This window comes from Sturnus vulgaris, chromosome 5, assembly GCF_052056855.1.
Source record: "Sturnus vulgaris isolate bStuVul1 chromosome 5, bStuVul1.hap1, whole genome shotgun sequence".
Taxonomy (NCBI): Eukaryota; Metazoa; Chordata; class Aves; order Passeriformes; family Sturnidae; genus Sturnus; species Sturnus vulgaris.
The window spans coordinates 64,134,789-64,195,265 of record NC_142247.1 but is presented as its reverse complement, the minus strand read 5'-3'; the positions used below and the strand labels follow the sequence as shown (position 1 = coordinate 64,195,265).

The window sequence follows — 60,477 nt, the reverse complement described above, 5'->3', positions numbered from 1 at the left end:
TGTGAATTCTCTTTTACATTCATCAAGAACCTAAAAGAAAGATAATTGTTTATTATTGTTGGTCAATAACTGCACATGTGGCAGGGAATTATGAGATTTTTTTTTGACAGGCTACTGTAAAAAATGTGTATGCACAACTTTTGGTCAAAATCATGTATTTAGAAATACTTATAATACATTTTTCATTATTGAAGTGCATGATTAAATATATATCGAATTCAATGTTATATATATAATTCAAATTTCTATATAGTAAGCTTCTGAAAAATTTCCTATGGCAAAAATGAGGGTAAGTGCTGCCAGAAGAAGTCAGGCTGAGAGCAAGACACCAACAAATGAGCAGCTAGTTCACCTACTTGATAGCAAACTGGAGGGCTTTTCATTTTTTAGCATCAGCATTTTCTGCTACAGCAGAAAATTATCAGCTTCTCTAACGGTCCTTTAAATTATTAAGCCAGTGCCCTGTTTTCTTTGCAAAGTGGCACAATTAGGGTATGCAAAGCTTTGATTTTACTGCCTTGTTTACCATAGTGGAACATGACCAGAAAGATCCCTTTGGATTAATGAGGGCAGAGATTATAATATTCTGCTACATACACTGAAATATTCTAAATTAAATTTTAAGTGAATTATTTAATATCGAATGTTTGATGCTAAAGAACTCAATTCTTCAGTTCCCCAAGCCTGATGAATTTCCTTCTGCCATTGGCAAAGGCTTTTCAGAGATCCAGAGATATGCCCATGAATTTTTCAATGGCTGTGGTGGGTCACAGCAATAAGCAAAATGTTTGTAGGGAACTGTGACATGAGTTTACTGCTGAGTCAGACATTTTCAACAGTGTAATCCAGCAACAGCACAAGTTTTAGTTCTTTTAAAATAAGTATTTCTTAGACGAACAGCAACTGAAATTCTCAACAAAATGGAACTGTGGTTATTATTTTAAAGAAAACATGATAGGTGAGTGCTGTGGCCTTTCAAGCAGCAGGCTGTCTGTGAAGTGCTTGGTGGAAACAGACTGTACTAAGTCTCTAGCTGTGCCTCTGGGAGTGGCACAGAGCTGCCAGCAAGCAGCTGCATTTTGTGTAGTGCTGCTGAGAACAGCGTGTCAATATTTGTATAAACAGTTTGTCCTTGTTGTTTCACAGAGGGGACAAAAATTGTGCCGTTTCCAACTGTGTCTAAATTTGAGCCTTCCTGCATCTTGGAGAGTAATCACATTTTTGAGGTAAGTAAGCAGGAAGTGGCTTCTAATCACTGAGCCATCAGGGAAGGACCTGTGCTCTACTAACGTGCCTGGGGTTCGCTGAGCCACAGCTGAGGGACACGCAGGGACACCGGGATAACTGCTCCCCTGGAGCACTGTCTGTGAGACCAGCTAAAAAGAGCTTAAACCCCCTTATATCCACCTATAGTGTAATTCATTTCTCAAATTCACTGTTGTATTTAGTTACAGGCAATGAGGGAGAAAACAGAAACAACTGAGTGTTCTGTGACTCTGTTCATTACATATACATGAGCATGTTAGGGATAATTAAATAACTTCTGCTGCTCTTGAAGCTCCATCATGGAAGCAACCCCACTGGTATTCTTGTTCATTAACAGTTAAGGGCACAGAAGGATATTCCACACTCATACAGAGCTGATTTGGAAGAAATTAGTAGAGTAGGATAATATAGTGTAGTAGTAATTCAAAAGTCCGGAACAGGGTCCCATTTTTCTATTTTAGAAAAGCACTGCTGTGTTTTCCTTCTGTATCTTTTCAGACTTCACTTTCCTGACTTGGATTCTAGGATTTTTTTTTTTTTTGTTTACATTACAAGTCACAGGAGTTCTTCTTTCCAGTTTTTTTTTTTTTTTTTTTTAAGACTGCTTTCAAAGGTTACAATGAAATGACAAAGCATAAGAACCACAGCAGCTTCTGTCTCAGTCTTGAGAAAGCATCTAAAAAATCCATAACAATAATATATCCCCCTTCCCCAAGGCTTGTGTTCCCCTGGAAAAGTTCCGTATTTCCCCTTCTAAAGAGAAAACCAAATCTTTCAAAATCTTTTTGATCCATTTTTTTCTGGGTCTTTAGTAGGAAATGTTGTGCAAATGACAAAAAATCGGTGAGAGCAGAGAAGCTGCTGGTTGTGCTGGACAAAGGACTCTGGACAGCAAGAGGCTGAGTGTGTGCTAGTCAGAGGGAGTGTAAGGAGGATGATCACATGCATCTTTTACAGAGTATTTACATTTACAGAGCAGCAGCTCCACTAAGCAGCATTCTGTAAACTGAAACGTCAACATCCCACATGGGTGCAGCAAACCAAAACTGGGAAATCCCTTTACAGCTGGAAATGGGTTTGAGGGTTTGGTGTTTTGAAATGAGTGTTTGGGAGGTTTGTTTCTTTTTTCACCAAATCATAGCATCTACATTGCTGATACAATGGGGCAGAAGAAAAATTCACAGGCATAGCAATGAGAAGTCATTCAATTCAAATTGGGAACTTAAAGGGGTAAAAACGAATAACCTTACACTCTCCAATATCTGTTACTCCTAAAGAAGGTTCTTCAGTCCAATGAGAATTAAAAGACTGAATTCAGGAACTGTTACCTGAAACACGAAAATTAAAATGTTCCTAAACAATCTGTTTAAAAGAAGACACTGTAACAAGCCTGCCTGACAATAGTTACAATATCATCAACGTTTCAGAATTATTTTGATGACAAACACAAATGCACATTTTTCATTCAAAAAGCAGATTGATAAGAAATTAAATTCTCACAGAAAGTATCTATGTTGTCCGGGAACTTCTAACTACTTCACTGGCTTTCATGGTACAACTCTATGCAAATAATCAGAAGTGAGCTGATACTAAGTATTAGCCTGAATTAGTTTAAATCCAATTTCTATACAACTAGAACATTAAAGCATGCTAGAAATTATACATATACATCATTTATACACAGTTCATTATTTTCTTTTGTCATTTTTATTGCGTTTGTAGTAACATAATACAGCAGTTCCTCAAAATAAAAACATCAGGGCAGCTGTGTTTCTCTAAATTAATGCCATGTAACCTCTCTCAAAAATACTTAAAGAAATAAATACAAAATTATATTGCTAGCAGAAAATGTAGGCACTGCTTAGGTGAAGCAGTAGTATGAAAAGTTAAGATGAATAGCATTTGAAATTATGACTTTCAAGAGGCATTTCAGGAAGTACATAAAAATATTCACTGTCAACTAGAAAATACTAGTAAGAAGGAACAGCCAGAAATGTTGTTTAGTACATTAAAGGAAATTGCCCCAATACATTCCTTTTTAGAGAGCAATCTCCAACAGTCAGGCATAACAGGCAAAAAAATTTTAGAAGCAGCATTCACTGATAAAGAGAATCACCACCAAGGCAACGGAAGTCCTGGAATTTTTTTACAGTCTCCAAGAATCAAAGTCAGTATGTAAAGTGTATTCAACATTTATAAAGATTTTTAAGCATTTCTGAAAATGTGGATGGATTCCAGTCATGAATGAATGGCTATGGACACAAGCCATGACTACATTACTCAGACTTGCTACAATCCACTTAAGTTTTAAAAAGTGGGGTGGAAGTGCATTCTGACTGAAAAATGTGCTGAGGTGTTTTATTTCAGTGACATCAGTGAACCATCAACGTGGGACAAAAATTTGTCTGTGAAATAGGGGCCTTCTGACCATTCCTGGGTGCCAGCTTCTGCAGTCAGAGGCACGTGCTTATGCTCAAGGGCAAACACTAATAAGCTTTTTATCTTATCTCTGCTAATCCTTATACCTCTTTCTTATAACATAAACAAATTTTAAACTCGGGTATTGGACTGAAGGTTCAATATGATAAAAAGAGTAAAAGTAAAAAAAGATGGAGAAAAATGGGGAAAAAAAATAAGAAAAGATAATTTGTACAGACAAGAAAGGAGAAAGTGTCTAGACATTTTAGGAGCCAGTTGCTAAAAAGAGATGTAGCAGAAACAAGTTCTAGGCAGGGCTTTCACAGTACAAAATGTTCCAAATGGAGCAACACAATGGTTTGCAATCTTTATTGAAATACCTGGTGAGCTTCCCAAAAGGAAACTCTCAACAGATTGGACTAATACCAATAAACCTTGACATAAAGAAGGCTAAATCAGCTCAAATGGAGATATTGTACTTGAGATAAATCAATGATAGCTTGAGACTCTGCCCACAGCCATTTCTGTCAAGGTTGTTCTGTGAAACCAGATTGCCTTGTTCTTGCTTCTGACAGGCAGAGTCAGAAATCACACTTCAGGAGCACAGGATATTAACTCGCTCCTATTGGTGATGGATTTGCCCATGGGCAGTGTAGGCAGCTGCTTAGAAAAAACAGAGAAAAAAAACCCCAAACATCTGTAGTCCTCCCCTGCCATGGTTTATGATAACTGGAGCTTTACCAAGGTGTTTGTTGTCTCTCTGGTGAGTAGGCTGGTGTGTAGTGCTGGGGAGAGGAGGAAGAGCAGCTGCCCCCAGACCAGGCATCAGACACCAGCCTTTATTTCCCTGTCTCCTGGGAGAGAGCAGTAGCAGCAAGTCCAGCTTGACACATTTTCCCACCACCTTCCTCTTCTCTCCTTGTAGGGGGAGCTGCTCAGCCCCAGCCAATCTCTCCTCCCAGGTCTGTTTCTTGGAGTAGCAAAATTCAGTATTAGTTCCCAGGCTTGCTCTGTCTTTGGTGCATATATTCAAGTGGGAGAATTGCTGTTCCAGGTAAGGCTAGAATCTAGGAAGACATTGAGAGACAACATGAAGAAAAACTGTGACTCCAGAGCAAAAAAGATTAATCCTATGGTTCCATTTAATTTCCTATGAAATGCTTTATAGAACATACATACAAAAGGGAAAATGCAGCACAGCATGAGATGAGGACAGTGTAATCTTATTTTCTTTGAAATCTCCCCTAGAGGATTGCATTACACTTATCTGTCTAAGGGTAGCTTCAGACTTTTCATTTAATTTCAGGTTTCCATTAGAGGACATAGCTCTTCTCTTCTTTGGGAGACTACTTCTAAAAATCACCCTAACATAAAACTGTTTATAAATGTATTTATTATAGATGTGTTTTTCTATGTCTGTTTCAGTACTTCTCCAAACAAGTGGAAAAACTTGGCTTGGGGATTTCACTAGTTCCTTCCCAGTCTGCATATAGAATTTGCTTTCCCATCTCTTTCTATCTTTTTATTAACTGTGTGATTTCTACTTTAACAGTATTTTTATGTTAGAGCTTCAGTCATATATGTTATAAAGTCTAGTAAAAATCTGATTTCAGCTTTAAAAAATACTAAAAACATTTTTTGGTTTTGCTTCAAATCTCACATCTAAGGCAAAAAACCCTAAGAGGAAAAATGGGAAAAGAAAAAGAGTTTGTTGGGGAAAGGGAGAGGGAAAAACTTTATCAATTTGGGGATAGGGGCTATATTGGTGGGCTGTGGCTTGAGGTGTGGTCATATATTCACATCATATTATTCAAACATAAACCCTGGAAGTCCTTAAGAGGACCTGCATGGTGTACCCTGACAAGAATTTAGTCATGTGTAACCTTTGTTCTCAGCATTGTCCCTGACTGGGAGGGGCCCACACTGAGTACATCTGAACAAACCACTTGGGAGGATGTGGAGAACCCATAACCAGACTGATGAGAGTATCCCAAATTCTGCTGCTGCATTGGAGGTCTCCAGTGGAATACATGCTGCAGAGCTGGCTTCTCCTATTCTGGCTGCCTAACAATCCACACCAGAATAGTGGGCTTGATTGTTATTCTGAGGTCCTGTGAAGTGGTGTACAAAAAAAGAAGTTAAGACATTTCCTAGTATTCTTTTTTTCAATACTTAGTATGGGTTTACTCTAAACTGCTTGAATTCCTCAACAGCATCATCTGGCAGAGGAGTAATTCTTCTGTGATTGAAAGTAGGGTTTCCAGACTGCCAGCACATCATGTAATTTGACTTATATTTTTAGAATTTTTTCTGTCTGAACACAGATAAACATCAAAACCACAGGATCAGACTGAGCTTGATTCTCTGTTAACCACATATTTTTTGCTGGTTACTAGAATGTTCAAATAATGGGTATGAGTAATAGTCCAGAAGAAGTGGTATGAGACTTTTGTGATTTGAGTAACTGATATAGACAGGAGGTGGCCAGCACTCTCTGTTATCCATTCATGAGTACTATAATCTAAAACTCTTATCTTTCCTTGTGCTCCTTCTTCTTAAGGGAAACTCACAAAAGTGGGACTGCTGAGGGAGTCACAGCCTGCAGAGGATGGACTTACTCATTCTCTATTTTATTTCCTTTTTACACTGCTCTTCAGCCTCATGTTATCTGGATTTTGTCTGGATATCTGCTTATGCACCAAGTCTCTCATTTCAGATCCAGTATCAGTACAGGACTTCAGGAATTCCCCCTTGGATCCCTCCACTTCCTGGTGCAATGCCATGAAATTAAGGGAGAGAAGGTGAGGAAAATGCATAGAAAAGGAAACAATGCAGACAAAATTAGAATAAAGTGCTATGTGCATTTCTTCTGCACCTAAGCACTTGGGAAGAAACAATACTGCAAAAGGTTTTGGTTCATGGAGCAGCACACAAGGCTGAATAGAAAAGATGCACAGCAATATGCTTTATAAACACTGCCAGTGGAATTACTGAAAGCTTTTTTGGAAAAAGGGCATGCATTTATGCTTATAAATGTCTTGCTGATCAGTTAGTTGCCATCAGTGTAAGGAAGCAGCTCCTACATTCCCTGAGTTATTAGGGACCCTGACATACATCACTGACCAAGATTTTATGCCTGGTGTTACCATAGCATTAAATGCACCAAGTGGGTATTGGGCCCTTTTTTTGTGTAGAGCTGAGCAGAAATGCAGCACAAGCCAATCCATAACTGGAAAAATCTAGTACTGAACTATGAATATAATTTCTTACTGGATAACACAAGACATAGGAGTTCTCTGAAATCTTGTTTGAACAGCTCCACTCTTACAAAACTCTCTCTGCAGGCTCTTTGCAATTATCAATCAGTGAAACAATAAGAGATGGAGGGGAAGGAAGATCAGGTACAATAAAATTACCACATCTCCCTATATATGAGGATGTTTCAGCCCAATACCTCTGTTTGCTATCACCACCTAAGCAATGTTCTAGTTTTTATTAAATGCTCAACAAAAGAAGGAAACAGGTAGTAGTTAAAGTAGCTTAAAAGTAGTTAAACAATTTCCTTCCTTGAATAGCTGTTTTCAAGTCTTGAATACATCCTAAAAAAACCAAAACATCGTAGGAATTTCTGAAGTAAAGATCCATTCATATCTCCTAAGGAAATAAGACTCACACAAATTTATATGCTGCTATTGTGAAAAACACACAGGATAAGTTTCAGATCTCCTACTTTGGTGCCAGTGAGAAACCTGAAGAACAATTAAGAATCTTGGGATGAATTAAGAGAATCCCAGTATTCACTGTCCAGCATGATGTAACCCTGAATGTGGTCAGGTTCAGATTTGTATTTTATACCATAAGGTCCTTCTAATAATCTTGATCAGAGCAGCCATGGATATTTGCACCTAACTCTCATCCTCAATCAGACTTTAAAAGGTGAATTCAACTCTCCAAAAAGGGGGGAGAAATCCTTATTCTGGTTTTATCAGTTGTCAAGTATTAGATATGAAGAAAAATTATGTACATTCTTGAGTGTACATCCACTACAGAGAGCTGAACCTCTAACCTACAGAGCCATCTTACTTTATGATCTCCTTCTTAGCATTTTCTGTTGTTGGTAGAAAAGTTTGAGCTAAATTTCACACTCAGCACCTCTCTGGAGAGTTCAGGCACTCTCCTGGAGGTGACAGGCTCCTAGCACTGATTGCAGCAGGAGCCTCACTGCCCAGCCTGAGCACTCTGACTCACCTCACAGGTCCAGCTCAGCCCTACTGCACACTGGGGTGGCTATTCCAGATGCTCAGAGTCATTTTGAATGGTCATTTTGAACCTGGGTGGAATCAGTAACTGCGAACTGAAGTACCTAGGAATTCCTCAGTTAATCTGGACTAATTTAATGCATAGATTTTTCTTTTTGATCTTTTTTTAATACTGTTTTGTTTACTCTGGACTCTCTTTGAGTCCTAGAATCCTGTCAAAAGCAATGAATGACTACGTATTTGGAGGCTCTAGAAAAAATATCCTCAGCATAAACAAAGTTTCTCAAATCATTGTAATTTTCTTTAAAGTAAAGACATATGTTCTAATCTGGCCTACATTAAGGCAAATGGTACAATATTTCAGTTTTTCATTCAGGAACCAATGAGAAATAAAGTTGAGGATATTTGTAGATTGCCAAAAAGACTATTTGAGGAAGACCAAGTCACTGAGATAGCTAAATTTTGTAAAGGCACACTACGATTCACATGAATGAGAAGAGAAATGAAATTAAATTAAATAATACATAGGACTTCAAAAGCTTCAAAAGTTGCATTCTGTCTCTCTGCATTAAATATTCCGGATTTAGTTTGCCATGATGGTGTCTGATACACAACTAAAATAGTTATGATTTCCGTAGCCTTCATATAAAACATCTTACAGTGCTAAACTACCACTACAGTTAGAAGGTTTTCATAAGATATAATAGAAACATTCTCTGTCTTAAATTATGACCTTTTATTCTTTCCCTGACCCGAGCATTTGATTTCCATTCTCTTGAAAATGCATGTTTGGTATTTTTAGGCTATTATGAGGACTTTCATACTTCATTTCCTTGCTAGTTTATCTTCCAAACTTAAAAAATAAGCCTTTTTTAATTATTTTTACTATGATCATTATTTGCATAAGCTCATTTTTTTGCCATGCCTAGTGCAACTTGTATTTGGTTTGTTTCTTAAACACCATAACCTCCTTGCATGGTCTTTATCAATTAATAATGGAAAAACACATTTAAGTTGTCAAAACTATTACAAATAAAAAAATTTATGATCATACCTTCAGATTGCATTTATTACACTAGATAAATACTTTTAAAAAATCTAGGTATTTCTTGCAAAAATTAGATCATAACAGAGGTCAGTTGCCCATTACATTCAGCTGGTATTTATTTACAGAGTGGTAATGTGAATGTACACAACATTTTTGTCTAGAACCCGCCTGACATTTTCAATCAGAAAATGTGTAACGAGGAGAAAGAAGACTTTTGCCTTCATTAAGAGCTTCTAGAGTGCACTGAGCTCTAAGAGGGTTCTCTAAGAATATGATGAAACTGAGCACCTTCCCTTGTATTATGAAACTCCACTTATATTTCAGCCATGTAATGTTATTTTTGGGAAGAGCTCTGCTTGACGATGTTGATTTGGATATTATCAGTTATAATCCTTTCAGGCATGCCTGTTATGACAGATCTGTAACTCTAAGACAAGCATCAAATTCAGAAGATGCAGTCTCTTCTTGCCTTTAGTATAGATGAAGAAATGAGGCTTTCAACATTTACTCCTTCTAAAGCCTTGTCTTTTTCTTTCCCCATATGATTTCTCTGTACACCCACACAGACTCAAAGCAATTCAGAACTCAGTCTGTAGTAAAACAGAGGTTTTTCTAGAGTGGATCATAATTCAGTGCAGTCAGATACATGGTAACCAATTTTTTTTTCGCTTGTGCTGTTCATTTACATTTCTTTTTCTGCTAGAGAAAAGAGTTCAGTTTTATTTTGTACGTCTGGATTTTGGGGTTTGGGTTTGTTTTGTTGTTTGCTTTTTGGTTTGTTTTTGGTTTTTTTTTCATTCAGAAAGACATGAGTTCTGAGCAAGTGTTTTATTATTCAGACTGCAAGATAAAGAAGCAGGTAGAATTTATCCCAGAGATGGATTCCATTCCTACTTACCAGTTAGATATAACATCTAACATAAAACTGTCCTTGTAAAAGTCACATCTAGATGAATAATTAAACTACACAATTAATCTGGTAAAGGGAAATTAAATGTGTTATCTTGCATGAAGAATAGGGAAAAAACCCAACCACCCTACACACAAAGGATCTCTTGTCAACAACACAAAGATGAATGTAGCTGTCAACACAGGGACACTGTCCCCATTGGTCACCAATTCAGTTTGTGTTCATAGATCAACCACTGGACTATTTTAACAAAATATGTCAAATATAAAAAAATGTTTATTTTATCAATAAAATTACTACATCTTTTCATTTCTATTACAGCACGTTGGAAATTATCACTGGTTTTGGCCACTGTACAACTTTCTGTCAGTTTTCCAAACTTTTTTTTTTTTGAGTACTCATGAATTTCACATGGACCTCTTGCCCAGCAGGTCTTGGAGTTTATCAGGATGTCTCTGGTGTGGCAGCCACCAACAACTGCAGGCAGCCTCCAGTAACCTCTGCAGGCAACTGCCCATAACAAGTCAGACATGTTCATGCACTGAAGTCTGGAAAAGCTCCTAACTTCAAAATCTTTGCTCAGTGTTTTCTAAAATGGGAAGCTGACCTTTGTCTCTTGGAGTCCTTCTGGACACTGCTGACATTGTCATTTGTCCAACAACTTTGAGAAAATCAGTTCATCCATAGTTTTTGCACCAGCTACTTGCATGGGAGAAGGACACCGTTAAAATTCTCCCTGGAGAGCTGCTGAATTTAGAACAGTGAAAAAAAACAGGAGGGTTCTGAGTCAAAGGATTTTCTTCTTGTGAGAAACATGCTCAGAAGAGCTTTCGTGACAATATAAGTGAGACAAAAAGACTTTAGTATTCTTGCTGAAGGTTTTTGGCAGCAAAAGATGAGAAGTCTTCACTGCATACTTCAAGTATGAGAGAAAATTGAACTGTGGAAGTGTCTATTATTTTTTTATTGCCTATAAAAATGACTGAAGGTGGCTTGTTCAGATGTAGGCTTGTACACTGTAGGCATCTGCAGACAGTTGCAACTGATGTCAAAATATACATTTCAAGATTGTAACAGCAGTGACAGAATAAAGTTTTATTAACCATTCATTATTTTAATTAATCATAAATAAAGAGTATACATAAAAGTGAACAATAAATTATTACATATACACAAAAACTGCAAAACCTCTCAGTTTAATCAACAAGTTACACACTTGGCATGGAAATTGGTATGTTAGTCCCTGGCCTACTGTATAAGCACACAGCAGTATGTTTTGGATAAAGGGGTAGGGTGAAAGGGAACAGAGAAGGAGGGGTGAATTAAAGAAAGAGAGAGAGGGAGAAAATTTACACTCTGTTATTGAATAATTTATGCCAATCTCATCTATGTGTGTATTTGCCATGCAAGGGGTGTGAATTCTATTTATGTTCATCAAGAAGCAAAAAGATAAATGGTTTGTTATTGTTTGTCAGTAAGTACACATGTGGTAGAGAATTCTGAGATTTGCTTGACAGGATACAGCGTGTGCAATATTTTTGTTCAAAATCATGTATTTAGAAATACTTATAACACATTTTTCATTATTGAAGTGAATGAGTAAACATATAGAGAATTCAAATTTATATACACCTTTTCTGAGTTGAGACACACATATAAACCTCCCACGGTGCAGCTTGAGGTCATTTTCTCTTGTTCCAACACTTTTTACCTGGGAGAAGAGACCGACCTCCACCTGTTTACAACTTCATTTCAGGCAGATGTAGAGAGTGATAATGTCCCTCCTGAGCCTTCTTTTATCCAGAATAATCACCCCCAGGTCCATCAGCTGCTCCTCAGTAGACTTGTGCTCCAGAACTTTTCCCCACTCTGCTGCCCTCCTTTGACAAGACAATTTTACAATTTACCCTTACTGTGTAAGAGTATATTCCCCAAGATGATGATACAGGGAGGTTCTGAGCAGGTGGCTGATCAGAGCCTTGAGCAAAAAATGCTGGTTCTGGATACAGACTACAGGCAGGCCAATAATTTCAGCAGATTACCAGGGAACACATCATTGCCTGTTCTCTTCTGAACAGGACTTTCCAGGTGTTATCCTTGAGGATGCTCCACAAGCCAGAGAAGAATAATAAACTGGTGGGGAAAATAGCCTGCTCTGCTTTTAACTTGATAGTACATAGGGTTTCATCAGGAGTGGAAAGGAGCTTCCAGATGCTCACAGAACACTGAAGGATCACTTTGCTGAATAGGTTTTGTGTTCCTGAGTCACACAGGTATTGCCCTCCAAGCACATGGATTGGGATAGATGGTACTGTAAAATAAGCAGGATGCTGCAGCCATCTGAACAGAAGTGCCATGTCAGCTCCAGAACGTGTGACTCACACCTATGGGAAATGAGAACAATTATCACAGTCCAGCTCCAGTCTATTAATAAACTGTCACTCTTCAAACCAAACAGGCTGTAAGTAATCTGCTTTTAGTTGTGCCAATTCTGTCTGGCCAAGTGTATGAATTGTTCAGGGAATGTCATAAACACAAATTCTTTATTGGGACTGTCCTAAGACATACAAGCACAGAGAATCCAGTTCCAGGAAAATTGCCAGGCATTCTTGAGTTTACTGATATAGCTGATGCCTATAAATTCAACATATAACTGAGGGCAGGGGGCAAATACTGAATAAGAAGACATGTTTCTTTCTGTCACATGCCACAAATAATCCATGAGAGCAGGTCATGTGGAAAAGCTGCATGCATTGCTGAACCATGTCTGTGAGGAACAGTTTAACTGCAAAGTGGAAATCTGAACAGAGTATGGGATTGAACACACATATGTGAGAAGTTTGATCACAAACACAGGAGTCCAGTCAGGCGGCATCTGTGCTTCAGTTTTAAAAACTGAGCAGGTACAAATGAAATATAAGACCCAAGCAGAGCACCACAGTGAAGCACGAGTCATGAGTGCTTAGCCAGCAGGACCGTGACATCTATGTGAGCTGGAGTCACACAGGGCAGTGCCTGGCATCCCACCAGCAGCTCAATCCAGAGGTGACTTTTCATCAGGGTGACTCTGGGGCAGCAGAGGGCATGCAGATAAATAGCCTGACAGAGTTGTGTGAAATATCAGTAGCACAGTTTGCTAGCTGCACAGCACGTTAAAATAAGAGACAGGCACTGCAGTGACTCCTGAAGGAAATGTCACCCTGCATCCCATGAAAGGGCTACCACAACAGATTTAGTAATACAAAAGCACAATATCAATTGCCAGAATAAACAAAACATTTGAGACGTTGCACACTTCAACCTGGGGTAACTCAAGTTATCCTGCAGAGTGTCTTAAACACGTGCAACCTTACCTTGCAGAATCTCTAATGAGAAAATTACTCAAACAAGGAAATATGAAAACAGACATTGTACAAAAACTGGCAGATTCTGCTCTGCACTTCACTTAGAGGAAAAATCAGATGAAGCTAACTTTGAGACATGAAAGATGCTAGAAAGGGAAGAAATTAAAGAGACATTTTCACAAAACATCTTTAGCTGCCAAGAAAATAAGATCTCAAAAGCCTAGAAAGTAAGCCCACTCAAATTTGTAACTTTGAGAATAAAAGAGGAGGGATATTTAATTCTGGAAAAGATTGTCTGATTTTGAGAAGCAAAAAACATCACCCCTGAAGGCATAGATTAATATGCATTCTGAAGTTATGGTGGTGTTCCCCATCTCAACATGTCATTTTATAATTACCCAATTATATTTCTTTTTTTCCTATTTGTTGAAGCCATAGACCCACTCCTGTCTGTGATTTCTTAAGGAGCAACACTTAGACACTCCTGGCATTCACAAAATGTTTGGCTAGTCTTGTAGGCTCTTCCCTTTCCTTTGCACCTAAGTCCTGACCTCAATTCTTATGAGACGTGATGTTTCAGAGATTTACATTTTTCCCATCAACGTATTGAATGTGGGTGGAATTTTTAATATATGTGCTTAGGATCTCTCTTCCCAAATACCCAGGGAGCCTGATCTGTGCTCAATCCATTCAGGAGAGAAATAAAAACATTTTGTTTTTGTTTTTCCTTCCCCATCTAAGAATTGAACATTTTAGGGTGGAGGCCAGCCTAGCTCAGGAAGAAATGCTCAGCTATTTAAAATTTCTCTAAGGGGAGGGGGAGCTGAGAAGAATGAGATAATTTCCCTTTTCCCTTGAATTCTTTCAAGGATAATGCATATTTTTCTAGGGAAAGTGTCAGCTAGAGTTGTATGAATTAGAATACTGCTTCATAATTAGAACAGAAGGATACTAAAAACATCGTTAATCTTTAAAATTCCCAAAGAGTTATATTCCCAATATTATGTCCATATGCTGCATGGTTTGGGATGAGGTATGTCATGTCACCATCTCACAGTATGGCAGGGGACATCAAGACAGAAAGCACTTTAGGTATTTAAAGACCTTTAAATAGACCTTTAAAAGTTAGGGAGATCTAACATGGACAAAGGCAATGTATAGGACTAAATCAGAGGCTAAAATGGTTACAAATCACAAAGATAATCAGGGACAACTTTTCTTCTCTGGAGAAATATCTTTTGTTTCAGAAGTTACAAAGAGTAAGATAGAAGAATTTTCACAGAATTATTTTAATATTAAAGATTCCTAGAAATCTCTCTCTTCTGCCTTACCACATTTAGGTGCCATGCTCTGTCCTTTTGAAGATTTAAGTTTAACATACTGTTACAATGAAATTGATTTTTTAAAATTGTAACAATTTTTAAAATTTGTCTAAATAATCCTCTCTAAAAACCTATCAAAATAAGGATCTTATTGTTATTATGTCCTCGAGTGTGAATGAAAGAGCAAATACAATGCAGATGCCAGGCAGCTTCCATAAGTATGAAATATAAGAATCCATGCAGAATAAAATAGGTTTCTTCAGATGAAGTGCGTTAGCTCAGCAGCAGAACAAACTCTTCTACAGTCATTTCTATAGGTATTGTTGCAATATGGCAACAGCTCTTATGGACGTTTTGTGAACACTGTGGACAGTTCAATTCAGCTGACATCGTGGAAATCACTCCAAGCTCTGAAACTACACACTTACATCCTTGTCAGCCTTCAGAAATCAGATTTTATCCAGCCACCTACACATCTGTGTAGTGCAGTACAGAGCTGCATGCATTCTGATGAGGGGACAGCAATCACAAGTTTTCTTAGCTGGAAAATGTTTGCCAAATAAAAGAGAAGGAATGCTAATCTGCTGGGAAAAAATTTATTTACTTTTTCCATAATTTGTATTGCATGCTTGTTTGACACTAAAGACAAAGGTTAAAATAATTGTTATTTAAAGGGTTCTACAAGTCAAATCAGAATTGTGTTTGCTTTTACTCTTTATTAATTTCTGGCTATCAAGGAACAATGGGACTTGATGAGTCAATACATGGCTCTACTGGGAATTGGAATTGTTCAGAGTGGGAAGTTGACAAAATATTTCCCCATTGTTTTCAGCTTTTTTTTTTTGTAACGTACCGTGTTGACTGTTCACCTTGTACTAGAAACTTAATCCTTTCATCAGAGACAGCAGGCATCACCCATTTTCCTATTAAGACTCCCTTTTCCTTTTTTTCCTTTTTTCTCCCCCTGCAGAAAATACCAGGTGCACCTCTTACAGGAATCAGCAGGAGAGAATCTCAGACAATCCAGTGGAACTACATGAGTTCAAAGACTTCAAACTATTTTATAATGCACTAAATCCTGACTGTTCTTTTCCATTTTCTTGTGTGAATCAGTAATAAGCCACAAGAAAAATTAAACTTACCGTAGCAGAGAGATCATTTGTTAATCTTTGTAGAAAGGTCAGAGCCTGAAATATTTGCTGTTCTTATGTGAGAAGCCAGGGGAAATTGCCAGGCTCAGTGCAACTCTGTCAAACACATCTCAGCCATCCTCTAAGCACAGACTGGAATAAGAGTATTGATTCAAGAGACACTGAAGGGTTTGAGCTTTTATAGCTTTGCACTGGATGTTGCTTTTTTTTTGCACTGGTCAGCCAAACATATACGTGTGTATATATATATATACACATATATATATATATATATATATATATATATATATATATATATATATGTATGTATATATATAAAGTTCCAGACTTTTGGGATGACCAGTTCTTAATGTGAACACAGCAGCTCAGCCACACATCTACTGTCAAAAATTGGCATAGGTTTCCTGAAAACACAGACAATGTTTCAGCTGAAGTACTGGCAAACTTGTCAGAATGCAGTGGGTCTTATCTGGACCAATATTCAGCCAGTGAGTCCCCCGTAGTGCTCAATAATCTTTTCTCACACATTCCATTGAATCAGCATAAGCTGCAATTACAGAATGAGGGGTAATGAGTGCCAAAGCCAGAACAGTTCACCTACGTCATAGCGGGACTCAGATTTTCACAAAAAGGGAATTTTATTGCTGATTATATCGATAATTGAGGGAAAATGTTTAACAGGATTGAAAATGCGAGAACTCTTTATTGTATTTAAAATATTTTCTTTTGACATCTGTAATGTTGTTTCTATCCTTCCTCCTTCTTTTTTTCTCGCCTCTGTGAAAATAAAAATGAATGACCGCATCATTCCTTTTATCTTTCTTACAGAACTAAATGGCTCTGCAAATATTACTGTACTGTATAGAGCTAAGGGCCAAGATTTTCTTTTTTCTTCTGCTATTTGGTAAGGTTCCCTAGACAGAAGATGGCAAACTGGGGGGGTGAGGGGCCAAAATGACACAAAAATCTTAGATTTTGCTTAGATGCTCACATTTATATCCTGTACAGAAAAGGGAAACATAGCTTAGGAGGAGGCAGAGCAAATAAAAAGAAAATAATTCAAGTTTTAATTTTTTTTTAATATGGAGGGTAAGAAAAGAAGCAAACTAAGGTCTTAGTAACTCTTGTCTATACAAGCTTTATAAATTAAAGCTAAGGTCAAACTAGCTGAAACCTCTCTAACGAATCAATAGGTGTATTTTTGTTGGGAGGGACCCTCAGGTTCCTCCCTGAGCCCAACCTTCAGCTCAAAGTAGAAATAAGTTCAAACTTAGAGTTTCCCAGGGCTTTTCATTGCTGAATTATTGAATCTTCTTCTGGGTCCATCTTGCATGCTTGTCCAGGAGGACTGAGACCCACCCGGCCCTTGTGTGACAGCAGCCAGGCAGTGTCCCTGTCCCTGTCCTGTCCCTGTCCCTGTCCCTGTCCCTGTCCTGTCCCTGTCCCTGTCCCTGTCCCTGTCCCTGTCCCTGTCCCTGTGCCGTGCAGGTGACAATCCAGCCTGCACAGGGGACACAGCACAGCCCTGGTGGGGACACTGCCTCATCCCCACAAATATTCTGACCCCACCACTGTGGCCCAGTGCCACAGATAAGGCTCTTAGCAGGTTTCAGAGCTGGTATCTTTGCACATTGGTGATTACTGAAGTCTGGATGGGTTTGTCAATATTTCAGTGGGTCTTTTTTCCCTCTGAATTGTTGCCAGTGTGCAAGAAATTCAGCAGCCAGACAAAAGAGATGAGCAGTTTCCTCTGATTGTAAAAGGCATGGTATCGAAGATTTTTCAAGCTTCCTTTATTTAGAAGCATACTGAAGGATTCATATTAGATGATCCTAGATTTAGAGAAATCTATTCTTTCTGAAGCTTCCTCCTTTTTCATCCGTGTCAATCCACTAAATTTTATCAGGAAAAAGGCAAAACACTCATTTTAGTGAAAAAAGATTACCAAATTCCAGTATGAACAAATTGCAAATGCAAAGACATAGAGAGAAAGCAAGAGATAAAAGGTATGAATTTCCTAAGTTATTCCTCTCTTTGACTGGGACATGATACTTTCAGATGAAACTGAAAATGAAAACTGAAGTTACTTGAGAACTCTATTGCTGGCATGATCTATATTATTTGTCAAACAAATCCCAGACCTGTCCAAGTTTAATATAAAATAAAAATTTGCAACTGGAATCCGAATTGCCCCATCCATGAATTCTGAAGAGATCACTTGAAACAGACTCTCAGACAGTCTGAGAGCTTGTACAGCTGCAGGATGCTTTAGTGAACACTCTATATTATCAGCACCACCTAGAGTGAATCACCAGAAACAACTCCAGCCCCAAAACTCATATTCTTTATGAAGCGTAACTTCATTTCAAAGGAGCATTTCCCAGACTTGCATTCAAAGACTTCCATACCAAACAAAGGTGGTTGAAACAATAAAAGAGAAGCAAGGTGAGACCATATGTTTGTTATTGCATCTCGAAGAGGTCCAGAAAAAATATCAAAAAGCATTTTAAAATCAACTGAACCCTGTAAGGCATTGTCTTTTAGTTCTGGCTAAATCATCAGCAGAAATTTTCTCTATCAAAACATTGTTTGTGATGATGAGGAGGAAGAGGAGGAGGATGTCTAAAGCAAAACAGAATCCTGTTTACTTACTAAAGAAATAGAAACCGATTGCTGTGGGGGTTTTTTTCAGCAAACTATTAAGAGTTTGAAGGTAGAACTGAGTAAACAAAATGGATAATATAGACATTGCATGTTTATGAAATAACTGGTTTTATCTTTATTTATGCACATTCTCTTTACAATCTGCTTGATTTAGACATCTACTTATTTAAAGCCAATTCCTGTGCATAATCATAATAACAAAGAATGTTAGGAAACTTCTTTTATGGGATGCACATTGATTTTCCATTATTTTCCATTTAGGAAAACTTATGTAAATGAGGATTCATTTACACCCATCCAGTAAACTGAATGATTTATTCTTACCCTCTTCCAGTTTGATACTGCAAGAACTAAATGCAAAATTAATAGAATTATACTAGTAAATGTGTAGAACATTGAGTAGTGAACTGGGCCTGTAACTTGGAGATGATGTTCATCTCCATGATTTGTGATATCAGTTAATGTTTAGTTCTGTTAGTTTTCAGAAAAGCTGACTTTTCAAGCCCCCTGAAATCCATAGGAACACTGCACTTCCCTACGGTTCTGAGAAACAGACACCTGGCACAGATATCACACTTACAAGGTTGCTTATTTTCATTTTTTAAACAAATCAGTTACTACTATGGCTGTGTAAAGATCTTATGATGGCCTGTTTTAAACAATAAACAAAGTAGGAATATAAGCTTAACAAAAGAGAATTTTCTTGCATTGTAAATACATATGCAAAAATTCAGCCATTAACAAGCATTGATTGTTCATTTCAGACAACTCAGTGCAAGGAGACTCAAACTGCATGGCTTCATGTGCTGCTGACTGAGGAATACACTGACAAACCACAGCTTTGTGCTTTACTGCACCTTGTGGTCTGAAAATCAAGCCTGAGAAGTCAGTCAGTGCTGAATGGGATGGGCACAGCAAAGGGCCTGTCTTTTTTCAAAGTCATCTCTCTCCAGCACTGGCAGCTCAGAATTCATGAGTACACTGGTGATATTTATTCTGTTCACCCTCATCTCCCCCACCCAGTAGCAGCTTCCTTCCTCTTTCATCTGAGGTCCACACACCACTGCTGTGGGCAAGTTTCTTCTCACTAGGATGGGATGAGTTTGCCTCTGGCCCTCTTCCTCATCTATCTTCTGACATAAAAATGCTTCCAACATAAATCAAAACAACCTGCATGCATGTTTTGCCCTTAAACATTATTTTCATGCTGAACCTTATATATTTACATACTGTGAATTTAGAGCATTATTAACTAGTATTAGTGAATAATTGGAGAATTGTAATATCATTTCATGTTTATGCTTTTTATATAACCAAAATACATTATAAAGTGAATAAGTGTAAAATGAATTGTAGTCTGTCACACTGGTATAATTTATTTAATTTAGATCCTTAATCTGAAAAGAAAGGGCAAACAAAAAGTATTTTTTATCTTTTAGTTCCGACAGTAATTCTACACCTTTTCACTGCCACACCATTACAGTAGATGTATTTTCTCAATATACTGCTGACACCACATGCCAAGCAATATTTCCATCATAGCACATAAAATATTTCTATAATACTGTCGCACTATGAAGATGAAAATATTACATCAGTGGGAAGAATCTGACCCATGTCCTTTCTTACCTAAGAAAATGTATGGTGTTTTCAGCCAAAACTGATAATTGCTGATAAAATAGTTTTAAAATATGGCAAAGACTCTGACAATAATCAAGGAATGTCTGAGCAAAATTATTACAAAGATATTACAAATTACTGTAAGGTGTCCTTTACCATTCCAAGAAAATAAGTGTCCTTGCCATAATATGAAAATGCAGCAAACATTCCACATGCTGGCTAATAAATAAAAAATAATAAATCAAAAGAATAAATAAAAATGTCTTTACTATGTAAATGCAAGTTCTGTCATTGGAAAATATAGGATCCATATATTTAGAGTTATGACCACTGAGAAAAATGAAAACCAAAAAGTGTAAATACTGTGGGTTTTTGCTTGGGGCATGCATACTGCTTCACAAGCTGAAAATTATACTCTATCGTTATTTCCTATCCTGTTTCGAGACATTTTACACATTTTTTTGGAGTGTGTAAAACAAAACCTCCCTGAACAAGAAGAGAGGTCTATGCATACCTTGATTTGATTTGATCTTGAATGGATAACTTTAATTCTATGATGTCATAACACTTCCTTTCTGTTTCCCTATGTAAATGCTTGACTACAGCATCTCCAGGTCATGTGATAGGAGAAAAAGGAGCATTTGATTTGAAGGCTGACCAGAGAGGTCGAATGGGATTTTAAAATTTTCTTTAAGCACTGATGGTTGTCCTTCTGAACTAAAGCAACTGGTCTGATAAGAAGTTAATCAGCAGCATAAAGAGAATTTTTTAACATCTCAAGATGGGCAGTGGAGCCAGTTCAGAGAGCAAGGAGTCAGCCAGGAGATCCAGAGAACTGGAAAAGAAACTCCAGGAAGATGCAGAGAGGGAAGCCAGGACAGTCAAACTACTACTGTTGGGTAAATAGAATAAAAATTCTCATAATGCTTTTCCATTGAGAGGTTGTTTTTCTCTGGATTTACCTCTGAGTACAATGAATTTCTCACCATTCACTATTTTATTTGAAGACAATTCTGTAATATATGTTTAAAATGTTTTCTAGTTGTGGCCACTCATGGAGTCACAAAGAATAGGCTGGAAATGGCCATGTATTCAATTTTAAATATTATAAATCCTTGACTTTGAATATGTTTGAGAAATTAGAACCTGCTGTTAGAATAAATATTATGATATAAACTTACACAGAACATAGCCCACTTATCTCTTTTTTTCATGGATCTATATGCATTCATTTCCAGGAGGATTAAGTAAGATAATTGGTTACATAAAAAATCCACGGGTGTCACAAGATATTGATATTGTTTATCTTGAAAATTGGTTCATTCCATTTTTTAAAGAAGCAGAAAGTGATTTAGAATGGCTTTGTTTGATGTATAATGGAGAGTGGAATGAAAAATACTCAGACAAATACAGATAAATATTCTCACAAACTACTACTTCTAATCCTCACTATGATCAATTTATTAGCAGACAGAGGCTGTAATGGCAAAAGAAAAGACATTCTTTTTCTTGACACAGCTTCATTCTCATCCTTTTTTTTCCCCCATGGGGCTGTGCAGCTTACAAGAAATATCTGAGATCATATTAACACCACTGTCTTAATATTTTTCTTCTAACAACTTCTTGTAAAAGTTAACTGATTTCTCCCAGTGAATAGAAAAACAGTCTTTGATCATTGAAGTGTTTTTCTTTTTTTTGTCCTTCTTGTAACTGCAGTTTTTTCCAAAGGTTCTTAAACTGGCATTTATTCAGACAAAACTAGATCCCTTAGATAAAGTAAATCGATACTGTTGTTTTGTATCTTATGAAAAAGGTCTATTTATACATGTTAAAAATCAAACATTTATTATTCAAAAATAAATAAGAGAAGAACACGCAGGTTTCTCAAATAATAATAGGAAAGCAGCAGTTTGATACACTTTATGTGCCATCAGTATTTGGATTGTGGCTTGCCAAGCTTTTCAGTCCAGTTAAGAATACAAAGATTTTCTGTGCTACAGTAATATAAAATACTGCTCCTAATGAGGAGAGATTAAGTTGGTCAAAAAACCCCAGAACAATATTTTCATTTAAAATTGCAAAAATTTAAAGTAATTTATATATATTGTTTAAAAAAGAAATTGGGACACTGAATTAGAACCAGGATCCATCTAATTCAGCATCCTGTCTTTGACCTTATCTAACCTTATCAATGAGGAAAAAGTAAGAAATCCTTTAAGAGGAATGTATAGGATAAGGAAGAATTTTCCAGATAAAGAGGAATTTATAAGTTAAGCCGTTTTATCTTCAAGCTTTTGTGCCCTTACAGTATTGCTGTATTACTGAAGGCTCTTCCCCTCCACCACTGAACATATGTATGTGTTTAGTATTAAGGACTTCAGTTTTAAATGTTTCCTAATGTATATAATCAGTCTTCTTCTGACACTATTAATATCAGCCTTGAGATACTTTTAGTAAAATACTTTGAATTTCAATGCAAGCTACATGAAGATTTCTATTATGTTTATTTCCAACCTACATATTTCAGTTTCATTAGCTACACAAACACTCTTTTCATGAGACAAGATGATTATTTGGATCTGAAATACTTCTTTATAGGTTTTTACAATATCTTCCTTTACTCACACCACACATGATAAAAATTCAAATTTGTCAGTGGTAGTGTTTTGGAAGGCTTTTTTTCTCCTGAACAACAGATCAGAAAGTCTTCGTAAAAAACATATTAAAGAGACAAAAAAAAAATCTTAATAACTTAGATTTTCTTGTTCTTAAAAAAATGAGTGGTGAATAAACTGTATTTGGAGCCTGTTGAGCGATCAGAGTGAAAGTGTCTCTCGAACATGTGGAACCAGAGATGCTGAAGCAATGTGCAGAAGGGACACCATGTCATCCCTTCCATAGGGGCTGTGTGAAATGGAGAGGATTCAATCTACTGTGTTCAGATTATTCTACGGTGTACCTGTTATCTTTCCACACCTCTGAGGTGATATCAGAAATGATGCAAATTTTAGACTTCATAAATCAAAGGCAAGTCTATTCAAGCCAGCCTAGTCCTACCTAGTTCTAGCTTTCTGTTCAGTCAGATTTTATGTTGCCTTTATACTTCAGACCAGATGTCATAGTTGCTTTTTGCAATAGGCAAGTTGGTAGAAGATACTCAGAAAAAAAATGAGATGTATATCATGAGCTTTTCAGTGTAATCACTTTTTTCCTTACATTTAAAATGTAAAAAAACAGTGTATTCTGACTCTTTTCTGAGAGGATTATTTAAAATCTAATGCAGTGTCTCTACAGCCTCCAGTAGATCCCTTTACAAAAAATAGAAACTACATTCAGAAAAAAAAAAAAAAAGGCACCATGTTTTTTTATATCAAGTTCTATAACCCAGGCGAACACACTATTTGAGTTGAGATGATTTACAGTTAATATGGTATGCACATATAAACTGAGGGAGGAGGGAAATTGTGTCACTTTCTGGTGTTCCTCACAAGCTGGCCAGAAGCCAGGAGCATTAAGTCCACTAGGCTACGTGTTCCCATGCTGTCAGAGCCATCCCATCCCCCAACACGTCCACAAATCTGGTCTCTACATCTTTATAATTCAAAAAGATCAGAACGTTTTATGAGTCTGGAACAAACTCCAAGGTGAAAGTTTTATTTCCTTTGGCCAGCCACATCACCTGCAGTTTGTTTGTATGCTTTGCAGGAGACCAGCTTTCAGCTTATAGGTGTGCAAAGTACAGTGCACATTCCAAATATGGCAAAAATAGCTGATGCTCACAGTGATGTTTCACAGAAATAAGAACTTAGGTTCCGTTTAAACAACCATTAAAAGTTAAACTTATTTATTTTCAAATAATTACTCAAAGTCTCATTGTCTACAGTTTTCAGTGTCAGGACAAAAGCCACCCTCAACAGAACTGGTCATCCTCATCTCACTTTACCCCCATTTGGAGCACAACTCACACAATTTAATTTAAACATGTGCTTCAGGGAAACAGGAATTGAACCTGTTTCGCTTAATTTTTTGTAGTAAATGGTTTCTCCACTGACTATAAAAGGCCACTGGTAAGTAGTCTGAATGCAGAAATTTATAATATAGATACTTAACATGAATCAGTTACTTAAATGAATCCGTTACTGTAGTACTGTTTTAATATACTGTTAATACTTTTATATGTTTTTATACTTTTAATAATACTGTTTACTTTTAATAACAAGTATTCTTGTTATTAACACCTAACCTGGAAACATAAGCTTTGGGCACAAAACCTGTCCAATAATCTCATTGATGGAAATACACTGATTTTCTTTTTTATAGTGTAGGGCAGTATTTAAGGACTTTATTCTCTCAAGGGAGTTAGGTCTTAGATTTTTTTTTTCTGGAGTTTCTTTCTCCCATAGGCTAAATTTGTTGAGTCTCATAAGAGGACCAGGAAGATATGATTTCCATTCTAGCTCCCAATATCCAGAGTTCTGAATGGCACAGACAAAGCTCAGGCAGGGGTGTGAAACATTTCCTGATTTTATTTGAATATTTTCTTTTCCTGCTTTTTGCTGATTTATGTCATTGTCAGTGGGTTTTCCGACAGGTTTTAAACAAAGTATTCAGGAGGGGGGTTTTATTTCCTTATGTTTAATTCTGGAAAAATTTCTAAACTAAACCCTTCCTTCCACAGTGATAATAACTGTAAAGAGATAATAATTCTTTATCTGAGACACAACAGCACCTTAATATATAAGAACCTTCCTCTATGTCTCAGCAGATGCTAATCTTTAAAGCTTATACTCTCCACAACTATTTGAACAAATTCTGCTTAGAAAAACAAAAAAGTCAAATCACAGCTGAGGGCCTGGGCTCTGCTTCCCCTTGAATTTGTGAGATTCTCACTGGGTTTCAAGACACCTCTGTTGCTTTCTCTATTTCTGCTCTGTCTACATGCCATGGTCCACACAGAGTCCAGCCCTGGGGCACAGTGGAGGAGATCTCTGATGTTACTGGCAGTGGGGACACCTTTCAGCTCCCAGGAGCATGACAGAGTTTCAAGCATTGGCTGAGACTTTTGTGCCAGTATTCTCTGTGCAGTTATCCATGTCAAGGAAATAGAAACAGAAATGAGAAGTAAATTTAAGCTAGATCTTAAATATGCAAAATATTAAATATGGTGATATCTTATTATCACTAGTACCTGTCAGGTGGAGCTATAAATCTTCACAGCTGACAGAGTTTATCAAAACTAAGTTCTTTCTGATCTTCAGGATAAGACTATTTGTCCTAAATACTTGTCTATGATTCAGAAAATCTGTCTTGCAGCAGATGCCTTCAGCTCCCTGTGCAGTCACACTGAGTCTTTTGTGATGCACTTTTGCCACTATTTCTGTAAGTAGAAATCCACTGGTAGAAATCCAGCAGGTGGAAATGCAACCCTATCCCTGGTCTTCCATACCAGGGACTGGCCAAAGGAGGAGGCTACATGGTGAAGGGAAGGAATTTAAAAAGCAGGTTCAAAGAAAATAATTCCTGACCCACTTTCTGGGGAGGAAGTGTTGCTACAACGAAGATGATACTCTATGGTGATGTCAAAGTCTGAAAGTCATCTGTTGTTTAGATAAAAGCATTATTGGATCATAAACTTAAGATGAGCAGAGGTAGAAAAACGCACACAGAATATATAAATTATGCCACTCACTCTATTTTAGCACCATCTTTCAGATCTGGAAGAGAAGTTAATTTTTATATTATGTTTGCTGGCTCTTTCCATGAGGTGAATGCATGAAATCTCAATACAGCCTCCTCTCTTCCCTACAAAAAGTGCAGCAAACACTGCCTTGCTGACAGGGCTTTACCAAGCTCTTCAGAAGGTCACTGAAAGGATGATAAATGATCTACAACAAATTTGCATTTTTTCCAAACTGTGGCAGATGGCAGCACCGGCCCATTTTGCATGGGCTTGTTTTTCTCTTACACTTTTCACCATTCACATCATGAGTTTCAGAAAATGCTTTGAGTATGGTTTGCTGTCTTTTGTGATTCATTTGAGTAAATTAATCCCTGTCATTTGAATACTGTTAACTTTACAGAATGTGTTTGAAAAGTCTGTAATCAGGTTGTTCCATTTACTGAGAAGTCCTCGATTAAAAAACCTAGGCCTTGGATTTTAGTTTTTTCAGAAGTATGTGACATCATACCATGAGGGAAAAGGTAATCTACAAAGAGAAAAGCAGTGATGAATCTTTTTGTACTTCAGCAAAGCTTTTGATATTTTCTCTTACAAGATCCTTCTGGATAAAACATCCAGCTCACAGCAGCATAACAGAGTTATGCAATGGGAGAGCAACTGGCTCACAGGTCAGGCACAAAGGTTAATGGGGGACATCAGGCTGGGGACCTGTCACTGGTGGGGTTCCACTGGGCTGCATCCTCAGCCTGGTTGTCTTCAGCATCTTCCTAAATGACTTGGGTGCAGGACTTGAAGGAACACTAAGGAAATTTCTCAACAAAACTAAATTTGCACGAGCTGTCAATTCCCTCCGGGGCAGAGAGAGACCCTGCAGAGAGATCTCAACAAATTAGAGAGATTGGCAATCACCACCCTGGTTCAGCCAGGGAAAGGATTGGATTCTGCACTTGGGTTGGGGCAATCCTGGATGTACAGACAGACTGTGGAATGAGAGATTGAGGAGCAATGGCACAGAAAGGCACCTGGGGGTCCTGGTCAATGGAAAGCTGAACATGAGCCAGCAGTGCCCTGGCAGCCAGAAGAGTCAGGCACAGATTAGGCTACAACATCGCCAGTCAGGAAAGACAGCACAAATTCTGGTAATGAACAGTTCTGTTTCCTAAAAATATGACAAATATTTGTCACCTTGAGTCCTGCTTGCAGTTTGGGCAGCACAGTACAAAAAGTCATTAAGTTATTAGAGAGCATCCAAAGGAGGGCCAGGAGGATGGTGAAGGGTCAGGAGAGGAATCATTATGAGGAGCAGCAGGAGAAGAGGAAACTGAGGGGAGATCTCATTGCAGTCTTCAACATCTTCATGACGGGAAACAGAGGATAAAGTACTGATCACTTCAAGATCTGTGGCAGGACTCAAAGAAAGAGCATGAAGGTGTGTCAGAGGAGGTTTAGGTTGGATATTGGGAAAAGGTTCTTCCCCCAGAGGGTGGTTGGGCACTGGAACAGGCTCCCCAGAGAAGTGGTCACAGCACCAAACCTGCAGAGTTCAATGCTCTCGGGCACATGGTGTGATTCTAGGGGTGTCTTGTGAGGACCAGCATATTCTCTGATTCTATGATTCTTCCTGTCCCATGGATTCAAAAAGTTAAATTGTCTCTTCAGGTGCTTCCAAAAATCTATCTCTTCTTTGGCAGCTCTTGCCAATCCTTATCACTCTCATTGACCGAAGATGATAGTCACTCGTGTTGATTTGCAATGGAAACACTTGGATTGTGATTACTCACTTTCCATGAGATAAGAGGGCAAATTAGCAGTACATAATCTGGCCTATGCCCTAAAAAAACCAATGCCCTAGCTCTTCAATATAAGCAAATATTTGTACTTCCTCAGCAGCTGTGGGGTTTTCCTGCAGAACCATTCCCAAGGTGAACTGGTGAACTGTTCTGCAGTTTTCCCACTTCCAGGTACAGTACTTCATGGCAGAAGACCACAGGGCAGAGGAGCTGACAAAAAAACAGTGTCCTTTGCTCATGTGTGTGCTGCCTTTGCATCATGAGCTAGACCACATATAAGTCCTTACACTCTGCTTTTCCGGTTCCACATGGACGCTGGCTAAAGGGCATGGAGCTGGATCACTTGGCATACAAAAGGTCATAACATACATTAAAAGAGCAGCAACAAATCAGGTAATAAAGGAGACACTATCAGAGGCTGTACTTTGTTCATGTTTTCCTGCCCATCTGCCAGAGATGAAATCAAAATATTATCCATATTTTATACACTTGAATTTAAAATTTTATACACAGAATTTAAAATTCTGTAATTTTCTTGAATTGACTTGATATTCACTTATTTTTCAGTTTCCCTTTACTTTTCAGGATTAATAATTTCCCCAGACTTTTTTCTTTTTAAATCCAAATGGATATTAGGGGAGGTTTATACTTAGTACAATGAGAAACTAAGACATCTCTACTTCTCTTCTTAGATAGAAAATTCTGTGTTCCAGAGAGTTATTTTTAATATTTGCTTCTTATTCATCTATCAATCATATCTTCTCAACATTCCCCTTCTGCAGGTGCTGGAGAGTCAGGAAAGAGCACTATTGTAAAGCAAATGAAGTAAGTATCTGAATATGCATATCAGCTGTTGAATTTGGCATTTGTAGTATAAGCTGTCTAGCTAAAGTCTTATTACAATGTTTATGCTTATTTGAATAACATGCAAAGAAACATCATTCAAATCAAGTTTCCATTCAAACACGCTATAAAGAAAATCACAAAGTGTCTGAGGCACACAGGTGGATTGATAGTCAAATCTGAATGACCAAATCATGCACTGGGCCCATGCATGGAGATCAGGAATCTGCTTCCTTGGCTTTGGTGGGAGTTAGGGTGGTGGGAACAGGACTGTGTGAGACAAGCAGTGATGGCTGATCCACCTGGCAGACCCTGTCTCCAGCAGATGCCAGTGAAGGATGTTTGCAGATCATCAGACCAGCCAAGCCAGCACACTTGTGCTGGATATCTTGGCAGTATCTGATGATCTGTGGCTTGGAGCCATCCTCAACTGGAGACAGCACCACTCTGTCTCTGTAGTAGCCCTCAGTTAATTCATCTCATCATCAATAATTACCCTGAGATCTTCTGCTGAACCAATGTAAACTAAAAACATCCACAGCATTCTACAGCAAGTAATTCCACTGTTTAATTACACTTGGTGTGAATCATCTCTCCTATTAATTTCATTGGGTTTCACTGTATTTCAAGAGCAAATATTGAAATATTCACATTGTACCATAGAACAGCGAGGGATTTCCTCCTGAGTGTTTTTGGGAGGTGGGGTTGTTTTCATGGTGTTTTTTTGTTTGGTCCATTGGGTTTTTCCCCCTAAATTGGCCTCTATAGATAATTCTTAGTCTCCAGAGCTCCTGCCAAGGTAAAAAGGGTCTCCCATAGGCCAGTGGAGAATATCCACTAGTGAGCAGCTGCTACCCACGATATCATGGGTAGGGACTGATGTAAGAACTGCTTTTAGTAAGAAAATTATCAACACAAAAAGGTTTTATACAATAATCAATCTGGGGGAAAAAAGGCTGTACAAGCTCATATGCAGAAATCCCTGCTCAAATTTGGACTATCTGGTTACAGAGATATTGGGAGTGCATCATAAATCTACTGCAAGAATACTTGTAGTTGTTCAAAATGCACAAGGTACCTCGTGGATTGAAGTCAGGAACTTCACTTTCCTTGGCTTCAGAGAAAGATCAAATCTCTCTACGTGTGTGTCCTGATTTACAATTTAGTTTGACAATACTTTCATATATAGTAAAACATGCTACAACTAAATTCATGCATATTTTTCTTTTAAGGGTAGCTAAAATGCTAATTATGTATCTTGCTTAAATTAATAATACACCAAAATTCAAGGGACCACGGATGGTAAATGTCCTCCTTTACTGCACAACCTGATAAAACATTGCTGTTGTGTCTAGTCTTATTTTTATAGAGAGGTCCAGGTTTGATTTCTAAACTTGTCCAAGTACAGAAAAAATTACACAGGGATTGCAGCTGTTTAGATTTGATCCCACTTTGTAAGCACCGATCTCTTCCTGTGTAAAAATCAAACAATCTTTTTATGAAATCATTAATACTGTTCCAAACTTAAGTTCCCTTACCTATCTATTACCTTCACCAATGCATATTAAAGAGTAAAGATGTCATAAGAAGAAATTTTTATTATTTAAGTAACTCATTCTGTAATAAAGCAGATTCCAAACCATCCACCAAATACTTTGTTAACCTTTTATTTTTCCAGTTAAATAGTAGATAAATTTATTTCTGATTTGAGCTTCATTCAGGAGACCCTTCCTATTCAGCAAACCATTGAGGTGTATTGTGCTCAAAGCTTCCCAAGCAGGAGCAGATTAAAGATGTTCCTCTGAACTGAGCACTTTAAGAAAGCTGATAATCTTTAACAGCATGGAGGAGGGGGAGAACACTGCAAAACTGAGAGTTGTATATAAAGACTTGTGCATTTATGAGCTGTCAAACTGATCACAAATATTAATTATTTTACAGGAAAACTTTTCACAAAAATTGTATTTTTTTCATATAAAATGTCATATTTCTGTCACAACCAAGGACTTTATGGCATTTGTCTTTCTGTTAAAACCTCTAATATTAGTTAATTTTCTTCAGTAAGGCATAACATTTGCAAAAGAACACTGATAACTGCTTAAAAAGAAATAATTTTGCTGAAAATACAGTTTCTAGCAAAATCATAGTAATTGTTTGACTAATTAAATAAATTTCTAATTAATAAATCGCTTTTTTTAGTCGTAATCAAAGTTATATCCATCCACTAAGCTTTACAAACTATCTTCTGGTACTCAAAATACAGATATGCTGTAAGGCCTTTGCAGCATAAGAAGATGAGGATGGTTATGAGAGTTACTAAAAACAAAAACAACTCTGGAGCTCTGTGCTTCTAACTGCATCATTTCCAATGTGCAATCTAGCTTGAGTATCTCTGTACTGTGCTCTTATTTAGCTGTATGAAGCTTCTACAAATATTTCAGTGAATGAAAAGCAGGAAGCAAAATATTTGGTAACTCATCATGCCTGTTGAGACTGAATCAAAGCCACCTATCTGATGAGAAGCCCTGCTGTTGTGAATAAAAACCTCAGAAGACTGCACCCTTAATATGGGGAGGTCTCTGCTCCATGAGATCTTATTTTTTTTTTCTCCCAAGTTCAATAAGACTGCTTTGAACCTTGCAGAATTTGTTTGAATTCTTGATGAAAACAGCATTCAAAAATAAGAAAAAAGGGAAAAAAAGCTTCAAAAGAAAGTTCATAGTGTTGCCTGATCTAGAAATGATTGGGAAAACATTTTGGAGAGCCTTTTTTTCCTACAGATGTTATTCCTACAGGCAAAGGAATGCAACTTTTGAGTTTTCTGACATCCATAAATCAGAGACATGTTAAGACACATCAGTTGTCATCTGGGTTTAGTGTGTTATGAGTGAATTATTTTCTGACAGGGCTGACTTGGCCATTTAGGTAGCTTTTCCCAGAGTGTATCTCAGGCAAGATGTGGTAAAACAACAAACCCCAAGGCCCAGAAATTCTGTATTTAATAGCCTTAAACTCTGAGCAGCTGAGGTGAGGAAGAATAGAGCTTTGGCTCCAGCAGCCAAAGCTATTCAGTGTCTGTTCATTGAGAGCACCAGGCCAAAGTGGGTGAAGATTTCGTCCTTTTTCACAACTTGTGGAAAAAGATGTCTCCAAGCCACGTCTCCAAGAATCTGCACACTGATTTGGAGAACTTTAACCACATGCCATTCTCCAGTCGAGGAGGATGATGAAATTTTAATTCCTCTGTCAGAATTAGATTACTGAAATTGATTACTAAGGTTCTTTTCCCTCTGGAATAAAATGTATATTTTATTCCTAATAATAAGAATAATAAAAAAGCCTAATAAGAAGAACATGGCCTTGTTATAACTAGAAACTGTATCTGATGCACAAAAGAATATTAATTTTTTTTCTTCTTTTCTTGATAAATGTCTCCCAGTGTTGAAACTTTTTTTTTTTAATCATTTCTAACTAGGTAAGATTCTGGATAAAAATCAGAATGACTGAACAAGCAATGGCAGCCCAGGACTAATATTGTAGTTTCCAATAGTAAAACATTTGGGATCTAAGTACACAAAGGCATCTTGGCCTTTATCTCCAGAGATAGGCCTGGCTCCTGTTCAAACTCATACTTTGTTTTAGATTAACCTGCAAGGGGAAAACCAACATCTATTCACCCAGAGTGGGTGCAGACAACCCCACACAGACAGGAACTGCTGTTTTCCTGTTCTAGCAGAATAGACAGATCAACCACTGAAAAATGCTTTTCCAAGAGCCAAATGTATTTGGTACTTTCTCACACTGACCACAAAAGCACCTGACCTAACTTTTCATTACTTTCTTTTTCTTTTCTTTTTTTTTTCTTTTCTTAAAATGTATCCCATAAGCCTTTTGTTGTTTTTTTTTTTTTCACCAGGATCATCCATAAAGATGGTTTCACCTACCAGGAACGCATGGAGTTCAGACCTATTGTTTACAGTAATGCAGTGCAGTCTATCCTGGCTATTGTGAAAGCAATGACTAAGTTAGGGATCAGTTATGAAAACTCTGCTAGAATTGTGAGTATGACACCCTTTCTCTTGAAACAGGCATTGGAACACATTTTTTTTTTAAATATAATAGACTAGTAGAACAAAGAGGATCCAGTATTTTCTTTATGACAGTGGAAACTGAGTACCATTTGAGTTACATGGGACAAAGTGTCCTTATTTATTTTTATTTTCTCAAAACTGATGCCTGGAGTCTAACCTTTGTCTAAACTACCATTTTGATTGCTACAAAAGACATTTAAAGACATTGCAAAGACATTTAAAAAAAACAGAAAAAAAAAAAACAAACACCCAGAAACTTTTCTTAGCTGCTTAGTCACTTATTTATTGCTATTGAGAAATAAATAACCTTGGGGTTCAGCCATGTAAGGAAAGGTCGTGTAGACATGTTGGGAGCATTTCAGTCTGTCATTGCTCCTGGAGCAGAGACCTCCCTGTTGTGTGCAGGCAGTACTGGCACACTGGCTCCACAGGGCAGTCCAACATTCCTGGCACAGTCAACCATCCTCTGCACAGGCAGATGGAGACAAAGCCATAGGAAGGAGGCCTGTTATCTTCTGTCAATCACACTGAATTTTCAAGGACAGAAATAAAGGAAAAACTTTTCTTCTCCATGCAATGGTTTAGTATGTTAGCCTGTAATTCCGATCTTGCTGAGAATTTCTCAAATGCTGGTCAGAATATCAGTTGATTCGAGTTTTGGCAAATTCTGCCTAATCCCTAGAGGTTTATCTTGGAGGGAATAACATCTGCTTATCTCAAAGAGCTTTACTTGTTCCAGAAGTCTACATTTCATTTTAATGACATGTGGTACTTTGACCTAAAAAATTATAAACAAAATCTTCAGAGGTTACTAAAGCTCATACTGGCATTTGACAAAATAGAAATTAAATGTTTTCCACGAATGCAAGTCATTCAAACAAAGGTAACAAGGCCCAAAAGCAGCACACCGAAATCAGGGCAATGTTAAGGTGCTGTACTGCTTAAGGAGCCATCAACCATCCTGCATGGCCCGAGCCATGGCTACAGCTGGACCTTGCAGCACTGGCCACAGGTCCTGGCTGGCTCAGCCCATGGTGTTGACTACATGATGCCAGCTCTTACTGAGATGTATTCTCCCTGTGCCCCAGTATTTCTGTCTCCTTTCTCAGCCCTGAGATTTTCTGAGATATCTGTACAGGTTCACTCTATGTCAGCTTCATAGACACCCCTTTCATGGGACTTCACAGCATAGAGAACTTGGTAAATTACCCAGTCCATTTCTTAGCATTATATATAACCAAATGCAGAAAACACAGGTTTTTAAAGTTCATAATTTATAGCACAGTCAGCTCACTCTTGCTGTCATTGTAGAATAGGCCTCTAGGAGCACAGCTGAATACAGCCGTATGGAATATTTGCAGTGCCTGCTCTCTTTTCCCCCACAAGAGCAACCTGGATGTGATTTTTAGAGAAAATATAAATTTTGGTCACATTTATTTTCATTGCCACTAAACATTACCTTTTCTTCCAAAAACCTCCAAAAACTTAGTTTACATTTCCCATAAAATCAGAAGTCATCGATAAGGTTGAGTTGTTTAGATATAAGCTTTGGTTTCAGCTGGACTTTGCTCTTGCTATGTGTTCTGGTCCATATTTAGCTGCTCAAAGTCATCTAGTTCAAGGAGTGGGATTATCTTGGTCCCAAAGGCAATGTGCTTATCCATGTTCCAGGTCTGCTTGCAAATACATCTTACTGATACAGAAAAGGGCTTAGCACTTAATTTAAAGATCATCTGTTCTGGGGAGTGAGATAGATTTTTCTTTCTAAAACATAATTCCAATCTATTTTTAGTATTAAAATCATCTGAAGTCTTTGTAAATGCCAGAGAGAAACAAAAAATTGTACAAATCAGGTTTGTGATAAGTTCAATCTGCTCCTATCTCCCTTTACTATGTAAGCACCAAAATCCACACTTGCCCTTTTTGCATAATAATCAATGAACATTTACCCTCTACACGTGGAGACTGAGGTCAAAGCTTCTCACTGCAGGCTATTCAACCTACAAATGCAGCCTAGTAGGCGGGTAGCTGTAATCATTCCGTGATATGCCATATCTTGAAGCAGAGAACATTCCAACCCTTATCTTGCAGCTGAACAAGTGTGCACCCTGCAGACAATGTGGGGCACACACGAGAGCTGACTGCTTCTGCTGATCCCAGCACTGCAGGAGGGCATGAGGCTGTAAATGGAGCTGGTGCTGTTTGATGGATAAGGGCAATTATCCTGCTGTCCTTCTCCCTCCTTCAAGGCAGTTTTCTAGTGGTTGTTTCCCACGTTTTTGGTTTATTTTTTTTCTCCGTGCCTACTCAATTTCTCTATTTTTTTTTGTCCATGCCTACTCAATTTCTCTTTCAAAAAAAAAAAAAAAGAAGCAGTGTTTAATTTTTGATCTGTCTCTGACTTTTATAAAGTTTCCATAAACTGCAGCTCCTCTTGAGGCATAAAAATATAGCACATTCCTAAAATAAATTTGTTAAATTTTTTCTAAAGTTGCTTCCTGGTTTTGAATAAAACATACTCCCTGCCAAAACAGTATCTGTCAGAATCCATTTGTTCTTTTGCATCTATTGATTGCAAGTCACTTGACTTATCTACTTCTACAACTAGGAAGGAATTATATTTTATAATCATCCCTTATTGTGACAGTGTATCAAATTACTCTTTTAATCATGCTCTTTATTTACAGTAAATTCCTGAGCTGTTAACTACTGAAAGGAATTTTTTTAATTAAATAGAGGATTTAAAATATTTTTTATTTGACTACGAAAGGAAGAAATTACAGAATAATATATTTTAAATATTTGGGATTTTATTCTGTACAGGTTTCTTCTTCCCCATATATGGGAAATGCATTCACTAGTTATATTCACTGTGCCACATTTCTTACTGGGGTCTAAAGCTAGAAATTTTTTCTTACAAAGACATTCAAAAACACCTTTAGATATAGATTTCTACATTGTTATAATAGTTTTAATTTTTAATGTCATTTTTAATTTAATTTTTGATACCATATTACTCTCTCTTAATATGAAAGCCTTCCATCCAAGTTGGACTATTTGTGAATGCTTATGGCAAGATGAAACTGAGCCCTCATATGAACTAAACAAAACAATAAAAAGATGAAAACTCTGTGTATCACAATTTCAGCCTAACCTTGGCACTACCTAAAGGGAAGCAAGATTATAAAAGAATGTTTACATGCACAGGTGAGCACAGCAACCTGGAAAAAAACAGCGAAAACAAGAAATTTTGCCGTTGCAACTCATTACAAACCAAGCACATCTTCAAGGAGGTGAAGGGGCACAGCGCGCTTGCACAATATTTACTGGAATTTCTCTTTAGGAGGATGAAAGGAAGCTGTGTGCCATGGCAACAAGTCTGGAGGATGGCAGCATGTCTTGTGAGCTGGTTGAGCTGATGAAACGCGTGTGGCAGGACGGCGGGACCCAGGCGTGCTTGGCCAGGGCAGCAGAGTACCAGCTCAGCGACTCGGCCGCCTAGTAGGTGACTCCAGCTGTTCCACAGCTGGCCAGGCTGCTGAAACAACTGTGCCCTTGCAGAACAGCCCGTGGAAATCACTGCTCATTACCATGGGAAAGGGGGGGTGCTAAGGTTTATAATATATCAGAAGTGTTTAGCTGGAGGAAACAAGGGAAAACAAGGTTTCAGAAATTGTTTCTGTGAGTTTGTTTGAATGTTTTATATAAAATAAAAAGGTTTATTCTCCCTCTGAGTGTTTCTAAGATTGACAAAATGAGGGAAAGGTGACTTGAAACAGCATAGATTTTACCTTGAGTGATATTTTGTACATGTTGCAAGATGATAAATGTAAGTATGGAGGAAACTATAAAAACTTTATTCTAAACTAACCCAGCTCCATGGACAGGTGTTCTCTGGGCCATCACCACCCCAGCTGCTCTCCAGCCTGACAGCCCAGTTCCCTTTCTGAGTCCTGGGAGGTGCCAGACAGATAAGCAAGGTTAGGGCTGCTCAGCCCCAACCCCACAAAGGATCACCTTTGTCCACCTGGGGCACATCTCACCTCAGGCATAGTCAGTGAATTCAGAGTTTTCAGGAGTGCCAGGCTTGGCTGCTTTGGCAGCTGTCCTTGCAGGCCCCAGCCCTGCTGCCTTCTCACTCAGCCCATACAGCCATGGAGAGAGGTGCCACTGGGTCTGGCCTCGAGAGTGCCCAAACCTGGGGCACAGGTTTGCTCCAGCTCATCTTCCCAGACCTGGAGCTGGATCCCCACTCCTGGAGATCCTCCTACAGGCTGAGGGCACCTGCAGGGTGAAGTCTTCCAAGGTATTGGGTGTCCCTTCTCCAAGGCAGGAAGAGAAAGGCATTCCTGAATGTTGGACTTCAGGAAGCAACCTGAAGGTATCCATAGTTCAATAATTGTAGATATAGTGCCGGGAATATGCAGAGAAAATATTAAAAATTCTTCATCTCATTATATTTTCCAAACAAGAATGAAGACCTTTTGCAAGAGTCCTAAACAAAGAAAATATTGCCTGTGTTGTTTTGTGCCTGATTTGACAGTGTTTTATAGGAGTGTTGTATTTTTATAAGAATGGTACAGAGCAATTTTTTCTAACATACCCCTTCTGATAGGTTCCACTGCATTCCCACTAAAAGCCTATAACAAGGTAATCATAGTAAATAACAGGAAAACTACCTCTTAAATTAAAAAAAAAGCAACAATTATACCGTGTTTACCAGTTAACACTCTTCTGTGTACACTCTGCCTGGCAAATTAGGTTTTGTTGTCTACAAAGAAGACAGCAGAACCTAAATTATTTCTCTTTCAGTGTTATTGTTTGCATCCTGTTTTAACTTGCAATCGTTTTCAGTATTTAAGGAGGTTAATATAGATTGTGTCTGCAGTTTATTTATAACTAGTTTATTTCTAGACTTATATTAAGAACAACTACAGTGATATGTTTTTCATCTGCTTGAACATTTCTGCTAATTTCTTGAAAATCCTGCTTCTCTGTCTTCATCTTTTGGTACCTGATGCTTCTAAAACTCTAGCCTTTGGCTGTGAACCATTAAAATCAACTTAATATTTGCCCTTGCTGCTGGGCTTCTAATGATCTGTTCAAAGTCAGCTACAGTCAATCAACCATCTAATGCTGTAGCTCAATTTCCTTTAAACCCAAAACCCTGTTTTCTCAGTGCCTGTGAATCAGCTCCTACAAAAAATATTGATTAATTCTGTGTAAACTCTGACTTTCTGAGGTTATCTTCTCTGGGATTTTTCATTATTAATTCATGCTAATGAAGTTTGATCACTGCTTTTCCTTTGTGCATTTCAATTGAAAAAAATAATTGATATCTTCTAAATAATAGAAAAATTCCCTCTCTGTCAAATTTGGCTGGAATTTCTCCCTTAGATTAACTTGGAACTAATTCTGTTTTGAAATGGAATGATGGGTATGGAAAGGGCAAAATTGGGATTATAAACTGTGACTTTGCACGTTATTTTACAGCTACCAGTAGTACATGATGCATCTTGCTAGCTCAGTCGTTTTCCTCTCAGGGTAGGAGTCCTGTCACCTCATCCAAGCCAAGGAAAAATCAGCATTTACTGAGATACCGATTTCCATTCCCTCCTTTCCCAGTGCAGTCTCACCTGCAGAGCTGCCTCATGCTCCTTTAACTAGATAATTGGCTTGGCTTAATTCTTTATGCAGTTACAATTGGCTGTGTTGAATTTAATTTGGGCATTTGTGGCTAAGAACTATTAGAACTTTATTTTATATTCAAGTGCTTATTTTAGCGCTTACATGCTTTATAAATAACAAAACGTCTTTTGTTTCTGCCTTCCACAAAGGTGAGATGAGTTTGCCTCAGGCCCTACTCAGAGAAACAGAGATATATTGTTTGTTTGTTTGTTTTTTCTTTCCCCAACAGATTATTTCCTGGCCTCAAATTATGGGAAAACATTGAATTACTCAGATCAGGTTCAATACCATTTGCGGACTGAATGCAGTTTATTCAAATTAAAATAAGAAAATCCCATTTCCAAACATTACTTGGAAATATCCAAATGAAAGATTCTAGCTTTTAAAATTTAAATTTAATTGTATTTTATTTTTCTATTTTTATTTTTTTTTCTTTTTAGATTACATATCTATTAAATGTTGCACACAAGGATGATGATCTGTGAGGTTTCTTTTGGAAGATTCTGGTTAAACTGAGCAGCTGAACTTCCTGTTGGGCAGACTTAGTGTAGAGAGAAGAAAAGAAGGCATGGAGCCTAATAGACACTAGAGACTCAGTGTTTTGTTTGTCAGACACGAGGCTGCATATATGGATGGTATAGGAATCCAACTGGACACTAAAAATTCTTCATCAGTTGTGTGGTTTCTTGCTTTTGGCTTTCGTCTTTATTTGAATATCAGTAGCTAAAATGCAGGAAGTTACACAGACATCATTTTTTCTTTTCCTTTGACAACTCATAACCCTTCTATGCACATTCCCAGACCAGCCAGTAAGATTCAGTGGCTCTGCCCAGCCTTTTAAAGAAAGCTGTCAGCCCCTAGAAGTGACAGAAGTGTTGGACAAAAACAGGCTTCAAAGATCTGGTTTGGGTTCTCACATTATGCAGATTTTATCTCTGTAGACCAGAAGTGAAAGCAGATAATCCAGTTTTCCAAGAGGTCATTGGAATAATAACCCAGGGAATCCTCAGCTCCATTGAAGCTTTTGGTTTTGACTAAAAAAATGTATTTTTTAAAATCACTATGTACCTTCTTGCTGTAAATTGAGAGGTCTACAGGGAAAACGAGTTAATTCCTCCAAAATATTATGCCCTCCCTTTCACTAAGGAAGGAAAATGCTGTTGCAACCAGTCTGACAGGCTGAGATGATTCCTTACACATCTCCTTCTGCATGATGCTTGTGGTTCTTCCCCTGAGGTAGCAATTCCCACTTGCTGAGAGAAAATGGCTAAAATCTCTTTGCTGACAGTGGTTTTCAAGCATCCCTAAGGAAAACAAGGATTTTCCTTAGCTGCAATCCTCAGAAAGATGCTTATTAAGTGCAACTAAATTACACTTCTTTATACAAGAAAATAAAAAAGAAAGGCTCTGAATTGTAGAACTCAGTAATATAAATACCAACAGTATTGTATTTAAATGTGAAATATATATAACATAGTTAAAAGTGGCTCAGTGGGGAATGATTATATAATGGACACTTCACTTTCTGAATTCACCAACCAGCATTTCTTCCTTACTCTCCCTAGTTACCTCAACGATTTGGACAGGTTGGCAATGCCAGACTATGTCCCCACTGAGCAAGATGTCCTGCACTCCCGAGTGCAGACAACTGGGATTATAGAGACTCAGTTTTCTTTCAAGGATTTAAACTTCAGGTATGAAAGCCATATTTTACTGTCTTCTTGGGGTTTATGTTTCTTAAATATTTTCTTTCATAGGTATTGACTTATTATAACACAGGTGATATCATTGTGATATCATTGAATCCAGTCTTATTTAACACTTTTATACAGCTTAAAAAGCAAGATATTTTATTATCAGCACTCCAACTTTGAGCATATAATGGACCATTATAAACAGGTCACAGAATACTAGGCTCTGAAAGGATATTTTTACTTATGTAAATGTCTAAAAAGCTTTAGTTATATCCTGCCATTTGAATAATGGTGACATTTATGAAATTTGCCTACTTAAATGTCCTTAAGAGCACACAAAAAAAACATTTGATGTCTACCAATTTGCACACGGTCTCAAGCTTTCACTCTTCTTTTGAGAATGGAAATAACAGCTTTTAGCACTGGAATGCTCTACAGTTGGCAAAAAAAAAAAAAAAAAAAATCTGTCCTGTGGGGAATTTCAGCATTATCAAGCATGTCTTCACGCTCATTTAAGATGAAAACCAAAATATTCAGAAAAAATTTTGAAAATAATGCCTCTGAGAAATTCAACTGGAATATTTTACACTTTCAGATATCCAAGTTCTAGTTCTGCTCTGTGAACCAATTAAAAGCATCTAATTGCACATGAAAATGGATTTGAATGAATTATTATCATTTCAGAGTTCTATAATGTTTTTCTCTGTGGACTGAAATCTATTTAATTCTTAATTTAAAGGCTGGAGCGCATCTTGAGGAATGCAGTCTAGACAAGAAACTGCCTGTAGAGACAGACAGATTTATAAAGCATGAGGATTATAACTTTTACATTTTTCATTTGGCTTCTTTCTTTCACCTCATGTGCCAATTAAGCATTCCCCAAACTATCTATTCTACCACACATATGCTTTAACACAACGGAGATTGCACATACAAAATGAGATCCTGAAGTAGATGACTTACAAATAAATTGTTATCATCTATCAATACCCTGGTCGCCCATGAAAATTCATTAGTTGCCCACAAATGTACAGTGCAATGTCATAGACATCATCTTCTTTTTCTCTGATTAATGTATTTCCAGATAGCTTTGTACATTGGAAATTTGAACCCTTTTGGTTACAATCATAGTTCATGGAAGAAATAAATTCAGGGTGGAGAAAGAAACCACCAGAGGGAAATCCTCGTTGACATGGACGTTATCAATCCTGATATGAGAATATCAGCATTAGTGTTTGGGTCTAGCTGAAATGCAGCACAACTGGGAATTTAGTTACCCGAGGGTCTGCAAAAAAGAGGAAGGCTCTTAATGCCACCACAAACACAAACCCCACTGTTTTTACCCTCTCTGCTGTGCATCACAGTAGTGTTGTGAGTAAATTCATTGATGGTTTCAGGGAGTTGAGTAATATTAGCTACAATCATTACAGAGGAGTCTGAGGGGTCTGAGCTGCTAAAGTGGTGCAGAACAATTATAAATCCATGTTAATGCTACTGTGCATTGCCATAGCAATGCAAAACTGCTGGAGGATCCTGATGTCTCTGCACCAAGTTTGATAAGTACCATAGAAACATCTATAAAGAGAGGGACACTTGCACATTCAGAATGAGTCTTGGCTGATATACTGATGGGGCTTCAGGTCACACGCCATACAGGGATACAAAAAAACCATGAACAGATGCCTCATTCACTAAACACTTGTCCCTTTACTGAACTGTATGAGACAGAAAACATTTTGTATCTATGCAGTAAAAGTCTAAATCCCGGTACTGCTCCAGGGAACTGAATTAAAGTTGCACAGAAAACATTGATTTTTATTTGCTCCTTGCTGAGTGGTTACTTTGCTAGTTTAGTGAAATTTAGCTTCCATGTGCTCTTCGATTTCAGAGTTATACACCACAAATCAAGAAAGGCATGTAATTATAGGTGACTTTTGAGTACTAATCAGAGACAAAAGTCAAGATACTTTATTTGTGCTGACCCCACTCTTCAGTAGACCTTCTGAACTCATTGAACATATGCTTGGAAGAATGCCATTACTATTATCAAAATCTTGCTCCACAACAATTTCTCAATTTCCAAAATAACTCACTTTTATAGACACCCAATAAAAGAAAAGATCAAATGTACCAGAAAAAAAAAAATAGATTACTCCTCAGCTGCTGAAACAGTTCATTGTGACCATTGGAAAGGGTTTCATTTTTTTTTCTAAGGATGAGAAATTATAAAAATAACCTTTTTCAACATCAACTGCATTGCTGATGGTGAAGGAAACAGAGGATTAAGTCACTGCAAAAACCAATGTTTCGGTTACAAATTATTCTTGCTCTGTTTACTACTGACATGATTGTTTCTTACTGTATCCTGTTATATTCATTGCTGTAAGAATTGAGTTGTGTTTAATTTTCAGACACTGCAGGATCCAGAGATCTAATACATATTCTTGAAGGAAGGGGTAATCCAACAGGGGATTAGGTTTTACAGTATTAAGTTCAACAACAGGCAGTACAGGGAAAAGTCATCATGCACATTAGGAAACAGAAAACCTAAGGGCAGGATAGATTTGACTTTTTATGTTTTCCCTGCTTTCTAATGCACTTGAAAAATCTTCAGGTTTGGCACCTTTTGTTTCAGGAAAACAGTGAAAAGAAAGCTCTAGCCCTTATCACTGAAGAGCTGCAAATGCAAGTGGGAGTTTTGGAAGCTCAGGCTAAGAGCCCTAACTAGGGCCCAGCTAGGTGTGCCCAGCTGGCTTTGGACCCCATAGAGAGTCCCTGTAAAGTTCATATGACACTACTCAAAGGTAGCAGCAATTCCTGGCAAAGGTGGAAGGAAATTATTGCAAAGAACAGCCCTACAAATCCTGCTGCACAGAAGAAGGGATTCCTGCTCTCCAGGAATTGCTGCTTAAGAGCAGCTAATGGGATGGACAGAAAAGACTCTCCAAAGGTGTGATGCAGGTTATGTAGTGAGCTCAGTGACCCCTCCAGGGCAGGGAGCAGGTGGCAACATCTATTCATGCACAACCAGGGGTCGATGTGTCACTGGCCTTTGGTCATATGTCTTATTGGTCAATGTCAGTTCACTGCAAGCAGACCATGAAGTAGTAAATGACATTGAATTTGAAGGTCTTTTTTCCATGTCTCAGAACTCTGCCCTAAATAAACCCTAGCCTGCAAGTCTCAGCCTCCACTGAGTCCCACTTCCTCAACGCAAAGTGACACGTTGAAATACTGAGTATTAATTCTACCTGCAGGTATTTAAGCTTTTTTATGTCATCTTATGCCCTCTACAAAGCCATGAGTAACAACATACAGCACTCATTGGCCTGTTGGGGTAGAAACAGACTAATATTTGGAAAAGCTGGATATTTGTCATTGATCTCCCCTTGAACTCTGTGCATTAAAAGCATGACTACATCCTTATTAGTGCTTTACATTGTACATGTGTGATTGTTTCTGCAAAGGATGTTTGATGTGGGTGGACAACGATCAGAGAGAAAAAAGTGGATTCACTGCTTTGAAGGAGTTACTTGCATCATATTCTGTGCTGCACTCAGTGCCTATGACATGGTTCTGGTGGAAGATAAAGAAGTGGTGAGTCAGAACACACAAACAGCCCTTTTTGCTTCTAAGTTTTAATGTACTCTCTGATGGCACATTCCCGTTCTCTGATAACTATTTAAAGGCTATTATGCTCTAGTGGTTCTTTCCAGTAAAGAAGATCGCAGTAAAAATGACATATGAGGATGAGATTTGTCAGTCTCATGTTTACCTTTTGCACCTCAACAGAACAGAATGCACGAAAGCCTTCATCTGTTCAACAGCATCTGCAACCATAAGTGCTTTGCAGCCACTTCCATTGTGCTGTTCCTAAACAAAAAAGACCTATTTCAAGAGAAAATAACAAAAGTTCACCTGAATATCTGCTTTCCTGAGTATAATGGTAAGTTTGGAGTGTTCAGGAGAAAACGCATTCAGATGTTTTGTGTGGGTCATGCATTAAACACTGAGACTCTGACTCATAACACCTATATATAAGCTCTTTTAAATACTAAACCTCTTATCTAGGCATCTTCTCATGAAATAATGGTATGAGACAGACACAGCCAAAATTCAACTCATCTCACCTACTCATCATGTTATCCTTGGGTGGGTTCATTTCTCTCTGGAGATGTTTATTTCTGTCCCTTGGTGGTAGAAGAAGATGAGAAATCTAAAAGTTTCAGGTGGCTGGAGGGTGCTGTGATGGACTCAGCCAACATTTCAGTACAAGTCAATATCTTATCACTCACACACACCACAACTGCATCCGAGAGTTTTGTTCCTATTTTAAGAACTCATTCCATAAGGGAAGTCTGTCTCTTTGCTTATGTCACAGTAGAGTCTACTAGAAATTTTAAAACACCAGATGTTCTCAAGTGATGCAAGAGAATATATAAGGTCGTGTCAGAAATTGCCAGAGAAAAAACAGTTTAGACACAAAATTTTCATACCTAATGCTTGAAGCTAATTCAAATAAAAAGAAAAAAAAAAAAAAAAAAGGGAGAAAACATTATTTCTTGTCTCTGCAGTTGTGAAGATGTACCAGTCGAAATGTGTCTTCTTTTGCTTTTACTTTTCTTTCCATTAGGACAAAACACATTTGAAGATGCTGCAAATTACATCAAGAAACAATTTCTAGACTTGAACATAAGGAAACAAGACAAAGAGATATATTGTCACTTGACCTGTGCCACAGACACCCAGAATGTCAAATTTGTTTTTGATGCAGTCACAGACATAATAATCAAAGAAAATCTTAAAGACTGTGGGCTTTTCTAACCATTCATTCCCTTGCTCAAAGCTTCAGTCCACTTTCCTCTCTTCATCTGATGTGCTGATTGAAATTAAAAAAAGTCCTCTTAGGTAAGAAACAAAATCAATTAAGTACCTGTTAGCATCAGTTGAAGCATTGGGTCCAGCCCAACTGCAGACCAACACAGACCTTCCAGGTATTATAAGAAGATTTAAAAAATTGTTCCTGTTTTACAGAGATGACAGCTGCAGATAAACCCTACTGGAATCAAAATCGCATTCCTATATAAATCAATATCATAGAATCATAGAATTCTTTGGTTTGAAAGAGTCCTTAAAGATCATCTAGTTCCAACCCCCATGCCATAGGCAGGGACATATTCCACTAGACCTGGCAATCAGCACTTCTCAGGAAAGTGGGGACACCTCAGTATCTGGGGATAGGATGAAAAAAAGATAATGTATAACAGATAACTGACTCATTTATAATTGAGGCCTAAAGAAAGCTATAGCTTTAGATAGTATCATACATAATTTACCTTCTGTTTTGTATTCGTGTTACATAAACAACTGAAAGTGACATGCCATTAATTCAACAAAAGAGAACCCCCCAGACTTAGATGGTGTATGATGAAGAGCAGTAAAAATCTGAATGTTTAATTATACTGTTTTGTTAGAAGAGCTGAGGGACATATGCATAAAAACTGCACGCATACAAAATTGACAAAATTCCCAGTTTGAGAAAAATTAAACACTGTGAGATGGAGGCAAGTTTTGTAAATCCCTAAGAAGAAAAATAAATTAAAAAATTATGATGACTGTCAGTTTCTGCATAAGCCACAAAAGCAAGCTGAAACTTTTTTTGTTTACAATTAAATATGAGACTTTCTTAAAATGCAATTAATAATCCTGCTGCTCAACAGGAATGGCAGCAGTAACTTCTACCACTGCAGAGCAGATGTAAACCCACCAGTTCTCATGCCAAAAGCACATCCCTGGGACTTTGGCACAGACCACCTTTCTCTACATAAATATCTTGCTAATGCAGAACTGCTCTCCTTTGACTCTTGTTGATTTATTGTGACTAACTAGAGGAAATATTTGAGTATTTTAAATAGAATGGGTCTTTGTCCTGGTTTTAGATGGGATAGAGTTAATTTTTTTCCTAGTAGCTGTCACAGTGTTGAGCCTTGCATTTAGTGTAAGAATAATGATAGCACATTGATGGTTTAGTTGTTGCTCAGTAGGGCTGATCCTACACCAAGACTTTTCAGCATCTCATTCTCTGCCAGTGAGAGATGCCACGAGCTGCATGCATGGCAAGCACAGCTGACCTGAACTAGCCAAAGGGACGTTCCATAGCACAAAATATCATGCCTAGTAAAGAAATTGGGGGTGTCTGGCCAGGAAGTTTTGATCACTGCTCAGAGATGGACTGGGAATGGGTTAGCAGGTAGTGAGCAGCTGCATTGAGCATCCCTTGGTTTTCCTAGGTTTTATTCCTCTCTCTCTTTTTCATTCTCCTTACTATTATTATTGTTACTATTGTTGCTATTATTATTATATTTTACTTTTTCCGGTTATTAAACTGCTCTAACATCAACCCACGGACTTCACCTTTTCCTCATTCTCCTCCCCATCCCACGGCATGTTTTGGTGTGTGTGTGTGAGCAAGCAGCTGTGTGGTACTTATTTCCCAGCTGAACTTAGAGCATGACAGAGTTCTAAAAATATTCAACTGAAATTTGAAATTTGGCCTTGAAATAACACTTGCTTTTAAAATAGATTCATTCATGAAGGATTTCTTTCCATTGGTCTTTTTTTGAAAATACATTTCAACCTAATTTTCACCACAGACTCCCTGTGTTCTGATTAATCTAATTAGAACGGGGAATTGGCCACAGCAGCATTCTGCAGGCTCTCTGCATGAGCGAGGCCATCAAGGTATGTAAGTCTCCCAAAAAAAAGTGTGAAGAGCCAAAATATATTTTGTGTTGCCTGGATTTCTGCTGCTGCCTCACTTGTAGTGCTTCACTTGATTAATTTCTTGTTTGCATTGAAAGTAATGGATTTCTAGTGGTAAGGATTCTAGATTCACTTCCAGCAATAAATCCAATTTGAAATGAATAATTTGAACTATGGTGACATCAACATTAATTCCTGATTCCTTGATGGCATAATAAAAGCCAAGGTCTGTAAGAAAAAAATTCATGATTAAACATATCTCAAACATATTCTTCAAGCAAATGCCCGAGAAGTCAAACAGATTTTACAGCACAGACTCAAAGCTCATCCAGGTAAGAGTGCTCAGATTGGGTTTGCAGCTCATGTGGAAGAAGTTTGAGATGCCTAAGTGTGCCCAGCGAGAGGAGTGAGCTTTCAGCTCGTGGTGCTCGGAGAGCAGGGGCTGCAGGCAGGGTCAGCAGGAGCCCAGGGCTCTGGGGGATGAGCTGGGGGCACAGCACAGCTCCGGCTGCCCAGCCCCTCCTGCAGCCCAGCCAGCAGCTCCATCTCCAGTGACACCACACGGAGCTCGGCTGGGACGGGTGCCTGTGCCCTGTGCTGTGTGCACACATAACCCTGTGCCTATATCCCAAATAATCCTGTTCCAGGGGCTGCTGCTGCCACCCACAGCCCCAGCCCAGGCACTCACACCCCATCCATGCCCAGGAGTGCAGTCTCATGATGCCTCTAATTCCTTCCTACAGACACACACAGAGGGAGGCAGGGAAAGGGCCCCAGGTGACAGCTCTCACTGCATGGGGTGAAATCCAGGTCACCTGCACCTGCTCGGGCTGAGTCACCCCAGAGAGCCAGCAGGATCACTTTCTTCTCAGTCCTGCCTAATCCTTTAAGGCCATTAAGTATTTCTGAATGTACCTTGTGGAGGAGCTGGGTTTCTGGATTCTGACACCCACCCGTGGTCAGCAGTGCCAAACCTGCACTGGCACCCAGCACTGAACCTGACCCTCTATAGCCCTGCAGAAACCTGAACTTGGCCTGAACTCCCTGGAATGGCCAAAAAGTGAAGGGTGAGGAGGATTGTGGTGAACAGGCTGCAGTGGAGCACAGGAAGAAGAGTGAAGACTGTGATATCTGCCGTGTGGGTTTAGTACATTATGATTTTTTATCCTTCCCTCTCTGTGTACATATCTTGTTGTTGAAAACTAATTTTTCACAAGGAAAATAAATTTTTGAGATGAGATGGAAACATGAAATATAACTTCCAGAGAAAAGGTAGCCAGAGGTTTCTGAAAATCTTCCCATGAATGTGTCTGCACTAGAGAAGGCACTAAATAATAGAAACTGTCACGATCCCTAATCCTAACTGCAATTTTTGCCTTAGCTAGAAACTAAGTTGATCCTATAAGCTGAATATGATGAGGAAAAGGTTTCTCTAACAGTCTGAAACCTGCTCTGTGCACACCAGCTGTACTGGGGGCAAAACGGCCAGAAAGGCCACTCAAGAAACACCAAAGGTTTATTTTTCCTCACTGAGGATTACAAGATTTTCTGCACTGGGACTAACAGAAAACTGATTATGAAAGGTCATGCTCCTTCTCAACTCTGAGTCAGCCACTTGTCCTAACAGATTGAATTAAAATCTATACAGTCCATTCTTTCGTCCACTGGGACATATAAAATTGATTAATGTGAATGAAAGTAGCAAGACAGTCAGAAAAGGTAACATACCCTTCTTACAATGTGTACCTATATGATGCATTACATATTTTGAAACCTACTACTTTCTGTAGCATCATAGAAAACCTGCCATAAATACAGTCCTTTTTCTGTAACATTCTGGAAGCATAGGAGTGGCATATAAATCACAGGACAGTGAGACTCTGAGGATGAAAAGCTACAACCCATTAAAAACAAATCACAAATTCCGAAGTAGGACATGTGAGGATCCTCTGAGGCCTGAGATCAAAGGGTACTTACATGCTGAACAGGCATTGATCAAACCTGTTAACTCTGTTTACCCTTGAGCACAAATCCTGTCCACCCAGGAGCAGGGAGCTGTAAAATGAAATTATTCAGCTGCGAGAGGCATTTACACGAGCTCTTACTCAAAAGATACTAAACTACAATTTGCTACCTAGCAGGACTGTTCAGTGGGTGGTTTTGTGAAAGCAAGATTTGTAGAGAGGAGTGAGACAGACTGATACTCTATTTAGTTTATGAGGGGAAAGAACATAGTAGATCTGAGGATATTTTTACAAGTTGTGTGTGTTGATTGAAGCTATGGTAAAGAGCTCAGCTTGAGGGAACATGATGTTCATTCCAGTTAGAAATAGAGATTTGCAGAAAGGAAGCCTTAATGTCTCTCCTAAGTGTATTTTTTCCCCTGTAAATAGGCAGTTATTTGGCTCGTGAGCTACACCCACCATATAGATGTCATGATACTAAGTTTTGGTCAGAGCTCACCATGAATTAAATGTTAGTGGGTTATTCTGCATAACATCAACAACATGATGTACTACAGGCAATACATTTTCTCACGATTACTTTGATTTTTAATTTTTTTATACCTTACTTTTGAAAAACTAATATAGCCTTGTTTAGGAGATCTGCTTAAAATTTGTGTTCATTGTATGCTGTATTTGTAATAGAACATCAATTAGTAGTTAGTTTTTATGTTGGCTCTTTGAGAATTCCCATTGTATTTTTATGCATATACCTGTGGAAATGACTGTTTATTTTCTTGCCCCTTTCCCTTTTTTTAATTTACATGGGATCAATAATGGCCCTGTTGAATAATGTGTCTTTTTGCTTACTCTAATGTACTTCCATCAGAAAAAAAATGAAGCCATTAGGTAGAGACAGCAAGTAGAACTTTCATGAAAGTAAAATGACATCTAGATCTGTATAACATACTTTAGACATTTTCTTTGTAATAAACAAACTATCATTTGTTTACCAGTGCTCTTTCTCAGTCAGTGTTTTTCATACTACAAGTAATCTGAATTTCTAAATAAATATCCCTCTGAAAAGCCACATGAGGTAGAGAAAACACTTGTACGATAGTTTTGAGGCTTCAGAGAATAGGAACTGTGGAAAGAATGTGAAAGTGGCCAGACTCAGAGGAAAGGGAATGAAATGAAGGACAGGTATGTTTGAAGACTAAATAATTTTCTCCCTTTCAAAACAGTTATGGGTTTGGTTTGTTTGTTTGTTTGGTTTGTTTTTATTTTGCATGTTATAACAGAAAAGTTTCAAAGTTCAGTAAAAACAGCTCATTTTTTGGAAATAGAATATTGTGATAGATCCCAAATATTCTCCTTGTCAGGTGTGAAGATATTCCAGAATCTATTAAACCAGAAAGAAAAATAAAGGCTGCAAATGTCAGATGGGGAACGCCCACTCTTTGCACAGCTCTGGGCAGCAGCATTTGTTTTCTCCCAGCAGTGTTTTCCTAAGCCTGACTCTGCACCAGCAGAGAGCAGTAGTAGCCCCATCATTAAGGGCCATATGTGTATTTTTTGTTTGATTTAGGGACACAGTGGGGTCTGGGGACACCAAGTGACAAGTGGCACCCAGAAAACTCTCAGAATCTGGTCTTCTTGCTGTGTCTTAGTTCTCCCAGCTCAGGGGCTGCACAGGTACAGGTATTTTGCTGTTCTCCTTTATACTTTTGTTCAGGTTGACAAGAACAGTGAGGAATATGCCCAAAATACTTGCTTGCCATCTCTGAGCTCACAAGTATGAAGGAGCTGCTGCTTTCTCCTTTCAATATTTAATATACAGTTGCTTTTAACTTCTGTTTACTGAATTCAGGTTTATTTTCTTCCATAAAGCAATGTTTTTATGCATGTACATTTGTGTTTATATTATAGCAATTTTTCTGCTTTTTATGAAGACTGTTCAAGCATACACAGACTTTCCAGTTCCAGGAGCCCCAGTAAATGCCTGTTTACATTATTTCTGTGATCTGTAACAACTGAGAACCCAGCCGAGCCCCTACAGATTTACAAGCCCAATGAATCCTTGAGGTTTAGATATCAAACATCCACTTGTTAATTGTGACATTAATCTCACACTGTCTGCTGCTGAGATGTTATTGCTGGACTAGTGCCACATTGCCATTTAAAGTCATTTCATCCTGTAGTGCAAGTCATGTGGTTTTGTCTGCTGGTACAGATGCAACAGATGGATTGAGAAGGAGTAAGAAGTAGAAAGCAAAATGTAGAGACTCATTGATTTTAAACTATGGCATATTCAGAGGTAGCCTTTGCTTTTCGATTTCTTAGTTCTTAAGGACCTAAAATCAGGTGTGGGCTCTCATATCCAGGTAGTTCAGGCAGACACCCAGAGCTGGGTGCTGGGGAATGCTGCAGTTTACACAGAGTAAAGGGATTTAGACCCAGACTAGCAGCTTTTGAAGCAAAATTCACTCCTCTGAGTATAGTGGCAAAGTTCCCTACAAAGTGGGAGGGAAAAGCTCAGCATTGAGCATAGCTACCAAGAGTCAGCATGCAGCAGAAGGAGCTCAGGGCAGTCAACAGGAAATCCTGTAGAGAAGCTTTTGCTGCAGAGATTGACTTTTCTAAACCTAAGTGGGAATCCAGACACTTGTTTGAAGGAGAATCTGATACCAAAAAAGACCTTGCTATGTAGGTCCTCTGTGGAAGGACTCAAGCACTTTGCTGGGAGTATTTAGCACTTCATAGAACTGAAACCCGAAATGTTGCTTTCTTCATAAATGGGTTCTGTAACAAGAATGGTATATAATAGAATTTTTGAAAATAATGAAAATTGCCAAAAGTCTGAATGTACCCCAATGCTTCCATTTCCATTAACTGAATGCTAAAATCAAATAATATCCACCTAATGGCTGAGGATAGCAACACATCTTGGAATTTATATATACAATCAAAATAAGTAAAAAAGCTGCACCCTGAGTGGTCATAAAGACAATACTGAAAAAAAGGGTACTACAAAGAGCACATTTCTGAGGCAAAATAATGTGTGGCATCTTTAAAGATTATTGCAAGAATATTTTCATAGCAAACAAAAAGCACAAGAGGCTTACATACGTCGTTTGAGTGCAAGTTTTTATATCAAATTCTGACAGATGTGAGGCCAAGAGAAGAAAGTGGGGAGTGCTGCAGCCCATTCTGGGGAAGCAGCTGCTTTCAACTGGAGTTGAGTGAAAGTTGTCATGAGTGAAAAAATGTTAACCAAGAAAAAACTTCCACTTTGCATCTTGTAGAAGGTTCACCCTGTTCCCTCTCTCCTTCTCCCTCTCTCTGGAGAGTTTATCAGCAGTGAATCTTTCCTGCTCGGGTTGAAGCTGCCACAAGCCAGATTTTTTTGTTGTTTTTTTTTTTTTAATTTATGGAGTAATGAATTCTTTTTGTTAGTCTCCCTGTTTAGCTTCTATCTTCTCAAGGTTTCAGTGTTATATAGTATTGTACAATACAAAAGAATAATTTTAATGTAATCAGTACTGTGGAATGGGATTAATAATGATTGTTCAATCTGGCAGGCTGAAACAGAAGGTTCCTCATAAATAGGCCAGATTCTGTATTGCTAACACTGAGTTTTCCTTTCCCAGGTTCATTAGCTTCACTTTCTTCCTCTGAGGAAAGTGATTTGCAGGGAAAAATTTTTACTTTGGCAATTTTGTTTGATGAGAGGAAAAAAATTCTGTGTACTGGGGGCTGAACTTGCCTGCAGCATTTCCCAGAGAAGCTTGCAGCCTTCAGTGAGACTGATTCACATCTCCAGTTCATTTTTCCAAAGATCTGTATGAACATTTCCAGTAACCCTTTTTGTTGTCTGAGGAGAGGGCCAGGTCATCAACACCATCTGACCACCAACAAAAAGAAGCTCAAGTTCAGCATTAGGATAATGTTTACCCTCATACCTTGTGACAAGTATGGCTTTTGGACCTTCTGGAAAGGATTTCTTTTTTCCCATTTTTCATAGGGCTAAGATGACCTGGATAATTCTGCTGACTAAAATCATCTTATTATAGTTGGCTCTACCTAACACCGATTATATGGTGTCTGGAAATGATGTAACCCTAACTTTGACCTCTCTGCAGGCTAGCTGACTGCATGTGAGCTGAAGATGTTCAGCCAGGTCTCTCTGGAAAAGAAATGGCTGAAGCAATCTTGGCCCACAAGATGAAGCTCTGTCACTGGACATAAGTCAGAACAGTGATGTGCCAAAATGTGCGTGTGTGCATATATGCAAGTATCTTTATATGAGCATATGAAAATTTTAAGGATTGCTTTTGATATATTCAATTTCACAGAGCTCTTCTGGGGGTAAGAATTCCCAGTCTCTCCATCTGTATGCAATATATATTTTTTCCCAAACAATTCAAGTGCAACATGCCATCTTCTGCAGCTACAAAAAATACAGCACAGTTAGGAGGCTGCTAACCCAGCAGCACACACAACATGAAGCTTTAAACTCATAATCATCTGAAAGCTTTTCTTAGCTGTTTCAAAAGTGTTCAAAGTGTTTCTTATGCTTCTAGTAACCTATAATAAGGATTCAAACTTTATCCTCCAAAATTGTGAAGCAGGCATTTAAAGTGATAAAGCCATCATTTGGTGTAGAATTTTCTATTTAAAAGAAAAACACAGACTCATGTTTATCTTCCAGCTCGCTGAAGACTGGGATTTTGTGTGAGCTTGTGTTGTTGGGAGAGGTATTGTTTATGAGTTTGTCTAGCTGCCACTATAAACACAGGGCTGCGTTTGTGTGCATCAGGTCTTTATGTAACCACTGTGAGGGATGTGGGGTTCTCCTTCAGAAAGCAGCACAGGCCAGGGCTTTGTCTGGAAGGGTGGGGAGCAGATATGGGTGACCTTTATTTCTGGAAACTGATGGGCTTTAAGATGTCAAGATGACACTGATCTCCCTCCTCCCTCCCTTGCAGGCTCTTCAAAGGTTCCCTGCCATTACATTGTCTGTGCACAGCAACATTCATCACAGTACAGACCCAGTGGCTGAACAGAGCATCTGATAAATTCAGCCTCCTTTTGGCTACAAAGAGACAGCTCACAGCACAGGAGCACAGGAGAATAATAAAGGTGGTGACTGAAGAAATATCTCCCTTCAAAAGGGAAAACAAAAACCTAGGAAAGACATTCCTCCTCATTTCTCCTGAGTGCACACTGGTGCTGTGGGAAGCAGTAAAAGCAGCTCAGCTCCTCAGGAGCAGTGTTACACTCCATCTCTTGAAAACTCCATCAGAGGAGGGAGGCTGGGGCTGGGAACTGAGCCTGTGGGGCCAGAAGCCATCTCAGGATGGCCACTCTCAGGAGGGTCCAGGCTGCAGGGCAGTCCTTCAGCTGATCTGTGCAGCCCGACACAGGAGAAGGCTTCCACAGAACGACTCCTCCACCTTGGCCTCTGGTTGCTAATTTTAAACGACTGATTCAGTTGTGTTTATTCTGATTCATGAAACAAAACTATCCACCAAATATCTTCATCAGAGCTTCCTTCAGGTCTAGCCCTGGGATAAGGTTAGTCATGTTGGAAATTCCTTAGAAAAATAAGTGATATAGAGGAGACTGCTGAAGGAAGAGAGGCATCTCCAGCTCATTCTCCCTGTTTCTGTGAATCATGGTAATTTTACCATTGTTACTTTTAAGAACGGGAGGCTCTCTATATGTTCACTAAGGTGTCCTTCCTTTAGTGATTACTGGCATTAATGCCTCACACTAACTCAGGATTTTATTTTAGACTTCAGGCACTACCTAAGAGTGATGTCTTGGATAACCTTTGTTCCATTGGTGTGATTCCTTATCAGAGCACTGGTCACCACCTGTCCTTATGTTGCAATGCCCACCACTGCTGAAGCTGATCTTTTAAATCCAAGCAGAATCAACAGTTCACAAGATATTTCTTAGGCAGTACAGCTCCTTTCATCTTCCCTGATAGCTGCTTCAAAATAAATGGGAGTTTTTTTGTGAGTCCAGATGAGCAAGAATGACAGCAGTACATCAATAGCACCAATCTGTAACTCCACGGAGCTGAGAAAAAAAGTATTTTTACTGCAAAAGACTGGCATATCATTTGTCTAAAGGCAAGATGAAGTAATTATGCACTTTTACTGTAGCCTGGGGTGTTTAGGATGCAGAGGAACAGATTTTAAAAGTGCACACCAATCCTGCCTGCTTACGGAAGGATGGTGATCAAGATTCTCCCAAAAATAGTTTCCCTGAATCCACTTAGAATTCCCTTAACATCAGCCTCAGATGAAGGGAGACAATGAAAGTCAAGGTTACTACACACTCTAGTGCCCAAAAACCCTGGTACAAATCTCAGCAGTTCTGGGATCACTGCATAAATCATAATAGTATGGAAGCTGGCTCTGAAGGATAGACAGACAGTCAGAGCTGGAAGTGCTTTTGCCTGATACCAGTAATCAGTGCTATTCCTGTCAGTGATTATACCCAGTGCTGCCATTAGCAAAGGCAGCATCTATCAAAAATATTTTTGAATTCCTGATTTAGACTATTGCAGCTGGAAACATTTTAAGCAGTCAATGCTTCTCCCTCTACAGATTAAGTCTGAGAATGGAAGTTGTTTTTCAAAAGAATTTCAGGATTTCAATGTTTGACTTTATTCTAATAGGAATCAGTTTTACAGATTTTTCCTTGAAGATAAGTCTCAAAAGCAGTCTCAAAAAGTCTCCAGAAACAAAAAGCTGGAATGATTCTCAATGTTTACTTTTAGAAAAACTGAAATACTTTCATATTGACTTTTTAAGATATGTTATTTGGGTAGTTAAAAGAAAAGTATTAGGAACTAAACAGAAATCCAAATGTCTTGCTCTGAATCTTTCCAAATAAATTACATTACTGGAATCTTTTCCATTGAAGGAACTCTGGGGATATCAATCTGATTTTACAATGTGTTTTAGATCCAGTTGAAAGCATATTCAGATGCAAATTCAGTCCATCAAAATTGCTCTCAGCAGTTCTACTTGGGATACAAAAGTTCATCTAATTGGCATCCACCAGGATGCTTATTTGCTCATTCAAGATGAGAGACCAATTTTCAAAGCAAAATTACATCCTCTGAGTAGAATAGGAACCCTGACATGACACTCAGCTTTTCAACAACTATTTTCAATGCAAATAAGGTTTCAAAGGACTGTTCTGAGAAAAAAGAACTCACAAAGTGAACAAGCTCCTTCCTGTCTCATTCTTATACAGCATGACAATATGAAGTATGAGCATAAAATAGATTTTCTTAGAATCATAAGGACCTTTACACATTATCTCTGTCTCTCTATTCAGTGAAGATGCAAACAAAACACTGTTGGTAGCTTCATTCATTTTGAAATGTGAATGGAGGTAAGAGGGCTCTGTTACTCTGGTCAGCAGCAGAGCAGGGGCTGACTGAGGTAAAACTTCAATCAAAGCACTGTCATGGCAGCATAACAATGTGAACATTTTAAAAATGAGTTTTACATCACATAAAACGTGACTAAAGCATCTGTTACACAAGGACTTGTGATTATTTTGTCATTTCTGGTCAGTGTCTGTCTTTCTGAGTATGACAGACCTAGTGCTGCAAGCAGTATTGCTAAGTATCTTACATTTAAGTGGCATTTGCAATAAAAATGAAGCTGATTATGCTTTTCTGGGAGAGGGTACTCAGCTGTCAAAAGCACTTCTTGAGTTGTTGCATCACACTTAACCTTGTTGCTATACCTAAAGAACCATTCCTTATACAAATACCCTATAAATATCACAGACATCAGCTCCTTCCCGTCGTCACAGAGAGACTCAAAGCAATGCATAAATAGAGCAGGAAACAGACTGGGAAATGAGGTGCTGCATCCATGATAAATTTCCATGCTCCCCTTCTCGTCACACTGACATTTTTAGAAGACTTCATGCTAGCTGAGATAAAGTCCATATTTTGTTGATGGAAGAAAAAGGAGTTACTATTTCATCTTGCCTAGAAGACATTCAGACGCTGTGCTGACAGGCATAATAGAAATGCCCACATAGATTAGAGCAAGAGAAAGAGGGAAAGACTGCAGAGCTCGAGCTCTGCAGATAATCATAGCATAAAAGGAATATTAGATCACTGCAATTTTTTTCTCTCTCTTTCTATTTTCTGGATTCTTTCTTGGGGCAGAAATTTTTAGGATGTGATTCTGTTTTTCCTCTCCTCAATCTCACACTGTTATCTGAATCACTTGTCAGATAGTCACCCATCATGCATAGTTACCCATCACCTTGGGGATCTAGTTTGTGCTGCATAAACCACCCTGCCTGGGAGGGTGAGCTGGGCATGGTGACAAATGAACAGCTATAAAGTCTGAGTTCATTGCTCATGTCACTTTAGAGCCAGACTGGAGAAAGAATGTGAAGCCGACCTTGCATGAAACTATTTCAGTTTATTGATGGTTTTATTTTCATGCAGTTTAGCAGGGAAATTTGCTGTTGCAGTATTTTCCTTAGGCAGAGGATGCTGTGAGCACAGCCTGCTGCCTTTTGTCATCAGGGGCAGCCCCCAGGGTCCCAGGACCTGGCACCCGCTGACTGCCCACCTTCACTCCTGGATTTTCCCTGATGTGGGCTCCTCCTGCCATGGGCATTGGCAAAGTGCTGCCGTTTCCTGAACACTGGTGTAAATCCCAGATGATTCCAGTGGATTTGGGAGATTTATTTTGGATTTGCACTGAATTTGCTGATCGATTGTTCTTAGCATTTAGTATAAAAAGGAGGTAAAGGAAATAGACTTCTGAGAAAAGCTAAAACGGGTGACACACTTTGCATAATACTTACATATTTCCCACTGATTTTCATGGGTTGGCCCACATGTACCAAAATAGTTGGACATGCTTTTGCAGGCATAATCTCTGATGTGTTAGAAGCATAGTTAAATGTTTAACTTTACATTTGCAAGACAGACAGCAGCTGACACTATCACTTCAAATCAACAAAAGCAGGGCAAATAATAAAAACAATTTTGTAAATTGAGAAAATATTTTATATAAAATTATCTGAAATATTTCAAAATATTTTTATATAGTAAATTAAAAAATATGTGACATCCTAACAACCAAATGCTTTCCAAGCTTCTGCAGATCTCAAGGTTTAACCTCTGTTTTTCCATTTCAGCTACCAGAATTTCAATCATCCTGAGGTCTCAAAGGTTTCTGTAAGCATCAAGGACATTTTATGAATTATTTCTTGCTTTCCTCAAGAACTTTGAAAGCTGTTTTGTGAGTAAAAAGATTTTTTTTTATGTTTGTTTTAAGTCTATTTGAAGCTTGAGAAAATAACAATGGAAACAGAAGAAGTGAACCACCTTACTTCAGTTCAGGGGCACTTAAAAAAATATCCTCAGTTAAGTTGTTGTTATCTCTTATTGTTATCCTTAACACATAGAAGTGTCATAATTCTGTGTCAGAATTCTTTGAAAATATTATTTCCAAAATAACTTGTACAGAGTATGATACTGACTACCAAAGGAACAGAATGAATTAAAGTACATCATAATAGAATTTTTTCACATTCGTATTTTCCATGACCTCCAAACTGCACAAGCAAACACATGCACACAGAAAAGTACAGGCCACGGACAGCAAAGTGAAAACTGCTGCTCTGCCTATTTTATAAAGAAGGGAAAAAAAGAGTTGAGTCCTCAGAAGCACTCTCAAAACTGGCAGAACTTCAATTGAAAATAAACAGTGGAACATTTAAACTATGTAAAAAAAGTGGGCACACAAGGTTTTTCAGAGATCAAAAGTCACAGACATCCCTGAGGTCGTGTGGGAGTGGTGTGGGTCGTCTGTATTCTGGGCTGTTATGATAATACCATTCAGCTACCAAAATTCCCCTCTAGCATGGCTAATTAGGTCACACCCTTCGGCAAATTATTTCTATTCACAAAGTTTCCTGATTTAAAATTGGCTTCTGCCTGTTTTATGGATAGGGGAGCTTTGTCAACTGCAACTGCATATAATAATATACCTTACGAGTCAAAATATTCCCATGTTTTGCTGAAAAACAATATCATTAACTGTAATTTTCTAATGATTTGTAAAAGATAGCTTCAAAAAATCAAAGTCCAGGAGACAATCCAATCTGCTTTGTGATCTGCCTCATTAGGGACACCTCCAAATATTAAAGACTAGAAGAAAGCATGCCACGGGCTATGTTAGTCCTGCTGTTGTCCTTTATAGCTCTTCTTTGACCTTCTCTCAAGGTTAAAACCAGTATTGGAATCAAGCTTCTAATTTAGGGAGAGGCTGGTCTGACCCAGAACAGCTGTTCTGTTTGCCAGCATGAAGCCTGGTCCAGTCAATGGAACCAGCCTTGCTCAGTCCAGCCCTCCTCAGAGCAGATATCCCACAGGAATCACTGACTCTGCTGTCCTTCCTACAGGCAAAAAAATCACTGAATGAGACTTCAGCTGTTAATTTCAGGTTTTGAAAAGTTCCATGCCCGAGGCTCCTCTGCTGTGCTGGTGAAACCTCTGCTGCTCGATGCTGATGCTGATCCCTCGTGCCATTCCCCTGCTCACTGACACAGGACAAAATGTTTCTGGGCAAGGAATTGATCTAATGGTGAGTCAAGAAAGCACCAGGAGCAAAGTCTAATGCAAATTGATACCTGACATATCTGTCTGATGGGTTATGTTTCTGATTAACTTGTACATATACACATACATACACATATATACCTATATATACATATACACATATATATAAATTAAAATTTTCATTAGTATAAATTTATATGCATCAAACACTAATTACTGTATGTGAGAAGATAGAAAAGACATCTTTTTTTTATGCAGGTATCTGTTTATCACATGATTTTATGGACTTTGTTTTCTATTGTGGTACATTTCCTAAAATCCAGTGCTCATGAGTGAATTTTAGAGTACATATAATGGAATGTCTTCCTATTCACATTATCTGTTATGGAAAGAAAAGAAAAGAAAAGAAAAGAAAAGAAAAGAAAAGAAAAGAAAAGAAAAGAAAAGAAAAGAAAAGAAAAGAAAAGAAAAGAAAAGAAAAGAAAAGAAAAGAAAAGAAAAGAAAAGAAAAACTTAAGTAGGGTTAATATAAATATTTAACAAAGTTATAAACTGATCTCTGTTAAAAAAAAAAGTGGAACAGCTTTCTCTCTTTTATGACCACTTTCATTTGGAAAGTCCTGTTTTCACTCTTCACAGAGTGATTAGTACACTTCAATAGAAAACAGTACTACTATTGCATATCAAATTCATAAGATATGACCTTAATTTGAATTTAAATTGGTTTTCTAAAGGTGAATTTGCTTTGCAGTCTGATACATTTGGATCTCAGAGTACAAGGGCTTGCACACTTCATTTCTCATTACAGAACTGAGTTAGTTTTTTTTTTCCTTTATAGATGAAAAGAAAGAAAAATGAAACAAAGCACACTTCACTAGAATAACTACAATGATGTGAATGATGCCACAGGAGACAGAGATCAGAGATCATATTTCTAGTAACATTTCACTTAGGTCTTACATCTTTATTATATTCTACTATTGAAAAAAGCCTTTCATGATTGTGACTTCCTACCAGATGACTTTTTTGCCCAGTGTATTTAACATTTTCTCCCAATTATTGAAGAGCTACTACCATTAAATAGTTTCTGTCGTGGTTTTGGCTCTTTGAATATCAATGGCAGGATCTGTGTTAGAATTTTTATCAAAGGTTCATTAATGCATAATTTTCAGTCACTGCCAGAATTTCAAGCTGTGGTACAGGCACTATTAGAAGCAGGTATACAGTATGTAAAGGGCCATCTGAAGAGCTGAATTCCTCTTTCAGGGCAGGAATATAGCTGCTTTATCATTCTTTACGATTTTCAGCTAGAGGAAAAGATGACATAAGACACTGATTATTTCACTTTGCTGTAGTCCAG

The 60,477-nt window shown here is 38.1% G+C and overlaps 1 protein-coding gene across 1 annotated transcript; it reads left to right on the top strand.

Moving 5' to 3' along the window:
* The first annotated feature begins 20,783 nt into the window (after positions 1 to 20,783).
* GNAT3 (G protein subunit alpha transducin 3) lies at positions 20,784 to 44,612 on the top strand. Its single transcript, XM_014883457.2, has 8 exons — positions 20,784 to 20,901; positions 28,255 to 28,297; positions 32,232 to 32,373; positions 35,750 to 35,907; positions 39,660 to 39,788; positions 43,256 to 43,385; positions 43,581 to 43,734; positions 44,422 to 44,612. Exons 1-8 carry the CDS (start codon positions 20,784 to 20,786, stop codon positions 44,610 to 44,612), a joined length of 1,065 nt encoding a protein of 354 aa, XP_014738943.1.
* Positions 44,613 to 60,477: the final 15,865 nt, after the last annotated feature.

Bases quoted from the DNA above. Each gene is read 5' to 3' on its own strand.
- GNAT3 (XM_014883457.2), top strand. From the start codon at position 20,784: ATGGGCAGTGGAGCCAGTTCAGAGAGCAAGGAGTCAGCCAGGAGATCC. The intron at 32,374-35,749 runs GTGAGTATGACA...ATTTCTCTTTAG, and splicing joins ATGAAAACTCTGCTAGAATT to GAGGATGAAAGGAAGCTGTG. The intron at 43,735-44,421 runs GTAAGTTTGGAG...TCTTTCCATTAG, and splicing joins CTGCTTTCCTGAGTATAATG to GACAAAACACATTTGAAGAT.